Source organism: Protomyctophum bolini (genome assembly GCF_963924005.1).
Source record: "Protomyctophum bolini genome assembly, chromosome: 9".
NCBI lineage: Eukaryota > Metazoa > Chordata > Actinopteri > Myctophiformes > Myctophidae > Protomyctophum > Protomyctophum bolini.
The window spans coordinates 12,084,322-12,156,410 of record NC_137870.1 but is presented as its reverse complement, the minus strand read 5'-3'; the positions used below and the strand labels follow the sequence as shown (position 1 = coordinate 12,156,410).

General features: G+C 39.8%; 2 protein-coding genes across 3 annotated transcripts; both read right to left on the bottom strand.

The window, feature by feature from the left end:
• Positions 1–34,904: 34,904 nt before the first annotated feature.
• Positions 34,905–51,399, bottom strand: ercc2 (excision repair cross-complementation group 2). Its single transcript, XM_080771993.1, has 23 exons — positions 51,295–51,399; positions 50,999–51,098; positions 50,136–50,213; positions 49,858–49,920; positions 48,061–48,174; positions 46,709–46,825; positions 46,289–46,405; positions 45,787–45,910; positions 45,307–45,403; positions 44,758–44,891; positions 44,177–44,345; positions 43,813–43,931; positions 41,819–41,888; positions 40,608–40,677; positions 39,491–39,592; positions 39,267–39,330; positions 38,514–38,635; positions 38,328–38,420; positions 37,856–37,928; positions 37,696–37,766; positions 37,455–37,598; positions 36,498–36,641; positions 34,905–36,203 (listed from the first exon to the last, which is right to left on the bottom strand). Exons 1-23 carry the CDS (start codon positions 51,297–51,299, stop codon positions 36,111–36,113), a joined length of 2,283 nt encoding a protein of 760 aa, XP_080628119.1. The 5' UTR covers positions 51,300–51,399; the 3' UTR covers positions 34,905–36,110.
• An 8,754-nt stretch (positions 51,400–60,153) lies between these two features.
• On the bottom strand, positions 60,154–68,706 carry LOC308321166 (uncharacterized protein). Of its 2 annotated transcripts, none has more exons than XM_080772000.1 (2): positions 68,568–68,706; positions 60,154–63,195 (listed from the first exon to the last, which is right to left on the bottom strand). In XM_080772000.1, the coding sequence occupies exon 2, from the start codon at positions 62,567–62,569 to the stop codon at positions 61,538–61,540; it is 1,032 nt and encodes a 343-aa protein (XP_080628126.1). In that variant the 5' UTR covers positions 62,570–63,195; positions 68,568–68,706; the 3' UTR covers positions 60,154–61,537. The 2 variants fall into 2 exon arrangements, with proteins under 2 accessions (XP_080628126.1, XP_080628127.1); XM_080772001.1 differs by having other exon boundaries at positions 60,154–63,185; positions 68,564–68,694.
• Between the last annotated feature and the right edge of the window lie 3,383 nt (positions 68,707–72,089).

The following is a 72,089-nucleotide window of genomic DNA, read 5'->3' as shown; positions in this document are numbered from 1 at the left end:
GCTATAGCCCATGGTCCAAAATGATGAGAAACGAGGATAACTTTTTTTTTTTAATTTAAAAAAACATGGGCTATAACCCATCGTTTTTGTCATTTCGTCATTTTTTTCAAATCTTCAAAAATGATGAAAAACGGCGCGCTATAGTATGCCGTACGATATGGGCTATAGCCCACGGTCCAAAATGATGAGAAACGAGGCTAACTTTTTTTTTCAAAATTTCAAAAAACATGGGCTATAACCCATCGTTTTTGTCATTTCGTCATTTTTTTCAAATCCTCAAAAATGATGAAAAACTGCGCGCTATAGTATGCCGTACGATATGGGCTATAGCCCACGGTCCAAAATGATGAGAAACGAGGCTAACCTTTTTTTTCAAAATTTCAAAAAACATGGGCTATAACCCATCGTTTTTGTCATTTCGTCATTTTTTTCAAATCCTCAAAAATGATGAAAAACGGCGCGCTATAGTATGCCGTACGATATGGGCTATAGCCCATGGTCCAAAATGATGAGAAACGAGGATAACTTTTTTTTTCAAAATTTCAAAAAACATGGGCTATAACCCATCGTTTTTGTCATTTCGTCATTTTTTTCAAATCCTCAAAAATTATGAAAAACTGCGCGCTATAGTATGCCGTACGATATGGGCTATAGCCCACGGTCCAAAATGATGAGAAACGAGGCTAACTTTTTTTTTCAAAATTTCAAAAAACATGGGCTATAACCCATCGTTTTTGTCATTTCGTCATTTTTTTCAAATCCTCAAAAATGATGAAAAACGGCACGCTATAGTATGCCGTACGATATGGGCTATAGCCCACGGTCCAAAATGATGAGAAACGAGGCTAACTTTTTTTTTCAAAATTTCAAAAAACATGGGCTATAACCCATCGTTTTTGTCATTTCGTCATTTTTTTCAAATCTTCAAAAATGATGAAAAACGGCGCGCTATAGTATGCCGTACGATATGGGCTATAGCCCACGGTCCAAAATGATGAGAAACGAGGCTAACTTTTTGTTTCAAAATTTCTAAAAACATGGGCTATAACCCATCGTTTTTGTCATTTCGTCATTTTTTTCAAATCCTCAAAAATGATGAAAAACTGCGCGCTATAGTATGCCGTACGATATGGGCTATAGCCCACGGTCCAAAATGATGAGAAACGAGGCTAACTTTTTTTTTCAAAATTTCAAAAAACATGGGCTATAACCCATCGTTTTTGTCATTTTGTCATTTTTTCAAATCCTCAAAAATGATGAAAAACGGCACGCTATAGTATGCCGTACGATATGGGCTATAGCCCATGGTCCAAAATGATGAGAAACGAGGATAACTTTTTTTTTCAAAATTTCAAAAAACATGGGCTATAACCCATCGTTTTTGTCATTTCGTCATTTTTTTCAAATCTTCAAAAATGATGAAAAACGGCGCGCTATAGTATGCCGTACGATATGGGCTATAGCCCACGGTCCAAAATGATGAGAAACGAGGCTAACTTTCTTTTTCAAAATTTCTAAAAACATGGGCTATAACCCATCGTTTTTGTCATTTCGTCATTTTTTTCAAATCCTCAAAAATGATGAAAAACTGCGCGCTATAGTATGCCGTACGATATGGGCTATAGCCCACGGTCCAAAATGATGAGAAACGAGGCCAACTTTTTTTTTCAAAATTTCAAAAAACATGGGCTATAACCCATCGTTTTTGTCATTTCGTCATTTTTTTTAAATCCTCAAAAATGATGAAAAACGGTGCGCTATAGTATGCCGTACGATATGGGCTATAGCCCATGGTCCAAAATGATGAGAAACGAGGATAACTTTTTTTTTCAAAATTTCAAAAAACATGGGCTATAACCCATCGTTTTTGTCATTTCGTCATTTTTTTCAAATCCTCAAAAATGATGAAAAACTGCGCGCTATAGTATGCCGTACGATATGGGCTATAGCCCACGGTCCAAAATGATGAGAAAGGAGGCTAACTTTTTTTTTCAAATTTTCAAAAAACATGGGCTATAACCCATTGTTTTTGTCATTTCGTCATTTTTTTCAAATACTCAAAAATGATGAATAACGGCGCGCTATAGTATGCCGTACGATATGGGCTATAGCCCATGGTCCAAAATGATGAGAAACGAGGATAACTTTTTTTTTCAAAATTTCAAAAAACATGGGCTATAACCCATCGTTTTTGTCATTTCGTCATTTTTTTCAAATCCTCAAAAATGATGAAAAACTGCGCGCTATAGTATGCCGTACGATATGGGCTATAGCCCACGGTCCAAAATGATGAGAAACGAGGCTAACTTTTTTTTTCAAAATTTCAAAAAACATGGGCTATAACCCATCGTTTTTGTCATTTCGTCATTTTTTTCAAATCCTCAAAAATGATGAAAAACTGCGCGCTATAGTATGCCGTACGATATGGGCTATAGCCCACGGTCCAAAATGATGAGAAACGAGGCAAACTTTTTTTTTCAAAATTTCAAAAAACATGGGCTATAACCCATCGTTTTTGTCATTTCGTCATTTTTTTCAAATCCTCAAAAATGATGAAAAACGGCGCGCTATAGTATGCCGTACGATATGGGCTATAGCCCATGGTCCAAAATGATGAGAAACGAGGATAACTTTTTTTTTTAATTTAAAAAAACATGGGCTATAACCCATCGTTTTTGTCATTTCGTCATTTTTTTCAAATCTTCAAAAATGATGAAAAACGGCGCGCTATAGTATGCCGTACGATATGGGCTATAGCCCACGGTCCAAAATGATGAGAAACGAGGCTAACTTTTTTTTTCAAAATTTCAAAAAACATGGGCTATAACCCATCGTTTTTGTCATTTCGTCATTTTTTTCAAATCCTCAAAAATGATGAAAAACTGCGCGCTATAGTATGCCGTACGATATGGGCTATAGCCCACGGTCCAAAATGATGAGAAACGAGGCTAACCTTTTTTTTCAAAATTTCAAAAAACATGGGCTATAACCCATCGTTTTTGTCATTTCGTCATTTTTTTCAAATCCTCAAAAATGATGAAAAACGGCGCGCTATAGTATGCCGTACGATATGGGCTATAGCCCATGGTCCAAAATGATGAGAAACGAGGATAACTTTTTTTTTCAAAATTTCAAAAAACATGGGCTATAACCCATCGTTTTTGTCATTTCGTCATTTTTTTCAAATCCTCAAAAATGATGAAAAACTGCGCGCTATAGTATGCCGTACGATATGGGCTATAGCCCACGGTCCAAAATGATGAGAAACGAGGCTAACTTTTTTTTTCAAAATTTCAAAAAACATGGGCTATAACCCATCGTTTTTGTCATTTCGTCATTTTTTTCAAATCCTCAAAAATGATGAAAAACGGCACGCTATAGTATGCCGTACGATATGGGCTATAGCCCACGGTCCAAAATGATGAGAAACGAGGCTAACTTTTTTTTTCAAAATTTCAAAAAACATGGGCTATAACCCATCGTTTTTGTCATTTCGTCATTTTTTTCAAATCCTCAAAAATGATGAAAAACTGCGCGCTATAGTATGCCGTACGATATGGGCTATAGCCCACGGTCCAAAATGATGAGAAACGAGGCTAACTTTTTTTTTCAAAATTTCAAAAAACATGGGCTATAACCCATCGTTTTTGTCATTTTGTCATTTTTTTCAAATCCTCAAAAATGATGAAAAACTGCGCGCTATAGTATGCCGTACGATATGGGCTATAGCCCACGGTCCAAAATGATGAGAAACGAGGCTAACTTTTTTTTTCAAATTTTCAAAAAACATGGGCTATAACCCATCGTTTTTGTCATTTCGTCATTTTTTTCAAATACTCAAAAATGATGAATAACGGCGCGCTATAGTATGCCGTACGATATGGGCTATAGCCCACGGTCCAAAATGATGAGAAACGAGGCTAACTTTTTTTTTCAAAATTTCAAAAAACATGGGCTATAACCCATCGTTTTTGTCATTTCGTCATTTTTTTTAAATCTTCAAAAATTATGAAAAACGGCGCGCTATAGTATGCCGTACGATATGGGCTATAGCCCACGGTCCAAAATGATGAGAAACGAGGCTAACTCTTTTTTTCAAAATTTCAAAAAACATGGGCTATAACCCATCGTTTTTGTCATTTCGTCATTTTTTTCAAATCCTCAAAAATGATGAAAAACGGCGCGCTATAGTATGCCGTACGATATGGGCTATAGCCCATGGTCCAAAATGATGAGAAACGAGGATAACTTTTTTTTTTTAATTTAAAAAAACATGGGCTATAACCCATCGTTTTTGTCATTTCGTCATTTTTTTCAAATCTTCAAAAATGATGAAAAACGGCGCGCTATAGTATGCCGTACGATATGGGCTATAGCCCACGGTCCAAAATGATGAGAAACGAGGCTAACTTTTTTTTTCAAAATTTCAAAAAACATGGGCTATAACCCATCGTTTTTGTCATTTCGTCATTTTTTTCAAATCCTCAAAAATGATGAAAAACTGCGCGCTATAGTATGCCGTACGATATGGGCTATAGCCCACGGTCCAAAATGATGAGAAACGAGGCTAACCTTTTTTTTCAAAATTTCAAAAAACATGGGCTATAACCCATCGTTTTTGTCATTTCGTCATTTTTTTCAAATCCTCAAAAATGATGAAAAACGGCGCGCTATAGTATGCCGTACGATATGGGCTATAGCCCATGGTCCAAAATGATGAGAAACGAGGATAACTTTTTTTTTCAAAATTTCAAAAAACATGGGCTATAACCCATCGTTTTTGTCATTTCGTCATTTTTTTCAAATCCTCAAAAATGATGAAAAACTGCGCGCTATAGTATGCCGTACGATATGGGCTATAGCCCACGGTCCAAAATGATGAGAAACGAGGCTAACTTTTTTTTTCAAAATTTCAAAAAACATGGGCTATAACCCATCGTTTTTGTCATTTCGTCATTTTTTTCAAATCCTCAAAAATGATGAAAAACGGCACGCTATAGTATGCCGTACGATATGGGCTATAGCCCACGGTCCAAAATGATGAGAAACGAGGCTAACTTTTTTTTTCAAAATTTCAAAAAACATGGGCTATAACCCATCGTTTTTGTCATTTCGTCATTTTTTTCAAATCCTAAAAAAGGATGAAAAACTGCGCGCTATAGTATGCCGTACGATATGGGCTATAGCCCACGGTCCAAAATGATGAGAAACGAGGCTAACTTTTTTTTTCAAAATTTCAAAAAACATGGGCTATAACCCATCGTTTTTGTCATTTTGTCATTTTTTTCAAATCCTCAAAAATGATGAAAAACTGCGCGCTATAGTATGCCGTACGATATGGGCTATAGCCCACGGTCCAAAATGATGAGAAACGAGGCTAACTTTTTTTTTCAAATTTTCAAAAAACATGGGCTATAACCCATCGTTTTTGTCATTTCGTCATTTTTTTCAAATACTCAAAAATGATGAATAACGGCGCGCTATAGTATGCCGTACGATATGGGCTATAGCCCACGGTCCAAAATGATGAGAAACGAGGCTAACGTTTTTTTTCAAAATTTCAAAAAACATGGGCTATAACCCATCGTTTTTGTCATTTCGTCATTTTTTTTAAATCTTCAAAAATTATGAAAAACGGCGCGCTATAGTATGCCGTACGATATGGGCTATAGCCCACGGTCCAAAATGATGAGAAACGAGGCTAACTTTTTTTTTCAAAATTTCAAAAAACATGGGCTATAACCCATCGTTTTTGTCATTTCGTCATTTTTTTCAAATCCTCAAAAATGATGAAAAACTGCGCGCTATAGTATGCCGTACGATATGGGCTATAGCCCACGGTCCAAAATGATGAGAAACGAGGATAACTTTTTTTTTCAAAATTTCAAAAAACATGGGCTATAACCCATCGTTTTTGTCATTTCGTCATTTTTTTCAAATCTTCAAAAATGATGAAAAACGGCGCGTTATAGTATGCCGTACGATATGGGCTATAGCCCACGGTCCAAAATGATGAGAAACGAGGCTAACTTTTTTTTTCAAAATTTCAAAAAACATGGACTATAACCCATCGTTTTTGTCATTTCGTCATTTTTTTTAAATCTTCAAAAATGATGAAAAACGGCGCGCTATAGTATGCCGTACGATATGGGCTATAGCCCACGGTCCAAAATGATGAGAAACGAGGCTAACTTTTTTTTTCAAAATTTCAAAAAACATGGGCTATAACCCATCGTTTTTGTCATTTCGTCATTTTTTTCAAATCCTCAAAAATGATGAAAAACTGCGCGCTATAGTATGCCGTACGATATGGGCTATAGCCCACGGTCCAAAATGATGAGAAACGAGGCAAACTTTTTTTTTCAAAATTTCAAAAAACATGGGCTATAACCCATCGTTTTTGTCATTTCGTCATTTTTTTCAAATCCTCAAAAATGATGAAAAACGGCGCGCTATAGTATGCCGTACGATATGGGCTATAGCCCATGGTCCAAAATGATGAGAAACGAGGATAACTTTTTTTTTTTAATTTAAAAAAACATGGGCTATAACCCATCGTTTTTGTCATTTCGTCATTTTTTTCAAATCTTCAAAAATGATGAAAAACGGCGCGCTATAGTATGCCGTACGATATGGGCTATAGCCCACGGTCCAAAATGATGAGAAACGAGGCTAACTTTTTTTTTCAAAATTTCAAAAAACATGGGCTATAACCCATCGTTTTTGTCATTTCGTCATTTTTTTCAAATCCTCAAAAATGATGAAAAACTGCGCGCTATAGTATGCCGTACGATATGGGCTATAGCCCACGGTCCAAAATGATGAGAAACGAGGCTAACCTTTTTTTTCAAAATTTCAAAAAACATGGGCTATAACCCATCGTTTTTGTCATTTCGTCATTTTTTTCAAATCCTCAAAAATGATGAAAAACGGCGCGCTATAGTATGCCGTACGATATGGGCTATAGCCCATGGTCCAAAATGATGAGAAACGAGGATAACTTTTTTTTTCAAAATTTCAAAAAACATGGGCTATAACCCATCGTTTTTGTCATTTCGTCATTTTTTTCAAATCCTCAAAAATGATGAAAAACTGCGCGCTATAGTATGCCGTACGATATGGGCTATAGCCCACGGTCCAAAATGATGAGAAACGAGGCTAACTTTTTTTTTCAAAATTTCAAAAAACATGGGCTATAACCCATCGTTTTTGTCATTTCGTCATTTTTTTCAAATCCTCAAAAATGATGAAAAACGGCACGCTATAGTATGCCGTACGATATGGGCTATAGCCCACGGTCCAAAATGATGAGAAACGAGGCTAACTTTTTTTTTCAAAATTTCAAAAAACATGGGCTATAACCCATCGTTTTTGTCATTTCGTCATTTTTTTCAAATCCTCAAAAATGATGAAAAACTGCGCGCTATAGTATGCCGTACGATATGGGCTATAGCCCACAGGCCAAAATGATGAGAAACGAGGCTAACTTTTTTTTTCAAAATTTCAAAAAACATGGGCTATAACCCATCGTTTTTGTCATTTTGTCATTTTTTTCAAATCCTCAAAAATGATGAAAAACTGCGCGCTATAGCATGCCGTACGATATGGGCTATAGCCCACGGTCCAAAATGATGAGAAACGAGGCTAACTTTTTTTTTCAAATTTTCAAAAAACATGGGCTATAACCCATCGTTTTTGTCATTTCGTCATTTTTTTCAAATACTCAAAAATGATGAATAACGGCGCGCTATAGTATGCCGTACGATATGGGCTATAGCCCATTGTCCAAAATGATGAGAAACGAGGATAACTTTTTTTTTCAAAATTTCAAAAAACATGGGCTATAACCCATCGTTTTTGTCATTTCGTCATTTTTTTTAAATCTTCAAAAATGATGAAAAACGGCGCGCTATAGTATGCCGTACGATATGGGCTATAGCCCACGGTCCAAAATGATGAGAAACGAGGCTAACTTTTTTTTTCAAAATTTCAAAAAACATGGGCTATAACCCATCGTTTTTGTCATTTCGTCATTTTTTTCAAATCCTCAAAAATGATGAAAAACTGCGCGCTATAGTATGCCGTACGATATGGGCTATAGCCCACGGTCCAAAATGATGAGAAACGAGGATAACTTTTTTTTTCAAAATTTCAAAAAACATGGGCTATAACCCATCGTTTTTGTCATTTCGTCATTTTTTTCAAATCTTCAAAAATGATGAAAAACGGCGCGTTATAGTATGCCGTACGATATGGGCTATAGCCCACGGTCCAAAATGATGAGAAACGAGGCTAACTTTTTTTTTCAAAATTTCAAAAAACATGGACTATAACCCATCGTTTTTGTCATTTCGTCATTTTTTTTAAATCTTCAAAAATGATGAAAAACGGCGCGCTATAGTATGCCGTACGATATGGGCTATAGCCCACGGTCCAAAATGATGAGAAACGAGGCTAACTTTTTTTTTCAAAATTTCAAAAAACATGGGCTATAACCCATCGTTTTTGTCATTTTGTCATTTTTTTCAAATCCTCAAAAATGATGAAAAACTGCGCGCTATAGTATGCCGTACGATATGGGCTATAGCCCACGGTCCAAAATGATGAGAAACGAGGCAAACTTTTTTTTTCAAAATTTCAAAAAACATGGGCTATAACCCATCGTTTTTGTCATTTCGTCATTTTTTTCAAATCCTCAAAAATGATGAAAAACGGCGCGCTATAGTATGCCGTACGATATGGGCTATAGCCCATGGTCCAAAATGATGAGAAACAAGGATAACTTTTTTTTTTTAATTTAAAAAAACATGGGCTATAACCCATCGTTTTTGTCATTTCGTCATTTTTTTCAAATCTTCAAAAATGATGAAAAACGGCGCGCTATAGTATGCCGTACGATATGGGCTATAGCCCACGGTCCAAAATGATGAGAAACGAGGCTAACTTTTTTTTTCAAAATTTCAAAAAACATGGGCTATAACCCATCGTTTTTGTCATTTCGTCATTTTTTTCAAATCCTAAAAAATGATGAAAAACTGCGCGCTATAGTATGCCGTACGATATGGGCTATAGCCCACGGTCCAAAATGATGAGAAACGAGGCTAACCTTTTTTTTCAAAATTTCAAAAAACATGGGCTATAACCCATCGTTTTTGTCATTTCGTCATTTTTTTCAAATCCTCAAAAATGATGAAAAACGGCGCGCTATAGTATGCCGTACGATATGGGCTATAGCCCATGGTCCAAAATGATGAGAAACGAGGATAACTTTTTTTTTCAAAATTTCAAAAAACATGGGCTATAACCCATCGTTTTTGTCATTTCGTCATTTTTTTCAAATCCTCAAAAATGATGAAAAACTGCGCGCTATAGTATGCCGTACGATATGGGCTATAGCCCACGGTCCAAAATGATGAGAAACGAGGCTAACTTTTTTTTTCAAAATTTCAAAAAACATGGGCTATAACCCATCGTTTTTGTCATTTCGTCATTTTTTTCAAATCCTCAAAAATGATGAAAAACGGCACGCTATAGTATGCCGTACGATATGGGCTATAGCCCACGGTCCAAAATGATGAGAAACGAGGCTAACTTTTTTTTTCAAAATTTCAAAAAACATGGGCTATAACCCATCGTTTTTGTCATTTCGTCATTTTTTTCAAATCCTCAAAAATGATGAAAAACTGCGCGCTATAGTATGCCGTACGATATGGGCTATAGCCCACGGTCCAAAATGATGAGAAACGAGGCTAACTTTTTTTTTCAAAATTTCAAAAAACATGGGCTATAACCCATCGTTTTTGTCATTTTGTCATTTTTTTCAAATCCTCAAAAATGATGAAAAACTGCGCGCTATAGTATGCCGTACGATATGGGCTATAGCCCACGGTCCAAAATGATGAGAAACGAGGCTAACTTTTTTTTTCAAATTTTCAAAAAACATGGGCTATAACCCATCGTTTTTGTCATTTCGTCATTTTTTTCAAATACTCAAAAATGATGAATAACGGCGCGCTATAGTATGCCGTACGATATGGGCTATAGCCCACGGTCCAAAATGATGAGAAACGAGGCTAACTTTTTTTTTCAAAATTTCAAAAAACATGGGCTATAACCCATCGTTTTTGTCATTTCGTCATTTTTTTTAAATCTTCAAAAATTATGAAAAACGGCGCGCTATAGTATGCCGTACGATATGGGCTATAGCCCACGGTCCAAAATGATGAGAAACGAGGCTAACTTTTTTTTTCAAAATTTCAAAAAACATGGGCTATAACCCATCGTTTTTGTCATTTCGTCATTTTTTTCAAATCCTCAAAAATGATGAAAAACTGCGCGCTATAGTATGCCGTACGATATGGGCTATAGCCCACGGTCCAAAATGATGAGAAACGAGGATAACTTTTTTTTTCAAAATTTCAAAAAACATGGGCTATAACCCATCGTTTTTGTCATTTCGTCATTTTTTTCAAATCTTCAAAAATGATGAAAAACGGCGCGTTATAGTATGCCGTACGATATGGGCTATAGCCCACGGTCCAAAATGATGAGAAACGAGGCTAACTTTTTTTTTCAAAATTTCAAAAAACATGGACTATAACCCATCGTTTTTGTCATTTCGTCATTTTTTTTAAATCTTCAAAAATGATGAAAAACGGCGCGCTATAGTATGCCGTACGATATGGGCTATAGCCCACGGTCCAAAATGATGAGAAACGAGGCTAACTTTTTTTTTCAAAATTTCAAAAAACATGGGCTATAACCCATCGTTTTTGTCATTTCGTCATTTTTTTCAAATCCTCAAAAATGATGAAAAACTGCGCGCTATAGTATGCCGTACGATATGGGCTATAGCCCACGGTCCAAAATGATGAGAAACGAGGCAAACTTTTTTTTTCAAAATTTCAAAAAACATGGGCTATAACCCATCGTTTTTGTCATTTCGTCATTTTTTTCAAATCCTCAAAAATGATGAAAAACGGCGCGCTATAGTATGCCGTACGATATGGGCTATAGCCCATGGTCCAAAATGATGAGAAACGAGGATAACTTTTTTTTTTAATTTAAAAAAACATGGGCTATAACCCATCGTTTTTGTCATTTCGTCATTTTTTTCAAATCTTCAAAAATGATGAAAAACGGCGCGCTATAGTATGCCGTACGATATGGGCTATAGCCCACGGTCCAAAATGATGAGAAACGAGGCTAACTTTTTTTTTCAAAATTTCAAAAAACATGGGCTATAACCCATCGTTTTTGTCATTTCGTCATTTTTTTCAAATCCTCAAAAATGATGAAAAACTGCGCGCTATAGTATGCCGTACGATATGGGCTATAGCCCACGGTCCAAAATGATGAGAAACGAGGCTAACCTTTTTTTTCAAAATTTCAAAAAACATGGGCTATAACCCATCGTTTTTGTCATTTCGTCATTTTTTTCCAATCCTCAAAAATGATGAAAAACGGCGCGCTATAGTATGCCGTACGATATGGGCTATAGCCCATGGTCCAAAATGATGAGAAACGAGGATAACTTTTTTTTTCAAAATTTCAAAAAACATGGGCTATAACCCATCGTTTTTGTCATTTCGTCATTTTTTTCAAATCTTCAAAAATGATGAAAAACGGCGCGCTATAGTATGCCGTACGATATGGGCTATAGCCCACGGTCCAAAATGATGAGAAACGAGGCTAACTTTTTTTTTCAAAATTTCAAAAAACATGGGCTATAACCCATCGTTTTTGTCATTTCGTCATTTTTTTCAAATCCTAAAAAATGATGAAAAACTGCGCGCTATAGTATGCCGTACGATATGGGCTATAGCCCACGGTCCAAAATGATGAGAAACGAGGCTAACCTTTTTTTTCAAAATTTCAAAAAACATGGGCTATAACCCATCGTTTTTGTCATTTCGTCATTTTTTTCAAATCCTCAAAAATGATGAAAAACGGCGCGCTATAGTATGCCGTACGATATGGGCTATAGCCCATGGTCCAAAATGATGAGAAACGAGGATAACTTTTTTTTTCAAAATTTCAAAAAACATGGGCTATAACCCATCGTTTTTGTCATTTCGTCATTTTTTTCAAATCCTCAAAAATGATGAAAAACTGCGCGCTATAGTATGCCGTACGATATGGGCTATAGCCCACGGTCCAAAATGATGAGAAACGAGGCTAACTTTTTTTTTCAAAATTTCAAAAAACATGGGCTATAACCCATCGTTTTTGTCATTTCGTCATTTTTTTCAAATCCTCAAAAATGATGAAAAACGGCACGCTATAGTATGCCGTACGATATGGGCTATAGCCCACGGTCCAAAATGATGAGAAACGAGGCTAACTTTTTTTTTCAAAATTTCAAAAAACATGGGCTATAACCCATCGTTTTTGTCATTTCGTCATTTTTTTCAAATCCTCAAAAATGATGAAAAACTGCGCGCTATAGTATGCCGTACGATATGGGCTATAGCCCACGGTCCAAAATGATGAGAAACGAGGCTAACTTTTTTTTTCAAAATTTCAAAAAACATGGGCTATAACCCATCGTTTTTGTCATTTTGTCATTTTTTTCAAATCCTCAAAAATGATGAAAAACTGCGCGCTATAGTATGCCGTACGATATGGGCTATAGCCCACGGTCCAAAATGATGAGAAACGAGGCTAACTTTTTTTTTCAAATTTTCAAAAAACATGGGCTATAACCCATCGTTTTTGTCATTTCGTCATTTTTTTCAAATACTCAAAAATGATGAATAACGGCGCGCTATAGTATGCCGTACGATATGGGCTATAGCCCACGGTCCAAAATGATGAGAAACGAGGCTAACTTTTTTTTTCAAAATTTCAAAAAACATGGGCTATAACCCATCGTTTTTGTCATTTCGTCATTTTTTTTAAATCTTCAAAAATTATGAAAAACGGCGCGCTATAGTATGCCGTACGATATGGGCTATAGCCCACGGTCCAAAATGATGAGAAACGAGGCTAACTTTTTTTTTCAAAATTTCAAAAAACATGGGCTATAACCCATCGTTTTTGTCATTTCGTCATTTTTTTCAAATCCTCAAAAATGATGAAAAACTGCGCGCTATAGTATGCCGTACGATATGGGCTATAGCCCACGGTCCAAAATGATGAGAAACGAGGATAACTTTTTTTTTCAAAATTTCAAAAAACATGGGCTATAACCCATCGTTTTTGTCATTTCGTCATTTTTTTCAAATCTTCAAAAATGATGAAAAACGGCGCGTTATAGTATGCCGTACGATATGGGCTATAGCCCACGGTCCAAAATGATGAGAAACGAGGCTAACTTTTTTTTTCAAAATTTCAAAAAACATGGACTATAACCCATCGTTTTTGTCATTTCGTCATTTTTTTTAAATCTTCAAAAATGATGAAAAACGGCGCGCTATAGTATGCCGTACGATATGGGCTATAGCCCACGGTCCAAAATGATGAGAAACGAGGCTAACTTTTTTTTTCAAAATTTCAAAAAACATGGGCTATAACCCATCGTTTTTGTCATTTCGTCATTTTTTTCAAATCCTCAAAAATGATGAAAAACTGCGCGCTATAGTATGCCGTACGATATGGGCTATAGCCCACGGTCCAAAATGATGAGAAACGAGGCAAACTTTTTTTTTCAAAATTTCAAAAAACATGGGCTATAACCCATCGTTTTTGTCATTTCGTCATTTTTTTCAAATCCTCAAAAATGATGAAAAACGGCGCGCTATAGTATGCCGTACGATATGGGCTATAGCCCATGGTCCAAAATGATGAGAAACGAGGATAACTTTTTTTTTTTAATTTAAAAAAACATGGGCTATAACCCATCGTTTTTGTCATTTCGTCATTTTTTTCAAATCTTCAAAAATGATGAAAAACGGCGCGCTATAGTATGCCGTACGATATGGGCTATAGCCCACGGTCCAAAATGATGAGAAACGAGGCTAACTTTTTTTTTCAAAATTTCAAAAAACATGGGCTATAACCCATCGTTTTTGTCATTTCGTCATTTTTTTCAAATCCTCAAAAATGATGAAAAACTGCGCGCTATAGTATGCCGTACGATATGGGCTATAGCCCACGGTCCAAAATGATGAGAAACGAGGCTAACCTTTTTTTTCAAAATTTCAAAAAACATGGGCTATAACCCATCGTTTTTGTCATTTCGTCATTTTTTTCAAATCCTCAAAAATGATGAAAAACGGCGCGCTATAGTATGCCGTACGATATGGGCTATAGCCCATGGTCCAAAATGATGAGAAACGAGGATAACTTTTTTTTTCAAAATTTCAAAAAACATGGGCTATAACCCATCGTTTTTGTCATTTCGTCATTTTTTTCAAATCCTCAAAAATGATGAAAAACTGCGCGCTATAGTATGCCGTACGATATGGGCTATAGCCCACGGTCCAAAATGATGAGAAACGAGGCTAACTTTTTTTTTCAAAATTTCAAAAAACATGGGCTATAACCCATCGTTTTTGTCATTTCGTCATTTTTTTCAAATCCTCAAAAATGATGAAAAACGGCACGCTATAGTATGCCGTACGATATGGGCTATAGCCCACGGTCCAAAATGATGAGAAACGAGGCTAACTTTTTTTTTCAAAATTTCAAAAAACATGGGCTATAACCCATCGTTTTTGTCATTTCGTCATTTTTTTCAAATCCTCAAAAATGATGAAAAACTGCGCGCTATAGTATGCCGTACGATATGGGCTATAGCCCACAGGCCAAAATGATGAGAAACGAGGCTAACTTTTTTTTTCAAAATTTCAAAAAACATGGGCTATAACCCATCGTTTTTGTCATTTTGTCATTTTTTTCAAATCCTCAAAAATGATGAAAAACTGCGCGCTATAGTATGCCGTACGATATGGGCTATAGCCCACGGTCCAAAATGATGAGAAACGAGGCTAACTTTTTTTTTCAAATTTTCAAAAAACATGGGCTATAACCCATCGTTTTTGTCATTTCGTCATTTTTTTCAAATACTCAAAAATGATGAATAACGGCGCGCTATAGTATGCCGTACGATATGGGCTATAGCCCATTGTCCAAAATGATGAGAAACGAGGATAACTTTTTTTTTCAAAATTTCAAAAAACATGGGCTATAACCCATCGTTTTTGTCATTTCGTCATTTTTTTTAAATCTTCAAAAATGATGAAAAACGGCGCGCTATAGTATGCCGTACGATATGGGCTATAGCCCACGGTCCAAAATGATGAGAAACGAGGCTAACTTTTTTTTTCAAAATTTCAAAAAACATGGGCTATAACCCATCGTTTTTGTCATTTCGTCATTTTTTTCAAATCCTCAAAAATGATGAAAAACTGCGCGCTATAGTATGCCGTACGATATGGGCTATAGCCCACGGTCCAAAATGATGAGAAACGAGGATAACTTTTTTTTTCAAAATTTCAAAAAACATGGGCTATAACCCATCGTTTTTGTCATTTCGTCATTTTTTTCAAATCTTCAAAAATGATGAAAAACGGCGCGTTATAGTATGCCGTACGATATGGGCTATAGCCCACGGTCCAAAATGATGAGAAACGAGGCTAACTTTTTTTTTCAAAATTTCAAAAAACATGGACTATAACCCATCGTTTTTGTCATTTCGTCATTTTTTTTAAATCTTCAAAAATGATGAAAAACGGCGCGCTATAGTATGCCGTACGATATGGGCTATAGCCCACGGTCCAAAATGATGAGAAACGAGGCTAACTTTTTTTTTCAAAATTTCAAAAAACATGGGCTATAACCCATCGTTTTTGTCATTTCGTCATTTTTTTCAAATCCTCAAAAATGATGAAAAACTGCGCGCTATAGTATGCCGTACGATATGGGCTATAGCCCACGGTCCAAAATGATGAGAAACGAGGCAAACTTTTTTTTTCAAAATTTCAAAAAACATGGGCTATAACCCATCGTTTTTGTCATTTCGTCATTTTTTTCAAATCCTCAAAAATGATGAAAAACGGCGCGCTATAGTATGCCGTACGATATGGGCTATAGCCCATGGTCCAAAATGATGAGAAACAAGGATAACTTTTTTTTTTTAATTTAAAAAAACATGGGCTATAACCCATCGTTTTTGTCATTTCGTCATTTTTTTCAAATCTTCAAAAATGATGAAAAACGGCGCGCTATAGTATGCCGTACGATATGGGCTATAGCCCACGGTCCAAAATGATGAGAAACGAGGCTAACTTTTTTTTTCAAAATTTCAAAAAACATGGGCTATAACCCATCGTTTTTGTCATTTCGTCATTTTTTTCAAATCCTCAAAAATGATGAAAAACTGCACGCTATAGTATGCCGTACGATATGGGCTATAGCCCACGGTCCAAAATGATGAGAAACGAGGCTAACCTTTTTTTTCAAAATTTCAAAAAACATGGGCTATAACCCATCGTTTTTGTCATTTCGTCATTTTTTTCAAATCCTCAAAAATGATGAAAAACGGCGCGCTATAGTATGCCGTACGATATGGGCTATAGCCCATGGTCCAAAATGATGAGAAACGAGGATAACTTTTTTTTTCAAAATTTCAAAAAACATGGGCTATAACCCATCGTTTTTGTCATTTCGTCATTTTTTTCAAATCCTCAAAAATGATGAAAAACTGCGCGCTATAGTATGCCGTACGATATGGGCTATAGCCCACGGTCCAAAATGATGAGAAACGAGGCTAACTTTTTTTTTCAAAATTTCAAAAAACATGGGCTATAACCCATCGTTTTTGTCATTTCGTCATTTTTTTCAAATCCTCAAAAATGATGAAAAACGGCACGCTATAGTATGCCGTACGATATGGGCTATAGCCCACGGTCCAAAATGATGAGAAACGAGGCTAACTTTTTTTTTCAAAATTTCAAAAAACATGGGCTATAACCCATCGTTTTTGTCATTTCGTCATTTTTTTCAAATCTTCAAAAATGATGAAAAACGGCGCGCTATAGTATGCCGTACGATATGGGCTATAGCCCACGGTCCAAAATGATGAGAAACGAGGCTAACTTTTTGTTTCAAAATTTCTAAAAACATGGGCTATAACCCATCGTTTTTGTCATTTCGTCATTTTTTTCAAATCCTCAAAAATGATGAAAAACTGCGCGCTATAGTATGCCGTACGATATGGGCTATAGCCCACGGTCCAAAATGATGAGAAACGAGGCTAACTTTTTTTTTCAAAATTTCAAAAAACATGGGCTATAACCCATCGTTTTTGTCATTTTGTCATTTTTTCAAATCCTCAAAAATGATGAAAAACGGCACGCTATAGTATGCCGTACGATATGGGCTATAGCCCATGGTCCAAAATGATGAGAAACGAGGATAACTTTTTTTTTCAAAATTTCAAAAAACATGGGCTATAACCCATCGTTTTTGTCATTTCGTCATTTTTTTCAAATCTTCAAAAATGATGAAAAACGGCGCGCTATAGTATGCCGTACGATATGGGCTATAGCCCACGGTCCAAAATGATGAGAAACGAGGCTAACTTTCTTTTTCAAAATTTCTAAAAACATGGGCTATAACCCATCGTTTTTGTCATTTCGTCATTTTTTTCAAATCCTCAAAAATGATGAAAAACTGCGCGCTATAGTATGCCGTACGATATGGGCTATAGCCCACGGTCCAAAATGATGAGAAACGAGGCCAACTTTTTTTTTCAAAATTTCAAAAAACATGGGCTATAACCCATCGTTTTTGTCATTTCGTCATTTTTTTTAAATCCTCAAAAATGATGAAAAACGGTGCGCTATAGTATGCCGTACGATATGGGCTATAGCCCATGGTCCAAAATGATGAGAAACGAGGATAACTTTTTTTTTCAAAATTTCAAAAAACATGGGCTATAACCCATCGTTTTTGTCATTTCGTCATTTTTTTCAAGTCCTCAAAAATGATGAAAAACTGCGCGCTATAGTATGCCGTACGATATGGGCTATAGCCCACGGTCCAAAATGATGAGAAACGAGGCTAACTTTTTTTTTCAAATTTTCAAAAAACATGGGCTATAACCCATTGTTTTTGTCATTTCGTCATTTTTTTCAAATACTCAAAAATGATGAATAACGGCGCGCTATAGTATGCCGTACGATATGGGCTATAGCCCATGGTCCAAAATGATGAGAAACGAGGATAACTTTTTTTTTCAAAATTTCAAAAAACATGGGCTATAACCCATCGTTTTTGTCATTTCGTCATTTTTTTCAAATCCTCAAAAATGATGAAAAACTGCGCGCTATAGTATGCCGTACGATATGGGCTATAGCCCACGGTCCAAAATGATGAGAAACGAGGCCAACCTTTTTTTTCAAAATTTCAAAAAACATGGGCTATAACCCATCGTTTTTGTCATTTCGTCATTTTTTTTGAATCCTCAAAAATGATGAAAAACGGCGCGCTACAGTATGCCGTACGATATGGGCTATAGCCCATGGTCCAAAATGATGAGAAACGAGGATAACTTTTTTTTTCAAAATTTCAAAAAACATGGGCTATAACCCATCGTTTTTGTCATTTCGTCATTTTTTTCAAATCCTCAAAAATGATGAAAAACTGCGCGCTATAGTATGCCGTACGATATGGGCTATAGCCCACGGTCCAAAATGATGAGAAACGAGGCTAACTTTTTTTTTCAAATTTTCAAAAAACATGGGCTATAACCCATTGTTTTTGTCATTTCGTCATTTTTTTCAAATACTCAAAAATGATGAATAACGGCGCGCTATAGTATGCCGTACGATATGGGCTATAGCCCATGGTCCAAAATGATGAGAAACGAGGATAACTTTTTTTTTCAAAATTTCAAAAAACATGGGCTATAACCCATCGTTTTTGTCATTTCGTCATTTTTTTCAAATCTTCAAAAATGATGAAAAACGGCGCGCTATAGTATGCCGTACGATATGGGCTATAGCCCACGGTCCAAAATGATGAGAAACGAGGCTAACTTTTTTTTTCAAAATTTCAAAAAACATGGGCTATAACCCATCGTTTTTGTCATTTCGTCATTTTTTTCAAATCCTCAAAAATGATGAAAAACTGCGCGCTATAGTATGCCGTACGATATGGGCTATAGCCCACGGTCCAAAATGATGAGAAACGAGGCTAACTTTTTTTTTCAAAATTTCAAAAAACATGGGCTATAACCCATCGTTTTTGTCATTTCGTCATTTTTTTCAAATCCTCAAAAATTATGAAAAACGGCGCGCTATAGTATGCCGTACGATATGGGCTATAGCCCATGGTCCAAAATGATGAGAAACGAGGATAACTTTTTTTTTTCAAAATTTCAAAAAACATGGGCTATAACCCATCGTTTTTGTCATTTCGTCATTTTTTTCAAATCCTCAAAAATGATGAAAAACGGCACGCTATAGTATGCCGTACGATATGGGCTATAGCCCATGGTCCAAAATGATGAGAAACGAGGATAACTTTTTTTTTCAAAATTTCAAAAAACATGGGCTATAACCCATCGTTTTTGTCATTTCGTCATTTTTTTCAAATCTTCAAAAATGATGAAAAACGGCGCACTATAGTATGCCGTACGATATGGGCTATAGCCCACGGTCCAAAATGATGAGAAACGAGGCTAACTTTTTTTTTCAAAATTTCAAAAAACATGGGCTATAACCCATCGTTTTTGTCATTTCGTCATTTTTTTCAAATCCTCAAAAATGATGAAAAACTGCGCGCTATGGTATGCCGTACGATATGGGCTATAGCCCACGGTCCAAAATGATGAGAAACGCGGCTAACTTTTTTTTTCAAAATTTCAAAAAACATGGGCTATAACCCATCGTTTTTGTCATTTTGTCATTTTTTCAAATCCTCAAAAATGATGAAAAACGGCACGCTATAGTATGCCGTACGATATGGGCTATAGCCCATGGTCCAAAATGATGAGAAACGAGGATAACTTTTTTTTTCAAAATTTCAAAAAACATGGGCTATAACCCATCGTTTTTGTCATTTCGTCATTTTTTTCAAATCTTCAAAAATGATGAAAAACGGCGCGCTATAGTATGCCGTACGATATGGGCTATAGCCCACGGTCCAAAATGATGAGAAACGAGGCTAACTTTTTTTTTCAAAATTTCTAAAAACATGGGCTATAACCCATCGTTTTTGTCATTTCGTCATTTTTTTCAAATCCTCAAAAATGATGAAAAACTGCGCGCTATAGTATGCCGTACGATATGGGCTATAGCCCACGGTCCAAAATGATGAGAAACGAGGCCAACTTTTTTTTTCAAAATTTCAAAAAACATGGGCTATAACCCATCGTTTTTGTCATTTCGTCATTTTTTTCAAATCCTCAAAAATGATGAAAAACTGCGCACTATGGTATGCCGTACGATATGGGCTATAGCCCACGGTCCAAAATGATGAGAAACGCGGCTAACTTTTTTTTTCAAAATTTCAAAAAACATGGGCTATAACCCATCGTTTTTGTCATTTTGTCATTTTTTCAAATCCTCAAAAATGATGAAAAACGGCACGCTATAGTATGCCGTACGATATGGGCTATAGCCCATGGTCCAAAATGATGAGAAACGAGGATAACTTTTTTTTTCAAAATTTCAAAAAACATGGGCTATAACCCATCGTTTTTGTCATTTCGTCATTTTTTTCAAATCTTCAAAAATGATGAAAAACGGCGCGCTATAGTATGCCGTACGATATGGGCTATAGCCCACGGTCCAAAATGATGAGAAACGAGGCTAACTTTTTTTTTCAAAATTTCTAAAAACATGGGCTATAACCCATCGTTTTTGTCATTTCGTCATTTTTTTCAAATCCTCAAAAATGATGAAAAACTGCGCGCTATAGTATGCCGTACGATATGGGCTATAGCCCACGGTCCAAAATGATGAGAAACGAGGCCAACTTTTTTTTTCAAAATTTCAAAAAACATGGGCTATAACCCATCGTTTTTGTCATTTCGTCATTTTTTTTAAATCCTCAAAAATGATGAAAAACGGCGCGCTATAGTATGCCGTACGATATGGGCTATAGCCCATGGTCCAAAATGATGAGAAACGAGGATAACTTTTTTTTTCAAAATTTCAAAAAACATGGGCTATAACCCATCGTTTTTGTCATTTTGTCATTTTTTTCAAATCCTCAAAAATGATGAAAAACTGCGCGCTATAGTATGCCGTACGATATGGGCTATAGCCCACGGTCCAAAATGATGAGAAACGAGGCTAACTTTTTTTTTCAAATTTTCAAAAAACATGGGCTATAACCCATCGTTTTTGTCATTTCGTCATTTTTTTCAAATACTCAAAAATGATGAATAACGGCGCGCTATAGTATGCCGTACGATATGGGCTATAGCCCATGGTCCAAAATGATGAGAAACGAGGATAACTTTTTTTTTCAAAATTTCAAAAAACATGGGCTATAACCCATCGTTTTTGTCATTTCGTCATTTTTTTTAAATCTTCAAAAATGATGAAAAACGGCGCGCTATAGTATGCCGTACGATATGGGCTATAGCCCACGGTCCAAAATGATGAGAAACGAGGCTAACTTTTTTTTTCAAAATTTCAAAAAACATGGGCTATAACCCATCGTTTTTGTCATTTCGTCATTTTTTTCAAATCCTCAAAAATGATGAAAAACTGCGCGCTATAGTATGCCGTACGATATGGGCTATAGCCCACGGTCCAAAATGATGAGAAACGAGGATAACTTTTTTTTTCAAAATTTCAAAAAACATGGGCTATAACCCATCGTTTTTGTCATTTCGTCATTTTTTTCAAATCTTCAAAAATGATGAAAAACGGCGCGTTATAGTATGCCGTACGATATGGGCTATAGCCCACGGTCCAAAATGATGAGAAACGAGGCTAACTTTTTTTTTCAAAATTTCAAAAAACATGGACTATAACCCATCGTTTTTGTCATTTCGTCATTTTTTTTAAATCTTCAAAAATGATGAAAAACGGCGCGCTATAGTATGCCGTACGATATGGGCTATAGCCCACGGTCCAAAATGATGAGAAACGAGGCTAACTTTTTTTTTCAAAATTTCAAAAAACATGGGCTATAACCCATCTTTTTTGTCATTTCGTCATTTTTTTCAAATCCTCAAAAATGATGAAAAACTGCGCGCTATAGTATGCCGTACGATATGGGCTATAGCCCACGGTCCAAAATGATGAGAAACGAGGCAAACTTTTTTTTTCAAAATTTCAAAAAACATGGGCTATAACCCATCGTTTTTGTCATTTCGTCATTTTTTTCAAATCCTCAAAAATGATGAAAAACGGCGCGCTATAGTATGCCGTACGATATGGGCTATAGCCCATGGTCCAAAATGATGAGAAACGAGGATAACTTTTTTTTTTTAATTTAAAAAAACATGGGCTATAACCCATCGTTTTTGTCATTTCGTCATTTTTTTCAAATCTTCAAAAATGATGAAAAACGGCGCGCTATAGTATGCCGTACGATATGGGCTATAGCCCACGGTCCAAAATGATGAGAAACGAGGCTAACTTTTTTTTTCAAAATTTCAAAAAACATGGGCTATAACCCATCGTTTTTGTCATTTCGTCATTTTTTTCAAATCCTCAAAAATGATGAAAAACTGCGCGCTATAGTATGCCGTACGATATGGGCTATAGCCCACGGTCCAAAATGATGAGAAACGAGGCTAACTTTTTTTTTCAAAATTTCAAAAAACATGGGCTATAACCCATCGTTTTTGTCATTTCGTCATTTTTTTCAAATCCTCAAAAATGATGAAAAACGGCGCGCTATAGTATGCCGTACGATATGGGCTATAGCCCATGGTCCAAAATGATGAGAAACGAGGATAACTTTTTTTTTCAAAATTTCAAAAAACATGGGCTATAACCCATCGTTTTTGTCATTTCGTCATTTTTTTTAAATCTTCAAAAATGATGAAAAACGGCGCGCTATAGTATGCCGTACGATATGGGCTATAGCCCACGGTCCAAAATGATGAGAAACGAGGCTAACTTTTTTTTTTTAAATTTCAAAAAACATGGGCTATAACCCATCGTTTGTCATTTCGTCATTTTTTTCAAATCCTCAAAAATGATGAAAAACTGCGCGCTATAGTATGCCGTACGATATGGGCTATAGCCCACGGTCCAAAATGATGAGAAACGAGGATAACTTTTTTTTTCAAAATTTCAAAAAACATGGGCTATAACCCATCGTTTTTGTCATTTCGTCATTTTTTTCAAATCTTCAAAAATGATGAAAAACGGCGCGTTATAGTATGCCGTACGATATGGGCTATAGCCCACGGTCCAAAATGATGAGAAACGAGGCTAACTTTTTTTTTCAAAATTTCAAAAAACATGGACTATAACCCATCGTTTTTGTCATTTCGTCATGTTTTTTAAATCTTCAAAAATGATGAAAAACGGCGCGCTATAGTATGCCGTACGATATGGGCTATAGCCCACGGTCCAAAATGATGAGAAACGAGGCTAACTTTTTTTTTCAAAATTTCAAAAAACATGGGCTATAACCCATCGTTTTTGTCATTTCGTCATTTTTTTCAAATCCTCAAAAATGATGAAAAACTGCGCGCTATAGTATGCCGTACGATATGGGCTATAGCCCACGGTCCAAAATGATGAGAAACGAGGCTAACTTTTTTTTTCAAAATTTCAAAAAACATGGGCTATAACCCATCGTTTTTGTCATTTCGTCATTTTTTTCAAATCCTCAAAAATGATGAAAAACGGCGCGCTATAGTATGCCGTACGATATGGGCTATAGCCCATGGTCCAAAATGATGAGAAACGAGGATAACTTTTTTTTTTTTAATTTAAAAAAACATGGGCTATAACCCATCGTTTTTGTCATTTCGTCATTTTTTTCAAATCTTCAAAAATGATGAAAAACGGCGCGCTATAGTATGCCGTACGATATGGGCTATAGCCCACGGTCCAAAATGATGAGAAACGAGGCTAACTTTTTTTTTCAAAATTTCAAAAAACATGGGCTATAACCCATCGTTTTTGTCATTTCGTCATTTTTTTCAAATCCTCAAAAATGATGAAAAACGGCGCGCTATAGTATGCCGTACGATATGGGCTATAGCCCATGGTCCAAAATGATGAGAAACGAGGATAACTTTTTTTTTTTTAATTTAAAAAAACATGGGCTATAACCCATCGTTTTTGTCATTTCGTCATTTTTTTCAAATCTTCAAAAATGATGAAAAACGGCGCGCTATAGTATGCCGTACGATATGGGCTATAGCCCACGGTCCAAAATGATGAGAAACGAGGCTAACTTTTTTTTCCAAAATTTCAAAAAACATGGGCTATAACCCATCGTTTTTGTCATTTCGTCATTTTTTTCAAATCCTCAAAAATGATGAAAAACTGCGCGCTATAGTATGCCGTACGATATGGGCTATAGCCCACGGTCCAAAATGATGAGAAACGAGGCTAACTTTTTTTTTTTAAATTTCAAAAAACATGGGCTATAACCCATCGTTTTTGTCATTTCGTCATTTTTTTCAAATCCTCAAAAATTATGAAAAACGGCGCGCTATAGTATGCCGTACGATATGGGCTATAGCCCATGGTCCAAAATTATGAGAAACGAGGATAACTTTTTTTTTTCAAAATTTCAAAAAACATGGGCTATAACCCATCGTTTTTGTCATTTTGTCATTTTTTTCAAATCCTCAAAAATGATGAAAAACGGCACGCTATAGTATGCCGTACGATATGGGCTATAGCCCATGGTCCAAAATGATGAGAAACGAGGATAACTTTTTTTTTCAAAATTTCAAAAAACATGGGCTATAACCCATCGTTTTTGTCATTTCGTCATTTTTTTCAAATCTTCAAAAATGATGAAAAACGGCGCGCTATAGTATGCCGTACGATATGGGCTATAGCCCACGGTCCAAAATGATGAGAAACGAGGCTAACTTTTTTTTTCAAAATTTAAAAAAACATGGGCTATAACCCATCGTTTTTGTCATTTCGTCATTTTTTTCAAATCTTCAAAAATGATGAAAAACGGCGCGCTATAGTATGCCGTACGATATGGGCTATAGCCCACGGTCCAAAATGATGAGAAACGAGGCTAACTTTTTTTTCCAAAATTTCAAAAAACATGGGCTATAACCCATCGTTTTTGTCATTTCGTCATTTTTTTCAAATCCTCAAAAATGATGAAAAACGGCGCGCTATAGTATGCCGTACGATATGGGCTATAGCCCACGGTCCAAAATGATGAGAAACGAGGCTAACTTTTTTTTTCAAAATTTCAAAAAACATGGGCTATAACCCATCGTTTTTGTCATTTCGTCATTTTTTTCAAATCCTCAAAAATGATGAAAAACGGCGCGCTATAGTATGCCGTACGATATGGGCTATAGCCCATGGTCCAAAATGATGAGAAACGAGGATAACTTTTTTTTTTTTAATTTAAAAAAACATGGGCTATAACCCATCGTTTTTGTCATTTCGTCATTTTTTTCAAATCTTCAAAAATGATGAAAAACGGCGCGCTATAGTATGCCGTACGATATGGGCTATAGCCCACGGTCCAAAATGATGAGAAACGAGGCTAACTTTTTTTTCCAAAATTTCAAAAAACATGGGCTATAACCCATCGTTTTTGTCATTTCGTCATTTTTTTCAAATCCTCAAAAATGATGAAAAACTGCGCGCTATAGTATGCCGTACGATATGGGCTATAGCCCACGGTCCAAAATGATGAGAAACGAGGCTAACTTTTTTTTTTTAAATTTCAAAAAACATGGGCTATAACCCATCGTTTTTGTCATTTCGTCATTTTTTTCAAATCCTCAAAAATTATGAAAAACGGCGCGCTATAGTATGCCGTACGATATGGGCTATAGCCCATGGTCCAAAATGATGAGAAACGAGGATAACTTTTTTTTTTCAAAATTTCAAAAAACATGGGCTATAACCCATCGTTTTTGTCATTTTGTCATTTTTTTCAAATCCTCAAAAATGATGAAAAACGGCACGCTATAGTATGCCGTACGATATGGGCTATAGCCCATGGTCCAAAATGATGAGAAACGAGGATAACTTTTTTTTTCAAAATTTCAAAAAACATGGGCTATAACCCATCGTTTTTGTCATTTCGTCATTTTTTTCAAATCTTCAAAAATGATGAAAAACGGCGCGCTATAGTATGCCGTACGATATGGGCTATAGCCCACGGTCCAAAATGATGAGAAACGAGGCTAACTTTTTTTTTCAAAATTTAAAAAAACATGGGCTATAACCCATCGTTTTTGTCATTTCGTCATTTTTTTCAAATCTTCAAAAATGATGAAAAACGGCGCGCTATAGTATGCCGTACGATATGGGCTATAGCCCACGGTCCAAAATGATGAGAAACGAGGCTAACTTTTTTTTCCAAAATTTCAAAAAACATGGGCTATAACCCATCGTTTTTGTCATTTCGTCATTTTTTTCAAATCCTCAAAAATGATGAAAAACTGCGCGCTATAGTATGCCGTACGATATGGGCTATAGCCAACGGTCCAAAATGATGAGAAACGAGGCTAACTTTTTTTTTCAAAATTTCAAAAAACATGGGCTATAACCCATCGTTTTTGTCATTTTGTCATTTTTTTCAAATCCTCAAAAATGATGAAAAACTGCGCGCTATAGTATGCCGTACGATATGGGTTATAGCCCATGTTTTTTGAAATTTTGAAAAAAAAAGTTAGCCTCGTTTCTCATCATTTTGGACCGATCGTTTTTGTCATTTTGTCATTTTTTTTCAAATCCTCAAAAATGATGAAAAACGGCACGCTATAGTATGCCGTACGATATGGGCTATAGCCCATGGTCCAAAATGATGAGAAACGAGGATAACTTTTTTTTTCAAAATTTCAAAAAACATGGGCTATAACCCATCGTTTTTGTCATTTCGTCATTTTTTTTAAATCTTCAAAAATGATGAAAAACGGCGCGCTATAGTATGCCGTACGATATGGGCTATAGCCCACGGTCCAAAATGATGAGAAACGAGGCTAACTTATTTTTTCAAAATTTCAAAAAACATGGGCTATAACCCATCGTTTTTGTCATTTCGTCATTTTTTTCAAATCCTCAAAAATGATGAAAAACTGCGCGCTATAGTATGCCGTACGATATGGGCTATAGCCCACGGTCCAAAATGATGAGAAACGAGGCTAACTTTTTTTTTCAAAATTTCAAAAAACATGGGCTATAACCCATCGTTTTTGTCATTTCGTCATTTTTTTCAAATCCTCAAAAATGATGAAAAACGGCGCGCTATAGTATGCCGTACGATATGGGCTATAGCCCATGGTCCAAAATTATGAGAAACGAGGATAACTTTTTTTTTCAAAATTTCAAAAAACATGGGCTATAACCCATCGTTTTTGTCATTTCGTCATTTTTTTCAAATCCTCAAAAATGATGAAAAACGGCACGCTATAGTATGCCGTACGATATGGGCTATAGCCCACGGTCCAAAATGATGAGAAACGAGGCTAACTTTTTTTTTCAAAATTTCAAAAAACATGGGCTATAACCCATCGTTTTTGTCATTTCGTCATTTTTTTCAAATCTTCAAAAATGATGAAAAACGGCGCGCTCTAGTATGCCGTACGATATGGGCTATAGCCCACGGTCCAAAATGATGAGAAACGAGGCTAACTTTTAGTTTCAAAATTTCTAAAAACATGGTCTATAACCCATCGTTTTTGTCATTTCGTCATTTTTTTCAAATCCTCAAAAATGATGAAAAACTGCGCGCTATAGTATGCCGTACGATATGGGCTATAGCCCACGGTCCAAAATGATGAGAAACGAGGCTAACTTTTTTTTTCAAAATTTCAAAAAACATGGGCTATAACCCATCGTTTTTGTCATTTTGTCATTTTTTCAAATCCTCAAAAATGATGAAAAACTGCACGCTATAGTATGCCGTACGATATGGGCTATAGCCCATGGTCCAAAATGATGAGAAACGAGGATAACTTTTTTTTTCAAAATTTCAAAAAACATGGGCTATAACCCATCGTTTTTGTCATTTCGTCATTTTTTTCAAATCTTCAAAAATGATGAAAAACGGCGCGCTATAGTATGCCGTACGATATGGGCTATAGCCCACGGTCCAAAATGATGAGAAACGAGGCTAACTTTTTTTTTCAAAATTTCTAAAAACATGGGATATAACCCATCGTTTTTGTCATTTCGTCATTTTTTTCAAATCCTCAAAAATGATGAAAAACTGCGCGCTATAGTATGCCGTACGATATGGGCTATAGCCCACGGTCCAAAATGATGAGAAACGAGGCCAACTTTTTTTTTCAAAATTTCAAAAAACATGGGCTATAACCCATCGTTTTTGTCATTTCGTCATTTTTTTTAAATCCTCAAAAATGATGAAAAACGGCGCGCTATAGTATGCCGTACGATATGGGCTATAGCCCATGGTCCAAAATGATGAGAAACGAGGCTAACTTTTTTTTTCAAAATTTCAAAAAACATGGGCTATAACCCATCGTTTTTGTCATTTTGTCATTTTTTCAAATCCTCAAAAATGATGAAAAACGGCACGCTATAGTATGCCGTACGATATGGGCTATAGCCCATGGTCCAAAATGATGAGAAACGAGGATAACTTTTTTTTTCAAAATTTCAAAAAACATGGGCTATAACCCATCGTTTTTGTCATTTCGTCATTTTTTTCAAATCTTCAAAAATGATGAAAAACGGCGCGCTATAGTATGCCGTACGATATGGGCTATAGCCCACGGTCCAAAATGATGAGAAACGAGGCTAACTTTTTTTTTCAAAATTTCTAAAAACATGGGCTATAACCCATCGTTTTTGTCATTTCGTCATTTTTTTCAAATCCTCAAAAATGATGAAAAACTGCGCGCTATAGTATGCCGTACGATATGGGCTATAGCCCACGGTCCAAAATGATGAGAAACGAGGCCAACTTTTTTTTTCAAAATTTCAAAAAACATGGGCTATAACCCATCGTTTTTGTCATTTCGTCATTTTTTTTAAATCCTCAAAAATGATGAAAAACGGCGCGCTATAGTATGCCGTACGATATGGGCTATAGCCCATGGTCCAAAATGATGAGAAACGAGGATAACTTTTTTTTTCAAAATTTCAAAAAACATGGGCTATAACCCATCGTTTTTGTCATTTCGTCATTTTTTTCAAATCCTCAAAAATGATGAAAAACTGCGCGCTATAGTATGCCGTACGATATGGGCTATAGCCCACGGTCCAAAATGATGAGAAACGAGGCTAACTTTTTTTTTCAAAATTTCAAAAAACATGGGCTATAACCCATCGTTTTTGTCATTTCGTCATTTTTTTCAAATACTCAAAAATGATGAATAACGGCGCGCTATAGTATGCCGTACGATATGGGCTATAGCCCACGGTCCAAAATGATGAGAAACGAGGCTAACTTTTTGTTTCAAAATTTCTAAAAACATGGGCTATAACCCATCGTTTTTGTCATTTCGTCATTTTTTTCAAATCCTCAAAAATGATGAAAAACTGCGCGCTATAGTATGCCGTACGATATGGGCTATAGCCCACGGTCCAAAATGATGAGAAACGAGGCTAACTTTTTTTTTCAAAATTTCAAAAAACATGGGCTATAACCCATCGTTTTTGTCATTTTGTCATTTTTTCAAATCCTCAAAAATGATGAAAAACGGCACGCTATAGTATGCCGTACGATATGGGCTATAACCCATGGTCCAAAATGATGAGAAACGAGGATAACTTTTTTTTTCAAAATTTCAAAAAACATGGGCTATAACCCATCGTTTTTGTCATTTCGTCATTTTTTTCAAATCTTCAAAAATGATGAAAAACGGCGCGCTATAGTATGCCGTACGATATGGGCTATAGCCCACGGTCCAAAATGATGAGAAACGAGGCTAACTTTTTTTTTCAAAATTTCTAAAAACATGGGATATAACCCATCGTTTTTGTCATTTCGTCATTTTTTTCAAATCCTCAAAAATGATGAAAAACTGCGCGCTATAGTATGCCGTACGATATGGGCTATAGCCCACGGTCCAAAATGATGAGAAACGAGGCCAACTTTTTTTTTCAAAATTTCAAAAAACATGGGCTATAACCCATCGTTTTTGTCATTTCGTCATTTTTTTTAAATCCTCAAAAATGATGAAAAACGGCGCGCTATAGTATGCCGTACGATATGGGCTATAGCCCATGGTCCAAAATGATGAGAAACGAGGATAACTTTTTTTTTCAAAATTTCAAAAAACATGGGCTATAACCCATCGTTTTTGTCATTTCGTCATTTTTTTCAAATCCTCAAAAATGATGAAAAACTGCGCGCTATAGTATGCCGTACGATATGGGCTATAGCCCACGGTCCAAAATGATGAGAAACGAGGCTAACTTTTTTTTTCAAAATTTCAAAAAACATGGGCTATAACCCATCGTTTTTGTCATTTCGTCATTTTTTTCAAATACTCAAAAATGATGAATAACGGCGCGCTATAGTATGCCGTACGATATGGGCTATAGCCCATGGTCCAAAATGATGAGAAACGAGGATAACTTTTTTTTTCAAAATTAAAAAAAACATGGGCTATAACCCATCGTTTTTGTCATTTCGTCATTTTTTTCAAATCCTCAAAAATGATGAAAAACTGCGCGCTATAGTATGCCGTACGATATGGGCTATAGCCCACGGTCCAAAATGATGAGAAACGAGGATAACTTTTTTTTTCAAAATTTCAAAAAACATGGGCTATAACCCATCGTTTTTGTCATTTCGTCATTTTTTTCAAATCCTCAAAAATGATGAAAAACTGTGCGCTATAGTATGCCGTACGATATGGGCTATAGCCCACGGTCCAAAATGATGAGAAACGAGGCTAACTTTTTTTTTCAAAATTTCAAAAAACATGGGCTATAACCCATCGTTTTTGTCATTTCGTCATTTTTTTCAAATCCTCAAAAATGATGAAAAACGGCGCGCTATAGTATGCCGTACGATATGGGCTATAGCCCATGGTCCAAAATGATGAGAAACGAGGATAACTTTTTTTTTTTTAATTTAAAAAAACATGGGCTATAACCCATCGTTTTTGTCATTTCGTCATTTTTTTCAAATCTTCAAAAATGATGAAAAACGGCGCGCTATAGTATGCCGTACGATATGGGCTATAGCCCACGGTCCAAAATGATGAGAAACGAGGCTAACTTTTTTTTTCAAAATTTCAAAAAACATGGGCTATAACCCATCGTTTTTGTCATTTCGTCATTTTTTTCAAATCCTCAAAAATGATGAAAAACTGCGCGCTATAGTATGCCGTACGATATGGGCTATAGCCCACGGTCCAAAATGATGAGAAACGAGGCTAACTTTTTTTTTCAAAATTTCAAAAAACATGGGCTATAACCCATCGTTTTTGTCATTTCGTCATTTTTTTCAAATCCTCAAAAATTATGAAAAACGGCGCGCTATAGTATGCCGTACGATATGGGCTATAGCCCACGGTCCAAAATGATGAGAAACGAGGCTAACTTTTTTTTTCAAATTTTCAAAAAACATGGGCTATAACCCATCGTTTTTGTCATTTCGTCATTTTTTTCAAATACTCAAAAATGATGATTAACGGCGCGCTATAGTATGCCGTACGATATGGGCTATAGCCCATGGTCCAAAATGATGAGAAACGAGGATAACTTTTTTTTTCAAAATTTCAAAAAACATGGGCTATAACCCATCGTTTTTGTCATTTCGTCATTTTTTTTAAATCTTCAAAAATGATGAAAAACGGCGCGCTATAGTATGCCGTACGATATGGGCTATAGCCCACGGTCCAAAATGATGAGAAACGAGGCTAACTTTTTTTTTCAAAATTTCAAAAAACATGGGCTATAACCCATCGTTTTTGTCATTTCGTCATTTTTTTAAAATCCTCAAAAATGATGAAAAACTGCGCGCTATAGTATGCCGTACGATATGGGCTATAGCCCACGGTCCAAAATGATGAGAAACGAGGCTAACTTTTTTTTTCAAAATTTCAAAAAACATGGGCTATAACCCATAGTTTTTGTCATTTCGTAATTTTTTTCAAATCCTCAAAAATGATGAAAAACGGCGCGCTATAGTATGCCGTACGATATGGGCTATAGCCCATGGTCCAAAATGATGAGAAACGAGGATAACTTTTTTTTTCAAAATTTAAAAAAACATGGGCTATAACCCATCGTTTTTGTCATTTCGTCATTTTTTTCAAATCTTCAAAAATGATTAAAAACGGCGCGCTATAGTATGCCGTACGATATGGGCTATAGCCCACGGTCCAAAATGATGAGAAACGAGGCTAACTTTTTTTTTCAAAATTTCAAAAAACATGGGCTATAACCCATCGTTTTTGTCATTTCGTCATTTTTTTCAAATCCTCAAAAATGATGAAAAACTGCGCGCTATAGTATGCCGTACGATATGGGCTATAGCCCACGGTCCAAAATGATGAGAAACGAGGATAACTTTTTTTTTTTTAATTTAAAAAAACATGGGCTATAACCCATCGTTTTTGTCATTTCGTCATTTTTTTCAAATCTTCAAAAATGATGAAAAACGGCGCGCTATAGTATGCCGTACGATATGGGCTATAGCCCACGGTCCAAAATGATGAGAAACGAGGCTAACTTTTTTTTTCAAAATTTCAAAAAACATGGGCTATAACCCATCGTTTTTGTCATTTCGTCATTTTTTTCAAATCCTCAAAAATGATGAAAAACTGCGCGCTATAGTATGCCGTACGATATGGGCTATAGCCCACGGTCCAAAATGATGAGAAACGAGGCTAACTTTTTTTTTCAAAATTTCAAAAAACATGGGCTATAACCCATCGTTTTTGTCATTTCGTCATTTTTTTCAAATCCTCAAAAATTATGAAAAACGGCGCGCTATAGTATGCCGTACGATATGGGCTATAGCCCATGGTCCAAAATGATGAGAAACGAGGATAACTTTTTTTTTCAAAATTTCAAAAAACATGGGCTATAACCCATCGTTTTTGTCATTTCGTCATTTTTTTCAAATCTTCAAAAATGATGAAAAACGGCGCGCTATAGTATGCCGTACGATATGGGCTATAGCCCACGGTCCAAAATGATGAGAAACGAGGCTAACTTTTTTTTTCAAAATTTCAAAAAACATGGGCTATAACCCATCGTTTTTGTCATTTCGTCATTTTTTTAAAATCCTCGAAAATGATGAAAAACTGCGCGCTATAGTATGCCGTACGATATGGGCTATAGCCCACGGTCCAAAATGATGAGAAACGAGGCTAACTTTTTTTTTCAAAATTTCAAAAAACATGGGCTATAACCCATAGTTTTTGTCATTTCGTAATTTTTTTCAAATCCTCAAAAATGATGAAAAACGGCGCGCTATAGTATGCCGTACGATATGGGCTATAGCCCATGGTCCAAAATGATGAGAAACGAGGATAACTTTTTTTTTCAAAATTTAAAAAAACATGGGCTATAACCCATCGTTTTTGTCATTTCGTCATTTTTTTCAAATCTTCAAAAATGATTAAAAACGGCGCGCTATAGTATGCCGTACGATATGGGCTATAGCCCACGGTCCAAAATGATGAGAAACGAGGCTAACTTTTTTTTTCAAAATTTCAAAAAACATGGGCTATAACCCATCGTTTTTGTCATTTCGTCATTTTTTTCAAATCCTCAAAAATGATGAAAAACTGCGCGCTATAGTATGCCGTACGATATGGGCTATAGCCCACGGTCCAAAATGATGAGAAACGAGGCTAACTTTTTTTTTCAAAATTTCAAAAAACATGGGCTATAACCCATCGTTTTTGTCATTTCGTCATTTTTTTCAAATCCTCAAAAATGATGAAAAACGGCGCGCTATAGTATGCCGTACGATATGGGCTATAGCCCATGGTCCAAAATGATGAGAAACGAGGATAACTTTTTTTTTCAAAATTTCAAAAAACATGGGCTATAACCCATCGTTTTTGTCAAATTGCGGAATTGCGGAAATTGCGGAAATCACTGTAAAAGCAACCACGAAGAACATGCCTGAATTAATTTCAGCCCAGGCCTCCCTAATGTCTCTAATTCCTTGCTCCGACAGAAACCTCGATTACCCCAGATAACACTGCTACCCTCTCTGCTTCACATTAATTCACTCCCCTATTCTGCAGGTCGTGGGGGTGGAACATGTCTACTCATGTCCCCCAGCTGTCATCACAGCCAATAATAAACTTATCTGAAGGCAACCCCAACTGATTTGGAGCCCCTCGACAGTTCTCCCAAAGTAACCCTGCTAGCTGATCAATTATGTCTGTTATTAATAACTACTGAATCTGATTGTACATTTACTTTGTTAGAATGTTTGATGGTTGCACTAGCACAACCACACTACTCAATGTAAAAATGAGTGTTAACAGCCTAGCTGAACCTGCTAGCTGAAATGTTACAAACTGAGAAAAGAGCTCATGCTGTACACTTTATACCTGATTTATGTACTGTTGACAGTGCATGAACTCAACTCAATGACATTTTATGGGGTATTTTTGTATTTTGTATCTCGAAACCTGGAAGCTTGATGTATGTTACTTTGAGTCTCGACGCCTTTGTCAGCTGTTTTACAGTTCACAATGGCATTCAATCTTCAGCTTCAATCTTTAAACTCAATTATAACACTATCTGAATGATAGTAAATTGTGAATGTTAACATAGTTGTATAGTGTAATGTACTGCAGTGCATAGCATGTTTTCTGCGCTGGCCTTTTAAAACTTTATCCCTTCAATTAAATAACATTTGATCAAAGCCACAAGTCAAAGTTACGAAATATAAAATTTATATTCCCGTTTGCATTTAGAAAAGAGATACAAGCAAAAACAAATCAATCAGTACATTGTACAGATACATCAGTAGGATCAGAAACAAAGTAACTGTAGTCTTGTCTGTATGACAGACACTTCATTCGACCAATGACTGGTTTGGATCATGGCTGCCCACACCCACAGATGACTGATACACTCTTTAAACGGAACAGATTAATATTGTCAAGCGAACAGCAACAAAACAACCGCACTGTGTTGAACTGAATTGAGTATCGGCTGTGTTTTAGGCAACAGACACTATTCTGTTAATATTTTCTATATCTCAACAGACAAAGTTGTAATGTCTATATAGTTTTTAGAACAGTGCAAACACAAAAAACAATTACACTGAGATCAACTTTTGCACATCCCAGTTGTGTAATGGCTTAAAAACCTTTCATGACTAGTTTCATGACAGAACGGATCCACTTTTCACGTTTAGGTTTGTTCTACTGTATATTAATCTGGTTGCTCTAATGTGTTTTAATACTCTTTGGAGAGATCTGAAATACTGATTCCTATGGATCTATGCTAGTGTTAATGAAGTTTGGCTCAACTGTGGTAGGCCACGATGATGTAATCATGTCAAGGCCTTCAAATGTACAAGGAATGCTCTGTGCTCGATGATGCAGGTGACTGCAGGATATAGCTTTTGTACAAGAGAAGAAAACGGCACACGGTGAAGCAGGAGTGCTGATCTCATTAGAATTTAGTTTATTCTATTGTACAAAATTATTTAAGTACTATTTTATTCTACTTGGAAGTCAGAGTCTATAGAGTGCCTATAACGTCTTTTAAAGTCAATTTAGCATACCTACCAAGTCAGTGGTGCTCTACTGGTCGGTCCCAAAAGTGACTTGAAAGATGTTTGGGAGGGTCTCTAAGAAAGACCTCTAATCTGGAATACTGTATTATTTAACATATTGGGTACATTTGGTACTAAACACAAAATGTGTTTTTCCTTTCAGTAATAAGAACCAGTTAAGACCATTGCTCTAGTCTGAACGTCACCGATTCGCTACTAACCCTGAGTGAGACATAAGAGGAAAATGGCCACTGTGGTAAATTGGTCCCCAGTCTGGGAACCGCAACAGTCTGTGCATCAATAATACTGAATATCACCATCATCAGGCCTGGCGTTATGGTGATTCTAGATCCTCAGGACTGGTGAGCCATCAGAGCGATCTTTTTCAGCATCTCCTCTGACTGGAGCTGCTCTAGAGTCAGCAGAGACAGACCCAGCTGGTCCTCCTGGTCAGGGGAAAGGAGCATATTATGCACAATAAAGAGAAAGACAGATATTTGAGTGTGGGGGTAATAAATATTATCTGTACATGATGCGTCTGTCATTTTGTTCTGCTGTGGGCCTCTTCAGAAGGAAAATGTCAGCTTTCACAGAATGGATGGGGCAATTCTTTAGTTGACAATGACAATGTTAGAGATATCCCAACTGCAACTATTTTTTGAATAAAATGCAAATAAGATGTAACAAGTGTACGACATGTGTGTGTTACATGCATGTTCACGTGTAATGCTGTACGGCACCTGTCTGAAAGGCTGAGCCATCTCTCGTAGGAAGTGTTTGGAGAGCTGGACGGTCTCGTCCACGGTGAGGTTCAGACTGCCATCACTGATGTGCTCCTGGATCCACCTGGGAAGCTTCCCGCGCTTGTCGGCCCTGGCATAGCGCTATACGTCGGAGAAGAGAGAGGGATTTAAGAATCACTGAGCTGGGAAACAGCCCCTTCACAGCTACTTATTAAAACCAAAACCAAGAAGGAATGTGTTATATTGACTGCCAAGCACGTCGTCCCATCAAATCCAACTCTTGACTGACAAGCACAATATTGCATCATATGGTCTTTTTAGTGGTTTACGCTAGAGCAGGGGTTCTCAACGTTTTTGGCTGGGGCCCCCGGGAATGCTTTGGCCATGTCTCGTGCCCCCCTGCCCCGCCCTGCCCCCCTACCCACCCCCAATATAAATTGACCGCTACAATAACCTTATTAACCCATTCTGGGCGGGAACCCCTTTTGGTGTTTTAACTAAGCATTATGTAATACTTTAGCTATTGAAAAATAGCAGATCTACGAGCTTGTAGGTCTATTTTTGAAAAATCGTGAAAAGGCGGTACAAATCTTTGAATATATATTCTTTCAGAAGACTTTTATTTTATTTATTCCGACGTCAGGTCTAAATGGGTTAATAGAGAAAATACAGCACAGCATAAATAACTACTGAAACCAGATATGATCATTAAGGAAAGCATTTATGCATGTACTATGTGTATTGTGTATGTATGAAAACTCTTAATTTCCTTTTTCCAGCCATTCAGTTGCAAAAAAAGAAAAGGAAAAAATAATGAAGTGAACAGAGATGTTGTAACTCTCCTTCAATGGCTCTGGCTAGAGGGCGCTCTTCACCAACGTATGAATGATACTAGCTTGCTACAACCGAAAATGAATCAGAAGTGAAAACTCTTTTCCCAGATTGATCACACACCTTGTCAGCGAAGATCATGAGTCCGTAATCAGTCTTTCCCCGGATAGCTCTGCCCACACACTGAGCGGCGTGGCGCATGGCATCAAAGGTCAGGAAGTCATTCTCTCTGATCTGGAACTGGTCCCTGAGGTACTCCAGACGAGCCTGAGGGAAACACAAGGTTCAAACACCGATACCCAGATCTCAGTGATGGATAAGAATGAGGGGAATGAACACAGGACGGCGGGAACGGAGTCTCTACCTTGAGAATACGGCTCTGTGTGTAAACGTACGGCACTCCAAACATGATCACAGCTCGGCCAAAGTGATGCACTGTGGGGAACAAAAATCACATTTTCACGTCATCTTTGATAAAAAAGTATGAATACTGACCAAGGTCTAAGGACATAAATATTATTTACCAAAGTCTATTCCTTCAGACACTTTTCCTCGGGCCACAGACAAAAGGATGGCTCCTCTGCCATTCTCACATGCCTAGAGGAGATAAAGAGACATGGCAAGCGAGAGAGACGGTGAGATTAAAAAAAACTACATTTTTAGTTGCAGTTTCTTTCCCCCCAGTTTAGTCAACATGCCAATTCTAAGTTTGTATGTTCCCTATCACTGCTGCTAACCCCTACTGTATGTCCTGGGGAAGGTGAAGACATGCTTCTGACACACATAGTAGTAGGTCATCACTTTTTTTCCACATGACAGTGAGGAGTTTGGGGACAGCATAGCACATGTGGACGGCACAGTGCATGTGGAGGGAACCAGCTATGCTTCCCAGTTCCTCTCCTTACTGAACAGGTGCCCTAAGTAGCTGCAGTGACGGCGAACTAGTAACGAAGCCAAAGGCGTGTCATGTAGTGGTTCTGAGAATCTGAGTCTGACCTCATTGTATAACTCCAGGGCCATGCTGGTCTCTGCAGCATCTGGAGTCTCAATGAAGATCAGCTTGTTCCTCTGGACATTCTCCAGGATACCCTACAAAACATGCATATAAGGACATCAAAATAAAACACACACAAAAAAGAGATACATGCACGATGCGTTTCAAAAGTGTTCTCCCACACACACCTGTTCATACCAGGATGCCACAATATTCTCCATGTAAATGTAGCTAGTGAAGAACGCCACAATGCCATCCGGAACGATGGCCGACATCTCCAGGAGCAGGTTACCGTAGTTGCGGATCACCGCTAGGAAAAAAGAAAAAAAGGCTAAGTGAAAATCTATTAAAGAGCAGAAGAAAGAACGTTTCATATGATCTCAGGGTCAGTTGATCCATCTAAACATACGGTGTAACATAAGAAAGTACCACTCACAAAGGGTCTAAGGCAGCACGATGATATTTTTGATTGCAACAACACGTCATGTTTATTTATTAATGTCAAATACAGTACATATGTCAATTTCATTGTTTCACATACTAGTGAAACAAATTATTTTGAATTTTGTTTAATTAAACATGATTATGAAGTAAGACTTTTAAATTGATTGATGATTTCTTGCTCAGGGGATAAATTGACCATCAGGTCAAAATTCGTGTCAGATCATATGTCTATGTGAGACATTGGATCTGACACAATCTAAATGTCTCAATAGAAGGGCAGGGAGACAAATTACAACGACCCCAATTGTAGAAGTTATACTGTATGAACATACTCTACCATACAGATTGGACAAAATTACATTTCATTCATTAAAAAAAGGTTACATATTAGTGCCACTTTAAACTCGAGTTGGGAATCATTTCATGTGAATCGACATTATTTGTTCCAGATGGAGGATGCCTCGGTTTTGAATTAAATATCTTTCAGCTGTACTAACCAAAGTCTTCTCTGGTCTCAAACTTAGAGCTCAAGGCCACCTGGTCATTTCCCCTGCCCACGATCTACAGAGGATGAGGAAAAGAGCAAGACAGAAATAGAGAAAGTATGATAAAGAATGAGTTACCATTTGAGTAACCTGGAAATGTTTAGTTTTTTTCACAATCTTCTTGGCTGTGCACCATAAACTGCTGTGTGTACGTGTGTTAGTTTATGATTACCCACCAGAGGACAGAGACACACCCGTGCTAGGGTCATGGTGAAAGACATGATGGTGACAGGTCGGAAGTCAAGTATTTTGGGATAAATGTCCAGAGGAGAGAGAGTCTGAGGAGAGGTTACATGAATAAAATGGTATTAGAACAGTGCAGACATTCCCTTTCATACAAGATCATAGTCATTTAGCTTAGCAGGCGCACATTGTATGGGGTCATGTGTGGCAACATTTTAAAATACGTATTGATAAACCAATGAAATTCCAACATGCAAGTGTGCAATATCAACTAACAGGCTAGCTGCAAATATACAGTTGTGAAAATAACAGTTTTATGATCAAAAAGGAATAGCAAGAGAATACGTAATAGTTAGCTTTGCGATAATTATTATTATTCAATATTGACCTAATGTCTCAAGAACAGATTCCGAGCTGCACCACTGAATCTGTAGGCAGGGGCATTCAGAAGGTATCCGGAGAACTCTCCAGTTTGCCGACTTAGTGCATTTTTGTTTTACTTCACCTTCATTTAAATTGCATTGAATTGAGAGAGAGAGAGAGAGAGAGAGAGAGAGAGAGAGAGGATAGTTGTTTAGAGTTTAAACTTTAGCATTCCTACTTCATCTAGTGTAAACACCAAAGTACCGAAACAATGTAATTAATTAGTAAACGATATCCTGAATTGGTAGGCCTACTATCATTGGTATTAACATACTCAACTTTTTATCATCATACAGCTGACCATTTAATTGCACAAAATAATTGTATCACTTTGGAAATGAACTATAACAGCTGTGGGTTTGACATACTACACTGATGAAGACGGCATGTTAGCATAACAATGAAGACATTGATGAAGAATTTTCGCTGCGGCGAGTTGGTAAACTGGCGAGTTCTCCGGTATCCATTCAGAAAGTGTGGGGAATGAAAACGTAGGCGCCCCACCGCTACCGGAAGAGGAGAGCCAACATCCGGTTATCCACATTCTATTGGGTTGCGCCCCAGAGGCAAAATCAAAGGAAAACAAACAGCAGAGGGTGCTGTTCTTTCCCTTTTTTAAGCAGGTGAGTTCCCAGATTGTTACTGACCAAATATAATTTGACCAAAGAAGAGGAGAGGGTTTCTTACTCCAGAAGTGATGATAACAGACTGGAATCGTTCAAAGACGGGCTTGATGGCGATAGAGGGGTCCATACAGCTGAGATGTACAAGAGAAAACACACTCACGTTCATTGTGAAGAAAAGACAAAAACACAGAAAGGCCACACAAAGGTGGCACAACACATGACCCGATTATATAGTACAATTCTAAGATCTATGGTTTGTTTGCAAGAGTTCAAAGATAGTCAAACCAGTAAGACACCCTGAGGGTGAGGTCGTGCTAAAACAGGTCTCGCAATGCCCATACAGTCGAGTATATGGACCTTTTTAGTTTGTTTGTTTTTAATTTACGTTTTCAGGCCAGGTAGGGAGTAAAATGTGTGCTAATTAGTAAGAGACTTATATATTCTTGATTCATTGCGCATAAAGTGAAATGTTTAAAACGTGTTTGTTTTCATCTTGATGATTATACATAATATAGCTAATATATGAAAATCTGAGACCACAAAAAAATATATTTATAATACAGAATTGTCGAATATCTGAAATGTATGTCAATTTAAGCACTCAATACTTGGTCTGAGCTACTTTTGAACAAATTATTTCATCAATGGGGGGCGTGGCATGGAGGTGATCAACCTGTGGCAATGTTGAGATGTTATGGAAGCCCAGGTTTGCTTTTACGTATATCATTATTACGGAAGAAAATGAACTTTTCCACGATTATTTTAGAAGGATCTGTATGTTATTAGGCCTTATTCTTTTTACTAAATCAATTACAATAGTAACAAACCTCAAATATTGTATTAATGTGCCCAACATTTGTAGAGAAAACATGTCAAACGATCTTTATGCATATTATAGACAAATTTAAAATTAAATGTGATTTTGATTTATTTTCAGTTGACGCATTTAGAGCTGAATTATTAGAACTTTTTTCAAGTGTGTTTGTCCATTTTGAGGAGTGGTGACGTTGTCAGCTTTACTTCTGACATAAGACGTTCCCGGTTGCCTTGTATTGTCTTAAATAAGGAATGGAACAAAGCAAATGATTCTCCATGTAAAGTGTCCGTGACTGTCATGAGGAACACATGTGATCCACACATTTCAGGGATTTACACGTTGGTGAATCACACAGCAGTTTTTGCTTAGAGAAAATACACCCTCCTTTAGTCACTCTATTTACTGGTTATTTACGGCCAGCTTGGTGAATCAGGCCCATTGTGTTTGAGACTCACCTGAAGTGCAGTACAGGGTTAGCAATGGTAGGAGTTCTGTCCTCAAATGGCTCAATGATAATGGTGAAACCTTGAAGTGGGAAGGATAGAGTAGTCACATAAATAGCTTATTTAGCCATGTTTTGCAAGGACGTTGCAGCCGGAGAGGCAGCATTAGCGCCTCTCCTGGTCAAATGTCACAATTAGATTTTCCAACTGACTTTAGTTCACTCGACATTCGACCAGGGGAAACGCTAATTCCGGGAATAAAGTTAAATTAGTTTAGCTCATTATCGGACCTTTACTTTTTGGATATGATATGCAGAAAAGGGTAAGAATGTTCCTAGTTAACTTGAAACCATGCGCCGCTTCTGAAACGTGGTGGAAGGCTAAGACGGTGGGACCTCATCTCGGAGCTACAGAATTGAGCGTAGGGACTGAGCGACCATATGGGGCTATCAATAAAATAAAACATCAGGGTTCAATGTATGAACGGAAATGTAAGGAGCACCAAATATGTAAGCGATGTTTTGCATTCATAAAAACTTAATAAAATTTCATAAAATGATGAAAGTAGTTAAAAATGCATGGTAGGTCTGCCAACACCATGCAGTATGCTGGAACCAGAATTTAAAATATAGTGTCCAGACTCTCTGTCACTCATCCATCCATCTCTTCAAAGAGACTGAGGCATCAAAATTTTCAGTAGCACCGAAGAGACGACTTTAGGACGGTACCCGCCCCCCCCGAACCTCAAATGACGACACATTGTAGGCTCTACAGCGCCAAACCGACTTTTATTCGGCTCTAAAATAGGAGTATGAATCGGCCCTTACAGTCTACAGTACACTGATTCGGGCCAATTGCATATTATTTATTTATTCATTTTTTTTATTTAATTTTGGTTCACCTTCATAGCCTATTTGGATAACACACGGATCAGCCTCCTTCTCACAACAGAGCGAGACTTTTTCCTTCCTCTCCGTAGCTGGCTAGAGGCTCGGATCGTTTCTGAAGGCTTGAAATAATGTAGTTTCTTACACAGTGAAATCAGCAGGCGCTCTGGAATGTCAGCGAGTATCGTCGCAGCGCTCAGCTACATGCTATTAGATTATCATCAAGAGATAATAAACTAGCAGAGATAGGGAGTGCAGTTGGATGACAGCGAGCGCCCGTTTTACTACAATCGACCGGCTTTTTTGGTCGCATCACAGCAATTACTTGCAGTGGCACTGACGCTCCCAATTATATTTTAGGCGCATTTGCGACCAACATTGGAGCAATTTGGGGCCCGGAAACATACATACTTTTTGAGGTTATGAGATTATCTATTCTGTAAGTATGGTGGATTCATAGTGCTATTACAATATGAAAGAATGTAATCAAAATCAGTGTGAAACCCAATGAATGAGTATTGTGACCAGTACTGTGATCGACATTGTATGGCTACTTGACAAGGTAGACATTTTACCTGACCAGGTAGGACATTGGGTAGTATAGCTACCTGGCCTGGCAAAAGTTATTTTTAGAACTGTTCAGTGACTACTTCCGTTTCCTTAACCCATTCTGACCTGAGATCAGATTCATACGAGGTTTCCACTGGACAGACACACACTGGTCTGATTAACCCATTCTGACCTGAGATCAGATTCTAAAAATGTCAGTCGCTCTTCGATTTTTCAAAAATAGCAGACCTACAAGCTCGTAGCGCGCCACTCGGTGGCGCGCTATGAGCTTGTAGATCTGCTATTTTTCAATAGCTAAAGCATAACGTGATGCTAACACCAAAATGGGTTCCCGTTCAGAATGTGTTAATCATGGAGCACAGAAACGACAGATAAAGATGGTCGACAATATCTGAACTTATATATCATGACCAGGTAGCTAGCTATAGAACCCAAAGTTCTTACAAAGTTCAACATCACTTTAATACCATACTTGCAATGTACTACATGCAGTCCTTACACATACATGTAGGTAAAAAAGCGCTTGTGTCTACTGTCTACCGCGTCTACCTTGGCTGTAGGTGCTAACCAGGGTAGCAAAGTTGGAAATGAGTGTGATAGGAGAAAAATCCGCAATATCAGCAATCTCCAGGGTCCGCAGTAAAGATCGTAACCTCTCTGCACAGAACCTGAAGACATACAGAGGGGACAAATACAAAAATGTAGTGTGCCAGAATGTAAAAGGCCTGACATAATATAGTATGTGACTATGTAAGTTGTGTTTCTTATTTTACAGATGAGGCATCGATTTCACTGTTTAACTTTATCTTTTAAGTATCATAAAGAATTGGTAAGCACCTGTGGACTGATATAGCAGTACAACATGAAACATATTTTATCCCCTGCCACGACATGGTAAAACGCCCATACTGACCTGAGAGGTTTGCGGTCGATGCAGACCTTTTCAAAGATGTCTTTGAGGAACTGCGGGGTGCTCTCTTGGACCACATGGTGGACCCTCAGACGGGATTTCAGGTACTCCAGAAACCGTTTAAGGAAACCTACAAAGTGCTCCGCTGTACGTATACTGCCAGGGATCGCCTCTGGTCAAGGAGAGAACAGAGAATGAAGAGATTGGAATGACAGATGGTTATGGAGAGACAACTAGAATGCTGTATTGTCAAGTCTATTAGAAAGCCCAGCAAACGTGCCATCATCATATACAGCACAACTCCAATCGCTAAACTTTCTCAGTGTTCATCAACGTTTGAGCACTTTTATGAATAAGAATGCGTTATAACTCGATCATCAGGCAACAAAACTTGGGGCTGATGAGTGAGATCGAATAGTCGAAATAACCTTCAGAGTAGTAGAATATTCAATTTATTTTGATCAGTTTGGCATCCTTAGTGGTAAGACCAAACCACACCACACCAGACGATATTATACTGAAAATGTCTCAAGAATTAAATAGATAACGAAACGCAATGAAACAGATAATCAGCTCCTTGGTACCTTTGAGGACTTCGTCTGGCAGCACTGGGTTTGACATATAGACGTCCGTTTCTCTGGCAACGTTGGCTTCCTTCAGGCCCTCCACCATTCGCCTATACTCCTCCTTCAGTTTGGCTGCATCCGTCTCTTTTATCCTATCAGCAAGCAGAGGAGGCTGTTTACAACAGGGACATGAGGGACACCATGGTCCCCTCCATGCTAAAGCATGGAGCGGACCATGGTGTTGCTGGATTTATTCTATTTAAAGGCAACAACAGTTGATTCCCCAAATTCTCCTATTATGTACGCCTTTAATATAACAATATATTTAGAAAATAAGACAGTGTTGTTTCCAATGGTCTAGGTGACTGGACGAAGAGCTCCACACTGATTTCGTTTTAATCACCAACTATGGAAATTTTAAATATCTTTCTTTACAGCTCAATTACATGAGATTTACATAACGAAGCATAAACATTAGAGTTAATCTTCAATTCACAGATCACCATTCCAACCCACCGAAATTCAAGGTTGAATCCTTGCTATATCTGACCAGACCTGCCCTCTTACTTGCTTATGGTAGTCTGGAGTGTCTCCACATTGGTCTGACACTTGTCTAGTGTTCGCCTTGTGATGTTCACACTCATGGAGTCAATACACACATTGTCTGGAGAAGAGGAGAAAGAATGGAAAGGTGAGGGAATAGACCCAGTTAATGGTGGGAGTTGAAGAGAAGAAAAGAGCTCCTTAGAACAGAGCTCTTTTCTTATCTCAAAATCAACCGCTGACAATAACACATTTGATGGGGGCTGGATAGTAACGTGAGACCAACACATTGTTTTGTATTCAAACGACTACTGGTAGTTAAAATGTATAAATGAAAGTAAACCACAGTGAAGACATCTATACTGGTATTATACCATTGGATACTAATAATTACTAATACTTGCATTGCCGTGTGTCCATCCTGAGACAATTCCTGGCAAGTGGCAACCTTGGTTGATGTTGCAATTAACGATCATTAAACTGAATAAAAGTATCTTCCCTCACCTATGTTGTGAGCCTCATCAAACACCACTACCGATTTCTTGGTCAGTTCCTTGGACACCAGGTCTGCGATTTTTGGGTCCAGGAGGTAGTGGTAGCTGTAAACCACAATGTTGGAATGCAGAAGCTGCCACGAAACACACATACACAAACAAATAAATATATGGTACATTACATATTCTATATAAACGCCATGTGTCAGTGGTGTCTGTGGCGGGCGGGACGGCCAGATTATGAACAAATATGCCCAACAACCACCGAAATCAGCACGTCACATGCCCACAGTCACATAATGGAGATACCCGTGGGTGCGTTCCCAGGAGAAGGGGGACGACGACGACATAGAGCCTATTTTCAACCATGCAATAACCTGGGTACTGAAACCTGAACCCTGATTGTTATTTGCACTGACAATACATGTCGCTTCGCAATGCGTCAATTGCTAAATGTTAAGCAATGCTTTGTCACTTCACAAATCACATCCTAGGTTATTTTTTTTACTCACCGCATGGCGTGCTATGAAATAAGGACACCAGCCTTTCTTCCTGCCATAGTCCTTCAGATCATCAAGGTTATAGATTCCAGGAGGGAGGGGTACCTGACGTCCGACTGCTTCAAAAGCCTAGAACATACAAAGCACTCAATAAACGATCTACCGGTAGATGATTCTCAAGTAAAGATAATATTCTCAGTTAAAAATTATCCTAACTGCATGAGCTGTCCACATTGCTTCGGGGCTTCCATTAATATAACATTCATGGCATTAATTATACAACAGCACACACACACAAGGCACACCTGTATAATTGCTTACACTATAAGAATAGGTAAGATGTGGAATACGCTTCAGTCACTAACATCCCTGATGCAGTCAAAAACTAAACAAACACTATTTGAAGGACAAACACAGGTGTCTCCTTCTTACCTCATAGAACTGGCATACAGGCTTGCTGGGGTCGCTGTGGTTTTGTGCACGAATGTACGAGGCCGTCAAACTGTGGCACTTCCCATCTACCTCCTTCCCATAGCGCAGAGCACACACCTGGATACATGCAAAGTAGGGTTGTCTACCGATAGCCGTTAGCCGTTAGCCGTTTATTAATTTGTTTACCGACAACACTAACGGCTAATGGTTCACCGATAAAAAAATATATTTTTTATTTTGAAGCGCCGAGAGCGGGCACCGCGGCCAAAGAACCAAACCCCTCTTTCCACCTTTACTGTCAGTGCAACCACGCATGTGCCGTGACTTACTTCCCCCAAAACAAAAACACCAAAACAACTGCATGTAGTGGACTGCATGGAAGCAGGAGGGAAAAAGAAAAAAAGACGAACACACACACACACACACACACACACACACACAGCATTGCGCGCCCGCAGATCTGCCCTTCGTGCAACGAACGTTAACTTGGTTCCTTAAACGGCAGATCATATGGATCATAGAACGAACGTACCGGGTCCGGTATGCTGTTAGCTTGTTGCTAACGGGACCCCCCCCCCTCTCTCTCTCTCTCTCTCTCTCAGACGTTCTCTCTCTCTCGCGCGTTAGAGAGACGCTCTCTCAACACGTCTTTCTTTCTCTCTCTCTCTCTCTCTCCCTAATCCTTCCTGATCGGTCCGCGATACATGTGTGATGTGTCCGTATAGAAGACTGTAGCCAACGCACTAGTGCACTGATTGACAGCAGGCCGCGTGTAAACGGTGTATTTGTCTATTTTTAATGCGCAAAACAGCGCTTTTCTTTTCTTAACGGCTAACGGTTAATTAGCCGGCAAGTCCTGGCGGTAACCGGTTAATACAATCTTTCCATTTGGCCATCCCTAATGCAAAGGGGGTTCCAGGTGGTCCCCAGCAAAATGATGGAGAGTTTGTAACCAAATGGTCCCTTATTAGTTCTTTAACTTTTGAGAGTGTAAAATGTTACGCTCTAAAGAGTTAAATAAATCATTGTTAAACATCTGCATTACTTAATTTACAAGAAGTCTACCCAATTACAGAATGTAGAATAATTGTTAATTTGATCAAGGTTTGCCTGTTATCTCTCCTATATGAAACATCAATACAGCATGGAATTGTGGACAAAATATTTTTGGGTCGGAGTGGCTAAATGTCATGGTGGTAAATAATGGGCCTTGATACAAAAATGGTTGAAAACCACTGCACTAGATCCATAAGAAGCCACAACTTTCACACACACATTTCCCAGGCCAAGATGTTGTCGTGACTACAGACACGCATACAATAGACACACCACACACTGCTTTCTGGTCCTACCTCAGGGTTAATACAGAGGTTCTTCCTAGATGAGAGGGCCAGTGCCAGAAAGTTGTTGGCCTGTCCAGTCTCTTTAACATAATATTCCATCAGCTTCTTCAGCTCCTCCACCACCTCATCACACACAGGAGAAATGGAACAATAATTTATTTTACATTCTCAACATTTGCAATGAATTGTTATTCACCATTCATTATCACAGAACCTCTGTAACGTTGCATTAACTACACACAGTGCTCAATTCTGTATAAGTGACATAATCATATATTTTTTCAAACTGAGCTCAAATTCTCATTTACATTTGAAGGACACTTGACACTTGCTCCAATGCAGCCTGACAATACGTCACAGGTTCGAATCCCGATGATCTCTGCTGCGTATCACTCCTCGTCTCTCTCTCCCTGTTTCTCTACACTATACAGTATGTACGGTACTATGAATAAAGGCAGAAAAGCCAGTATATTCTGTGGGGACTGAACCTGCGGTCCTGATAATTTCATTAAATGAGTCACATGTCTATAACTCTTCTCTTGCCAATGTTCTCTGCCTCACTCTAGCAGGATACAGTTGTACACTAGCACCACCCAGTGACATGTTCTGAATGGCACAAGAACTGTGGACCATGTAGAAGTGAACGTGAATAAAGTAACAACTCACAAAGCAATTGCGCATGTACAAATTCCTTGCAGTTCCTTCTATACAGAGTAGACTGTAAATAAATACACATCAGAACCATATGCACAATGCATACTTGTACTGTCGATAATGAATAATAATGGATTGCATTTTTATAGCACTTTTCTAAGCACAGTTCTTATTCAAAAAGCTTCACAATGGTCCATTCACTCCATTGATTAATTCATGGGAGGTGAAACCACCACTGGGAGCAATTAGGGGTTCAACTTCAGATTCTTGGACACTTCGACATCAACTGTCTCTGGGGGAGCCCAGGATCGAACTGGGAACCTTGCGGTTACCATCCGGCTTCTCTGCCGGCCACTCTACCCCTGAGCCACTGCCGCCCAATAAGGCCCTGTTAGCAAGATAACTTGATTGCTGATGATTTTATTTCTTCAATTGCAGGGGTTGACAATATAACTGGCAAGGTGGCCCGGGTGTAGTCCGGGCCAGTAGATGTAGTCATACACTGGCCTTTTTGAGCCAGTGAAAAAAATGCCTTGAAAATTAAATAAAGAATAAAGTCTAATTTCACATGTACCCCCTGTGGTACTGTTTTGTAATGATTTCTGTGAAATCGTCTCGGTAATTACCGCTAAAGAAAAAGTGTAGGCTGGTCTCCAAGCAGTTCACAGCTCGCTCGCTCCCATGGAACGTGCTTGCTCAATGCTCACGGCTTCTGCTTCGCAGAAGACATGTTCCTCACTGTTCCTGTCATCCTCGATCATGGGTTTGTTTAATTAACATGTTCCTAAAACCCCCAGTACCTCCTAGCTCAAAGCTGGGCAAAAAACAGACAGCAGCAAAGAAAAGAAAGTGACACCGGTGGAGTTGAGTGAGTTATTTTTTTTTTTAGACCTATTGTCTTTTATTGCTATAAAATTGATGCTAAAAACAAATTCTGCATTAAAAAAAGAGCTTCTGACGAATGTCCCGGGCCCAGAGGCAAATTTCCCTTATTGAATGTCTACCCCTGAATTGACTACATGGCCATCAGTAATGATTGTACACCCATAAAAAAGTGGTGAAGTTCTATATTCATCATGACGTGCGTCACCTACACCAACTATGAATTATGTACCATGTGGATTCTCACGATTTTATTTGTCAGCAACTCACTTTCTCAATCTCAGGAACAGTTCTTGAGCAGTAGATGAGTTTTGTCACTTCCAGGGGATAGGTCTGTCGAGAGAAAGATGACAGTAATTTAATTTAACACAAGTTGAACACTACACAGCATTAAACAAAACAGAGGCACAAGACAGAAAATACAGTAAATTGCCTTGTTTTTATTTAACAATAATACAGGACAGAGAGATTATCCAACCCATTGAATGCTGCACAGAGACAGAATGGACAGAGCACTATCAGTCCTGGTAAACTTATATAGGACTCACCTTCTGGTAAGCAACGATCAGTGACAACAGCGATATTGTCTTTCCTGTGCCTGAAGGCATCTCCAGAACCCCATGTCCCTAAACATGCACATAATGAGAACTGAGACAGCAAGCAATAACACACACTCTCACTCTGTTGTGAATTCGGTTGACCAATCATGTGGTCCCTTAACCCAGCGGTTCTCACCTAGTGGTCCGGGGACCACCAGTGGTTCTTGAGGGGGTTCCAGGTGGTCCCCAGCTAAATGATGGAGAGTTGGGAACCAAATGCACCCTTATAGATCTTTAACTCTAGTGTAAATGAACCCACAGTAAATTATTGTTAAACATCTGCATTACTTAAGTTAATTTACAAGACTTCTACACGAGAAAGTAGAAGCAATTTTTATTTTGATCAACTTTGGCTGTTATCTCTCCTATGGTACCAACATCAATACAGCATGGAAATGAACATATTCTTTAGTTTTGGGTTTTAAAGGCTAAATGTCATCAAATGGAGGTCTGGTCCGTGGCTCAAATTCAGAATAAATAATAGGCCTTGATATGAAAAGGGTTGAAAACCACTGCCTTAAGAGTCTCCCTCTAAGGGTGGTGAGTGATGTAATGTTTCAGTTGAGTCGCACACATAATCATAAATAATAATAATAACTAGGTAGGTATTCTAAACCTATATAATTATGTACAACATAAAACAGTTCTCTGGACCAGTGGTTGTCAAAGTGGGGTCCAGTCGTACAGGGACTCTCAGTCTGTAACTCTGACAGTATCCAAAATATTGTTTCCATGTGGAAACTGTCAGAGTTAAGAGGAGTCCCTGAAATATAAAGCTTTGGGAACTACTGCTATGTCTGGACAACTACTACCTTGGCATCCAGGGTCCTTTTGAGCTCCAGCATGTATGAATACTGCTCTGGATAGATGTAGTTGTACGGGAAATATACCAGGAGACCGTCGATGTTTATCCTACAATCGAACAGAACGTTAGAATTACATTTTATTTTAGAATTGTAATATATAAAAATAATATGATCATTTTTAATAAAATGCGTTGCAGCTTGGAAGCTTCCAAGCTGGATGGTCCAGGATGGATGTGTCAAGGCTAACAGACTTTAGCTATGGCTACCATTCAAATCAGGAGTGACTAAGCAGGGTCTCTTACTTCATCTTGAATCTTACAGACGAGTATCTTCTAGTCCGTCAAGCTTAAATAAGTTGTTGGAATATTCACTGAAGAATAACTTCACTACAGCTCCAGCCTTCTGTGGCACTGTCTAGTGAGCTAATCTAGTGAGCTAATTTAAGGCTTCCGGTGGACGATCTCTTCAAAATAAGAGTACCTCTAGAGTATTGAAAATAATAATAATTTGCACATTAAAACTACAAATTAAGCATTTAAATGATGCTATAAGACACACATTATGTTTCTGTGTAAAAACAAGTAATTAAATAATAATAATAATAATAATAAAGTTATCTAAATGGATAAATGCTATTCACTGGAGTGCATGGACTTCATAAAGTGGACACTGGACAAAAGACGGCTCCGCGAGGCAACTATCTGGACATACCCACGCGTCCGGGGAGATGTCCTCTACCACACCCCACTCTCCGCTAAGCGGGAGAGGTGTCAAATTCACAGCAGCAGAGCTTCTACTGTGGTCAATGCAAAAAAATGTACCGTTTCCGGACCCAGAATGGACACTGGACAAAAGACGGCTCCGCGAGGCAACTATCTGGACATACCCACGTGTTCAGGGAGATGTCCTGTACCACACCCCAGTCTCCGCTAAGCGGGAGAGGTGTAAAATTCACAGCAGCAGAGCTTCTACTGTGGTCAATGCAAAGAAATGTACCGTTTCCGGACCCAGAATGGACACTGGACAAAAGACGGCTCCGCGAGGCAACTATCTGGACATACCCACGTGTTCAGGGAGATGTCCTGTACCACACCCCAGTCTCCGCTAAGCGGGAGAGGTGTAAAATTCACAGCTGGAGCCCTTCTACTGGGGTCAATGCAAAAAAAATACCGTTTCCGGACCCAGAATGGACACTGGACAAAAGACGGCTCCGCGAGGCAACTATCTGGACATACCCACGTGTTCAGGGAGATGTCCTGTACCACACCCCAGTCTCCGCTAAGCGGGAGAGGTGTAAAATTCACAGCAGCAGAGCTTCTACTGTGGTCAATGCAAAAAAAAATACCGTTTCCGGACCCAGAATGGACACTGGACAAAAGACGGCTCCGCGAGGCAACTATCTGGACATACCCACGTGTTCAGGGAGATGTCCTGTACCACACCCCAGTCTCCGCTAAGCGGGAGAGGTGTAAAATTCACAGCAGCAGAGCTTCTACTGTGGTCAATGCAAAAAAATGTACCGTTTCCGGACCCAGAATGGACACTGGACAAAAGACGGCTCCGCGAGGCAACTATCTGGACATACCCACGTGTTCAGGGAGATGTCCTGTACCACACCCCAGTCTCCGTTAAGCGGGAGAGGTGTAAAATTCACAGCAGCAGAGCTTCTACTGGGGTCAATGCAAAAAAATTACCGTTTCCGGTCAATGCAAAAAAAATACCGTTTCCTGGCAGCGGTAATGCAAAAATATTAGTAATAGAAGAATTGCTTTCAACTGTCCAGGCACAGAATGTACAGATGTCTGTATGTTTTGCTTGAACAACTGTGTGGACACCACACATACTCAACCAATCTACTAGTTTGTGTATAAAATCTAATGGGTCATTGTGCATTCCTAAGGCCAAGTCTGGGATGCTATTCACTAGTTGTTGAGTGACACCACAGATTGTTTTGCAATCAAATGTGTGACCTGGATTTTGAAAAAACGCTTGAATGAGAGCTGCTAAATTCCCCGGCATAGATGACAACTGAACCATCGAAGTAGGTGTCAATGGTTTCAATTTATCTTGTCTTGTCGATCATGCTTTGTATCAACATTTTCTTTCTGTGGCGCTAGTTTCTGTGTCTCAGACATGATGGTGTCAATACTGGCTTGCACCACGCTAGAGTTCCTTTTACTACCAAGTACAATACAAGCAGCTTGTACTATTGTACTTGTTTGTTGTAGTGTTTTGGCATTAACTAAAGTGCTGAAGATGTACATAGCCAAATTATACCTCTTATCTCTGTGTATGTATTGTTGTTTGCAAATGTGACTTGCCTGTTTCATCAAATGACTTTTACATGCCCTTATGGTACAGAAATCTAAATATTTGTTATCTGCCTTTCCTACCACTATTCTCCAGCAGCGTAACAAGTACATACTCATGCTATCTTGATTGAAGATACGCATACTGGCTTTTAAAAGCACTATGGACCTGTCACTATTAATCTGAATCGGTGTTGTGTTTGTACCAAATATCTCCTTCTCTTTGCATCTCAATTGTGTGAGTAGTTCCTCTATAGCCGATTGAGTATGTTCTTCAGAGATCATGAATGCAACAGGAGTTGATGAATTAAATGAACTTACTATAATTTCATAATACAAAATCCTTTTCTCTGTTAGTTTAGTCTTAATGATCCCCCCTGTGGCATCCCATGATGCGGCACATTGTGCGGTCGCATTGTGCCACAGTTTCACTCCTGCTTTACTAAAACATATAACCTTAAGGGGAATAACTTGAATGAATCCTTTTACAACAACACTGTCTGTGTCTTTATCCTCCCATTCTTTTTTAAGGTCCATCAAAGCTTTGATCTCACTGTTATCCTTCCATCCTAGTTTCCGCTGTTCATATTTGACCTGCCTGTACAAAGAAGTGTCTTTGCCAACTCCACTACGATTTCCAGCTATTAAAGACCTTGGGTCTGCATTGTTCACTGCCTCAATGTAAGCATTATGTGCAAATCGGTTCTTCATTTTTCTACCCAAGTTTGCACGCTCTGTGCTTCTAATATATCTACCTCTCAATTTGTCCTTTGTGTGATGCATGTTGCCAGTGTAAGCTATATGAAATATGCCGTCTTCGAATGAATAGAGATGTATTTTAAAGGTCATCTCACATGAAGTATGCCGACAGGTGCCAATGATTGTCAGACATGGCTTGCTTGATTTTCTAACGACAGCGGTAGAAAAGTAGTGATTAACAAAACGGATTATACAGTATGGATTCGATTCCTTGACTTTGCTGGCAAACAGCTCTTGCCATTCATACTTCTTAAAATATTTATTTCCTTTGACTCTTAAGGAGTTTACAGTGTCCCATTCTGAAGACTTCAAAGTAAAGGTAGTAGGTTCAATGGCACTGTGTTTGAAGGGTCCTAATGTAGCACTAGATAGTCCCATGACACTCTGAACAGTACCATCATCTAGACTCAGAGTCTGTACAGACTGATGTACAGTGCTATACGAGTGATCTATTTCTACAGCATCTAGACTCAGAGTCTGTACAGACTGATTCTGTACAGTGCTATAAGAGTGATCTATTTCTACAGCATCTAGACTCAGAGTCTGTACAGAATGATTATGTACAGTGCTCTCATGAAATGCGTGGTGCACAACAACTGGCTTTATAGGCACATGAACACTGCTGGTTTGATTTAAATGTGATTCATCTACACTAGTGCTGTCTTCCTGCACATGAACACTGCTATTCTTTTCAGGCTTTATAGGCTGCACATGAACACTGTTGGTTTGATTTAAATGTGATTCATCTACACTAGTGCTGTCTTCCTGCACATGAACACTGCTATTCTTTTCAGGCTTTATAGGCTGCACATGAACACTGCTATTCTTTTCAGTATATAAAATCCCCTGTGTCAATGGCTCATGATTGCGTAGTAGTGGATAAACACGCATAATTGAGTTTGTCAAAGTCTCGACTAGGTGAAACTCCCAGACAGTCCATATGAAACCAGGCTCCACAGAGGTCACATGCAATCATAGCTTTATTTCGGTCATTTGGCGCTTGGCAAATGCAATAGACAGCCCTTTTACTTGGCATGACCCATTCATTAGCATCTAGTGGATGTTTGGCAGACCTTCTGTTCACACGCATTTTCATGGGTGTAGCAGATGTGTTAATTTGTAGAATCTCTAAAGCAATCTTGTCAGCTTCATCATTACTCTGTTTCGTATCTGTGGTCAAGGCATCGCCAATAACTGGACATTCACTAATTCCATCCACATCCTCTATGTGTAGGCTGTTACCAATATAAGAAGGGCTCCAGCTGTGAATTTTACACCTCTCCCGCTTAGCGGAGACTGTGGGGTGGTAGAGGACATCTCCCCGGACGCGTGGGTATGTCCAGATAGTTGCCTCGCGGAGCCGTCTTTTGTCCAGTGTCCATTCTGGGTCCGGAAACGGTATTTTTTTTGCATTGACCCCAGTAGAAGCTCTGCTGCTGTGAATTTTACACCTCTCCCGCTTAGCGGAGACTGTGGGGTGGTAGAGGACATCTCCCCGGACGCGTGGGTATGTCCAGATAGTTGCCTCGCGGAGCCGTCTTTTGTCCAGTGTCCATTCTGGGTCCGGAAACGGTATTTTTTTTGCATTGACCCCAGTAGAAGGGCTCCAGCTGTGAATTTTACACCTCTCCCGCTTAGCGGAGACTGTGGGGTGGTAGAGGACATCTCCCCGGACGCGTGGGTATGTCCAGATAGTTGCCTCGCGGAGCCGTCTTTTGTCCAGTGTCCATTCTGGGTCCGGAAACGGTATTTTTTTTGCATTGACCCCAGTAGAAGGGCTCCAGCTGTGAATTTTACACCTCTCCCGCTTAGCGGAGACTGTGGGGTGGTAGAGGACATCTCCCCGGACGCGTGGGTATGTCCAGATAGTTGCCTCGCGGAGCCGTCTTTTGTCCAGTGTCCATTCTGGGTCCGGAAACGGTATTTTTTTTGCATTGACCCCAGTAGAAGGGCTCCAGCTGTGAATTTTACACCTCTCCCGCTTAGCGGAGACTGTGGGGTGGTAGAGGACATCTCCCCGGACGCGTGGGTATGTCCAGATAGTTGCCTCGCGGAGCCGTCTTTTGTCCAGTGTCCATTCTGGGTCCGGAAACGGTATTTTTTTTGCATTGACCCCAGTAGAAGGGCTCCAGCTGTGAATTTTACACCTCTCCCGCTTAGCGGAGACTGTGGGGTGGTAGAGGACATCTCCCCGGACGCGTGGGTATGTCCAGATAGTTGCCTCGCGGAGCCGTCTTTTGTCCAGTGTCCATTCTGGGTCCGGAAACGGTATTTTTTTTGCATTGACCCCAGTAGAAGCTCTGCTGCTGTGAATTTTACACCTCTCCCGCTTAGCGGAGACTGTGGGGTGGTAGAGGACATCTCCCCGGACGCGTGGGTATGTCCAGATAGTTGCCTCGCGGAGCCGTCTTTTGTCCAGTGTCCATTCTGGGTCCGGAAACGGTATTTTTTTTGCATTGACCCCAGTAGAAGGGCTCCAGCTGTGAATTTTACACCTCTCCCGCTTAGCGGAGACTGTGGGGTGGTAGAGGACATCTCCCCGGACGCGTGGGTATGTCCAGATAGTTGCCTCGCGGAGCCGTCTTTTGTCCAGTGTCCATTCTGGGTCCGGAAACGGTATTTTTTTTGCATTGACCCCAGTAGAAGGGCTCCAGCTGTGAATTTTACACCTCTCCCGCTTAGCGGAGACTGTGGGGTGGTAGAGGACATCTCCCCGGACGCGTGGGTATGTCCAGATAGTTGCCTCGCGGAGCCGTCTTTTGTCCAGTGTCCATTCTGGGTCCGGAAACGGTATTTTTTTTGCATTGACCCCAGTAGAAGGGCTCCAGCTGTGAATTTTACACCTCTCCCGCTTAGCGGAGACTGTGGGGTGGTAGAGGACATCTCCCCGGACGCGTGGGTATGTCCAGATAGTTGCCTCGCGGAGCCGTCTTTTGTCCAGTGTCCATTCTGGGTCCGGAAACGGTATTTTTTTTGCATTGACCCCAGTAGAAGGGCTCCAGCTGTGAATTTTACACCTCTCCCGCTTAGCGGAGACTGTGGGGTGGTAGAGGACATCTCCCCGGACGCGTGGGTATGTCCAGATAGTTGCCTCGCGGAGCCGTCTTTTGTCCAGTGTCCATTCTGGGTCCGGAAACGGTATTTTTTTTGCATTGACCCCAGTAGAAGGGCTCCAGCTGTGAATTTTACACCTCTCCCGCTTAGCGGAGACTGTGGGGTGGTAGAGGACATCTCCCCGGATGCGTGGGTATGTCCAGATAGTTGCCTCGCGGAGCCGTCTTTTGTCCAGTGTCCATTCTGGGTCCGGAAACGGTATTTTTTTTGCATTGACCCCAGTAGAAGGGCTCCAGCTGTGAATTTTACACCTCTCCCGCTTAGCGGAGACTGTGGGGTGGTAGAGGACATCTCCCCGGACGCGTGGGTATGTCCAGATAGTTGCCTCGCGGAGCCGTCTTTTGTCCAGTGTCCATTCTGGGTCCGGAAACGGTATTTTTTTTGCATTGACTCCAGTAGAAGCTCTGCTGCTGTGAATTTTACACCTCTCCCGCTTAGCGGAGACTGTGGGGTGGTAGAGGACATCTCCCCGGACGCGTGGGTATGTCCAGATAGTTGCCTCGCGGAGCCGTCTTTTGTCCAGTGTCCATTCTGGGTCCGGAAACGGTATTTTTTTTGCATTGACCCCAGTAGAAGGGCTCCAGCTGTGAATTTTACACCTCTCCCGCTTAGCGGAGACTGTGGGGTGGTAGAGGACATCTCCCCGGACGCGTGGGTATGTCCAGATAGTTGCCTCGCGGAGCCGTCTTTTGTCCAGTGTCCATTCTGGGTCCGGAAACGGTATTTTTTTTGCATTGACTCCAGTAGAAGCTCTGCTGCTGTGAATTTTACACCTCTCCCGCTTAGCGGAGACTGTGGGGTGGTAGAGGACATCTCCCCGGACGCGTGGGTATGTCCAGATAGTTGCCTCGCGGAGCCGTCTTTTGTCCAGTGTCCATTCTGGGTCCGGAAACGGTATTTTTTTTGCATTGACCCCAGTAGAAGGGCTCCAGCTGTGAATTTTACACCTCTCCCGCTTAGCGGAGACTGTGGGGTGGTAGAGGACATCTCCCCGGACGCGTGGGTATGTCCAGATAGTTGCCTCGCGGAGCCGTCTTTTGTCCAGTGTCCATTCTGGGTCCGGAAACGGTATTTTTTTTGCATTGACTCCAGTAGAAGCTCTGCTGCTGTGAATTTTACACCTCTCCCGCTTAGCGGAGACTGTGGGGTGGTAGAGGACATCTCCCCGGACGCGTGGGTATGTCCAGATAGTTGCCTCGCGGAGCCGTCTTTTGTCCAGTGTCCATTCTGGGTCCGGAAACGTTTTTTTTTTTGCATTGACTCCAGTAGAAGCTCTGCTGCTGTGAATTTTACACCTCTCCCGCTTAGCGGAGACTGTGGGGTGGTAGAGGACATCTTCCCGAACGCGTGGGTGTGTCCAGATAGTTGCCTCGCGGAGCCGTCTTTTGTCCAGTGTCCACTTTATAAAGTCCATGCACTCCAGTGAATAGCATTTATCCATTTAGATAACTTTTTTATGTTATTTAATTACTTATTTTTACACAGAAACATAATGTGTGTCTTTACAATAACTTTAATGTAATAATAATACTAATAATGTAATGTAATAATTATTTAATTAACGAATTAAATAACCTTATCTTATTCTGAAGGCAACCGGATGTCTTAAATTAGCTAGCTCTCAGACAGGAAGTTCTAAATTAGCTCTTAAGATGGAGCCCACTTCTGTTCCCTTGAAGATCTGCGTCTGCGTCAACTGCCTTTTGCCAGAATTACTTCCGGGTTGCTCTTTCTGGCACCACGAGGTACAATATCGCCCCCTAGAGGTAGATAGCCATAGGGCAGAACACTGGTTGCATTCTATTATGGCAGTAGTTTTTTTTTTTTCAACCCTTTTCATATCCAGGGCCATTATATATTCAGCATTTGAGCCACATACCACCATTTCATTGATGCCTCTCAAAACTAATGAATATGTCCACATTTCCATGCTATATTGATGTTGGTACCATAGGAGAGATAACAGGCAAACGTTGATCAAAATAACAATTCTTCTACATTCTCTAATTGTGTAGACTTCTTGTAGGCTAAATTATATAACAAGGTTGGATGGTCCTGCATTGGCACCTGTTCTTGTATAAAGCCATGCTTGGAGATTCTCCTAAATACATCTCATCTTTTCTGAAATGGGACTCTGTCTGAACCCTACCACACCCGGTCAAGTAATTTCCCCAAATTCAAGGTACCAAAAGTTAACTCTGAACTTGGTAGATTTTAGCTTTTAGCTTCTGTGGCCCTAATACATGGAATGACCTGCAAACGACATTAAAATGTATCACATTGGTACCCTTGAGTCGTTTTAAAACCTTGGTGAGCATACAGACCCCCACAATATGTAGCCTAACTGTTTTTTAGATCGTTTTGAAATTTATCTTAGCTTTTTATTTATAAACCTATGTAATTCACATGTATACCTTTTTTCCCCCCCTGATCTTCTGTATGATGTTTTTCTATATGATTACTCGACGACACTGAAAATAAGTTTAATTTCGAGAATAAACAAAACTTGAATGAAAAAAGTACCGGCAAGGCTGATGTTTAACAATAAGGCCAAATGGACCCTTTCATTTTACGCTCTCACGATAAGGGTCAATTTGGTTATCAACTCTCCATCATTTAACTGGGGACCATCTCTAACCAGTCCCCGGACCACTGGTTGATAACCACTGTTCTATGGTAATTTCTGTTTTAAATGCGTTGCGAACATAGAGGTTGCGAAAGCTGGATGGAAGTGTCACTGTGTCAGAAGGCTAACAGACAGCTCCACCATTCAAATCATACACACCACACCACACCACACACACACACACACACACACACACACACACACACACACACATACATACATACGTGCATACAAAATATTACATTACATTCATAAAAATTGTTAACTCACTCCATAAATCTTTTACAGAGTCAGGGAGCAAGAGTGATACTGTTCAAAATTCACACACAAAGAAAAATCACAATGTGTTTTATAGGACCATATTTATTTATAGATTCACAGTGATATATACAGCATATATGACAATTGATTTATAGGCTAATGTGCAGAAAGTGAGGATTAGAGAGTCCAATGATGTTCTGCTGTAAAAAAAAGGGGGGGGGAAATGAAAGAAAGGACAAAATGAAAAGAAAATAAATAAATAAAATACGATCTATGAAACAGCACCTTTTCTGGTATTATAAAGCATTTAAAATAGAAAACAATGAAAGCATATTTCTCTCTAAATCATAGGAAATGTGCAGATGAAATCTTGATGAAACAGTTCTCAAAAACAAGACTAGATGGCAGTCAAGTCATTAAACGTACATCTTCATTCTTCACCCTATACAGGAGGACAGTTAAATTCAATGTAATCATGTACAGTATATTTTAAAAAAATACCCTGGCTTTGCAATATTAATATCAAAAGGCTAAAGAAAATAATGTTAATTTTAAGCTTGTAGGTGTTGAAATAGCTTTTTTGGTTTTTTTAGGCAACAAAAAATAAATTAGTGTACACTACAATAGCTGTAGTTGCTTTGTAGGAGGAGTGAGCATTAATGTAGTGGAAATACTGAAATCACACCTGTGTGAAGCTCTCATCATACGTCATCATCATACATCATGTCATTCTCAACCAATGGCACATCTCCCACCCAAACACAATTTGCGTCCTCACTTTTGTCTTCAATGTTTGTGTTTACACAATGTTTGTGTTTACACAAACACTCAAAGCTGGGCATAGGAGGGGCTAGCGCTCCTCAAAAATAAAGCCATTAATCTCAACAGCCTGCCATTGTGAATTGATAGAAAACTTGAATAAGTAATTTTCGACTGAAACTAAAGCATATTACATTTGACACCATGGTGATTCCAGACAGGACAGACAGTAGTCCTGTATATTTCATTGTGGGTTACACCCCAGCTGTACCCAGTTCAGTATAATGATATCTAGATCCAATGCATGAGGCCTGAGAACAAGTCAGTTTCAAATAATAAGCATAGTGGTTATAATGGCAATCATCTCTCCGAGCCAAGCATTTTCATGATTCCATGAAGCAGATGGATGATATTTCCACTACAGGTTATCCACTGTTTTGTCTTTTGTCTCTTTCAGTCCTGGCAAAGGCTTATATGGAACAGCCTATTGTCTCAGGTATAGTTTTGTATTTGTATAGGACAGCACTTACATACAGCACATCCTTGATGCCTCTTCAGGCACCTATTATCACCAATGTGCATGCACCTCACACACTCCAAGTCTCTGCTGATCTGTTTCCCCCGTCACCCATCCCTTCACTTGTGTCCTTCACCAGCCTCTGTTGAGAGTTTCAAAGTATAATAATAAACCCTATAGTATACACGTCTCTCCATCCTTCAGAGCTCACAGCGGTGATCCACTGCCTTGTAGCGGTCCATGATGCCTAGAACATCCTCCAGGATGGAGGGCCCAAGATCCAGGTTCAAACCGGCCATCGAGTCCGACCGGGTCACCCCCGATGTGGAGGAGGAAGGGGACAAGGAGGAGCCTGAGAAACAGTGGAGGGGAGTGGCGCCAGGACTGCAGGGTGAGTCGCTCCGTTCACTCCTCAGGTCCTCGTCATTGCTCAGGCCAGCGTCCGAGTCCAGGCTAATGCCCCGGCGAGGGTCCACGGGTCCGCAGGTCTCCGACATAGAGTCCTCAGATGAGACCTCGGAGAAAGAGCCGGAGGTGGGGACGAGGTGGTGGATGGTTGGGGAAAAGGAGATGTCACGGCAGGGGTCTGAGGCAAATCGCCCCACCATGCCGTTCTCAAAGAGCGGGTGATGCTGCTGTTGGCTGTGGTTGTAACCATTGCTCTGACTTTGTTTGTGAGCATTACTGTGGTTGTAGCTGTGAGCGTTTACAGTGTCATTTTGTATGTGGTCATTTGGCTGCATCAGCTGCTGCTGCTGGTGGTGGGGATGTGCGTGGTTAAAGTGGGACTGGGAAGGCAGCGAAGGAGGAGTGGGGTCATCCTGAAGGTGGAGGCGAGGCGGTTTGGGGGGAGCCTGTTCATGAGTGACGAACACGGGCATGGAGATGGTGGTCTTCAGCATGCCAGTGGAAGATTTGTGGTAGTGATGGCCGTTGTAGGAGTAGTCATGTACACTCGGGTTGAAACTGTCATCCATACACCTCTCCATGCTGTTAGAGCGTCCTGGTCCGTTCTGCGGGCGATTCAGGGAGGCCAGCATGTCCATCTTACCATGGAGGAAACCCACGTCCCCAAACATGTCCCCCTCTCCCTCAGGCCCCACGTGGGCGCTGTGGCGTACGTCACCAAGCGGAGGGCTAATCATGTCTCCAGACAAAATGTCCCGTAGTTTCAGTTTCTTCCCCCTCTTGGGAGTAGTATTTTTTAGATACATGGGTGTCTTGGCTGGCATTGTCTTTCCTAATGTATGTGGCAATTTTGTGTAAAGTAATTCACACTCTTGTGACAAGTGAGTGTAGTCTTTGTTAGTTAAGAGGTGAGGAAAGGCTCCCCAGGTCCACTCAGCAAGTTGAGTCAGTTCTTCTACAGTTTTCGAGTTAGAATATCCAGAGAACAAGAATATAGATGTTAGTTTAAGCAGAAGTATCCAAATGCTACAAAAAGAAATTCTCGTTGCTTTCTCGCTCTGGTGTATATACCAGTTCTTGGCTATAAGCTTCTCCAAGTGAACGCCCAAGTATTTAGGTTGTACAGAGTAGCGATAGCAACCCTCGGGGGGCTGTGCCTCACGCTAACATGTGACTATGGGGGAGAGGAGAAAGGCCTTGACCTCAAAACTGGTCTCTCTCTCTGTCTATCTCTCACAAAGACGCCATGTCCAAAGTCCAAACACTGGTTCCTCTCTCCTTCGAAACACAGCCACACTCCAGAGTCCCAGTCTCCTTCTGCTCTCGTCCTCTGCTGATGACAATGAAGATGGGGAGTACAGTACGCTTTGGCTGCCTCACTGTCGTTTTCGGAGGTCTTCGACCATAGCTCAGAAGCTTCGGGAATGTGACATCGAAGCGCTATAGCGATCTGTGAAGAAAACGGAGAGAGAAAATAATCAAAGAGGGCAAAAGTCAAAAGTGAGTGTTTGTGTGTGTGTGTGTGTGTGTGTGTGTGTGTGTGTGTGTGTGTGTGTGTGTGTGTGTGTGTGTGTGTGTGTGTGTGTGTGTGTGTGTGTGTGTGTGTGTGTGTGTGTGTGCGTGTGCGTGCATGGGAAAATAGACTAAATGAGGCTTGAGGGAGAAAATGGGGGAGGAGAGAAAAAGGCTGGGACGGGGGAAGGGATTGATTGAGGAAGGGGAGAGAGAAAGATTTACAACCTCTAGTAAATTCAGTGACCCGGAGGACAGTAATATGAAGGAAAACACTCCAAGAATCCCAACGCTGTTTGCTATAGGCAGGGTCTGCCTGCCCCAAATTGCCCAAAAATGTGTGCATGGGTGCGTGCGTGTGAGTGAGTAAGTGAGTGAGTTAGTGACTTCAGGTCTCTGATTTGAGGGTGAGTGGAGGGTTGAGTCACTTAATGAATCAGCCTGGAAAATGGGTCACACCTTTCTGAGACTGCTCAGCTTTGTGGAAATACAAATCACAGCTTGGAAGTCTGCCATATAAAAAGCTTTAGTGCACCTCTATCCTCTGCGACGTGTGTAGCCTGTTATCAGGCACAATATTCTAAGATGTTTTGGGGGGAGTAACAACAGAGTGGATTGTAGGGAAAAAAGTAAGGCCTGCATAGGCTTTGTCTTTTTGTGACCCCCTTAATCATCTGAATTGAAGTATTTTTTCTCTTTACATCATTGTCATCATTTAACCATTATAAAGCAAATACAGTCACAGATTATAGAAATGAATGTTGAAATGCTCCCTCTGTTATAAGCATTCAAATTGTGAAAATTACAACAAGTAATGGTCACTGGCATTATTAGCATAAGCTATATGCTTCATGAGTCTTCAACAAATCAAGAGCTAACAACTAAAAACATAAAAGGTCATGAAGATTAAAGTTACAAAGTTTCCGTTGCAGTTTGCAGAGTTGAATTCTAAAAACATGCTGGTCACACTTGCCGTTTCAGTAGGTGAGATTTAGAAGGCTCAAGGTATTTGAGTTTTGAGCCAAGGGCACCTGGCTGGCCCTAAGGTTAAGTACAATATAGGTAATAATTACAGGTTGGTGGAACAGAAGGAGAACAAATGGGACATGGGTCAATAGGCTATCTGGAGTGTGACCTAAAGTAGGTCAGTCAATGGTATGGACTCTGGAGGCCTAGGGGTTCTTCAGACAAATATTTCTCAGTCACTATGACACGTTGCAGGTGTGTGTGTGTGTGTGTGTGTGTGTGTGTGTGTGTGTGTGTGTGTGTGTGTGTGTGTGTGTGTGTGTGTGTGTGTGTGCGTCCTTCTGGTGTGTGTGTGTGTGTGTGTGTGTGTGTGTGTGTGTGTGTGTGTGTGTGTGTGTGTGTGTGTGTGTGTGTGTGTGTGTGGACTGGAGCACTAAAGTGCCTTGCTCAGGGAAACTTAACACATAGACTGGGGCCGGGAGGCTAACTTCTGCTTACCAGAAGTTCGCCTTACTAGAAGTTACTACGCTAGACCGCCTTGAAAAAGATGACTAGGAACCCCCAGAAGAGAAGATTGTACTGTGAGCTTTTATATCTGCTATTTTTGAATAGCCAACATACAGTATGTATCAAATATGGATAAAGGGGTGTGTGTGTGTGTGTGTGTGTGTGTGTGTGTGTGTGTGTGTGTGTGTGTGTGTGTGTGTGTGTGTGTGTGTGTGTGTGTGTGTGTGTGTGTGTGTGTGTGTGTGTGTGTGTGTGTGTCCGGAACCCCCATAAGCAGTGACAGCTCATCCATTATGTGCGATCGGGTGAGAAAGGAAGAAAATATTTATTCTACCCTGTAACTCTGAAAGCTGTGATTGGCCATTGTGTTGCACCAAAAGCTTGATAAACCTGTTTTATGACCCCCACCCTGGAACTCTATAATAATTGCTATAGAGTGTTTGTTCAGTAACAGGGGTCTTTCCAGCTCTCTATTAAATAGAAAATAGCTACATTTTCAGGTTGGGATACCAATTTGATCCATTCAGAGACTATTTGTAGTCTGCACATAGAATTATTAGAAAATGCCATATGACAATGTCAAGTTAACATGTCAAGTTATAATCTGATTATATGCCCGAAAGATTTTCCAGGAGCCACCCTGGAGGTCGCCACCGGACTGCTGGAAAAAATATTGTGATATTATATTTTTCTATATCGTCCACCCCTAACAGGCCATGGACCAGTTGGTCTAATATGAATACACACAGCTACCTGCTTCATTCATGAGCTCATAGGAGACACACCTCTGTGATTATATAATGCTAATGAGTCAATAGCCTTGGCTGCCATGCACTGATAGAGAGATGGTCCTGATGGTCCCATTGTTTATAGAAGATAACATCTGACAGACAGGGTGTGATTTGCAGTTCCTGTGCGTGTTTTCCTGCCCTGTGGGCAATAGGTGTGTGTGTGTGTGTGTGTGTGTGTGTGTGTGTGTGTGTGTGTGTGTGTGTGTGTGTGTGTGTGTGTGTGTGTGTGTGTGTGTGTGTGTGTGTGTGTGTGTGCGTGCGTGCGTGCGTGTGTGAGTGTGTGTCCTTTTCTTCACTACAGACTGAGAAATCAAACATTTTAATGTAATCATTAAATCAACTTGAATATTTTCTCTGACTCCAACAACTACCATAGCCTACTTCAGTCTGTCTTCCTAGCTGTCTCTGCGCCCCCCCCCCCCCCCCCCCCTCTCTCTCTCTTGTGGAAAACAAAAGTCAACATCTTATGTTGCAAATGACTAGGCCTCAGGAGGAATTTACATCCAAGCTACATTGCAAAGCAATAATGAAGCGTCTATATCACTTTCTTGTCTTGTTATAATTAAAATAGGCCTATATATTTACAATTTACAGAATTAAATAAATTCTAATTAAATCATCGTATTCTTTCTAAGACACTGCAAAGTGCAAACACACCAATGTTGTTGTTTCACAAGGAGGATCTAAATGGTCCCCATTTGCCGCTTGTTGTATAGGCTAAGGTGACAGCCATGCAGGTGAGAGACAGGATGACTAAGGCAGTGGTTCCCAAAGTGGGGTCCAGGGACCCCCAGGGGGGCAGGGGTACTTGAGGGAGTTCCAGGGGGGATCTAGCTAAATGATAATTTGTAACCAAATGGACCCTTATGGGTCTGTAACTCAGAGTGTACAAATTACGCTCTCAGAGTGAAATTATCATTGATTTTACAATATAAATTGGGGGTCCCAGAGATAGAAATGCTATTAAATGGGGTTCCAAAGACTCAAACTGGGAGTCCTTGAAATTAAACGGGTTGAAAATCACTGCTAGACATACAAATCTTCTTTTATTGGGGTCCCTGGCATATCTTTTCAAATGGGTGTCCACGGGCTAATTAGTGTCAATTTGGGGGTCCTTGACATGCATGAAAAGGTTTGGGAACCACTGGACTATAAGGAGCGACCCTCTGTCTGACCTGTGGCGATGGCAAACCAGTGTTGCCAGATTGTGTGATAAATAATCAACCAGGTCCATGAAAACAAGCCCAAAAGAAGCCTGACTACCGTCCTATATACATGTGGAATGTGGAATATTCTTTGAAACACAAATCTTATGGCGGTTCCTGGCAGGCTCTGAGGCTGGCAGTTAGATGTATGGTCCTTAGTTGGACAAATACATTCATTTGGAGGTCCTTGACATGAAAATGTGTGAGAATCAGTAACAACATTATGAAACAAGCCCAAAATAAGCAACTACACTATAGAAACAAGCCCCCAAAAACGCCACAACCAGCAACTACCAATATTACAAGCACAGAGTCGCAATAATAAGCGGACATGGCAACACTGTGGCAAAAGCACAAATGTGCGTGTAGCCTTCTGCAATACAGTAGGTTATACACGAGTGAACGGCTGATTCGGTCTGGCTTATTTACTAATAAGTTATTAGTCAGGCTAATACACGTAGACGCACGCTCAAGAATCAAACGCCCGCGCGCACACACGGGTGCCTTCCCTTTTATTATCCAGCTCGTCACGCGTATTTACGCACAGCAGGCGGTTGTAATGTTGACAAAACTATTTAGGCTTGTCTGTCTGATCTGTTTTTTTTTTTAAATATACCAGTAAAATAGTTTAATAAGTCACCGGCGCCCCGTTGGCCGTTATGACTTATGACGTGTTTTATATGCTACTATACTCAATACTGCCTCGACCTCGGGTAGCCTACTCTACTACATCTATGAGACAACAACTCTGAAGCAACATTGCAACAATAGTAGGCTACCTATCTGTCAATGCTGTCATCCAACATGACGTGGAAAATAATGACATTTCTGAATTTAAAATGTTGTATTCTGCCTATCTGCCCAGTGCCCCCCCCCCCCCCACACTCTCACACACACACACACACACTCACTCACTCACTCACTCACACACACACACACACACACACAGTAATTATGTAATAGCTGGTCGCCTGGTCTGTGAGATCATACTTACTGGCACCGTTCGTTTTCTGATCGGTGCCAGTATAGGTAAGGGTAAGGTAATTAGGCTACAGTGGAACATGTGCCTAATCCAGTCGAACACAACACACAGCGTGGCTATTTTAGAGGAGCTTAATAGGCCTACCTGTTAGTTTGCCACAGTGACAACAGTGGTGACAGTGTGGGCGAATCAATGACTCCCCCCGAGTTTCAGACTCGGTCGTCTTTCTTGTACAGCTATCTCCGAACCAGCTTGGGCCAATAATAAATAACTACACTTTATGTTGGTCAACCATGTGGTTGAGCACCGATAACGCCCATAAAATGATGCGATAACAACATTCCAGTCGGGTGAAACGAGTCCCTGTGGTGATTTTCTTCAAATTGGTTGATGATTGCATTATGGATGGATGGACACTTTGTTTGAATGCAGGTCTCACATGTGTGTTTATAGGCTAGCCTATATACTACCACAATGACTCACTTGTAGGCTAATTAATCGTCTTACAAATTACAAGACCCAATCAACATCATAACCTAGATGTGGAGAATTGAGTGTGTCATCATCCCCGAGCACGCAGGGCCATGGGTTGCGCGCGCTGCGCACTTAAAATCACGGCGAGTGTCAAAAACGCTCTGCATTGTGCTGGAAAACAAAATGTTACAAAGGGCATTTCACCTCTTTTGATTGTAATATAAAGGAAAACAAAGGTCTTTTTAAACTGGCGGACCGGCGACCGCAGTCACCGCACATCGGTCACTGACCAGTGACCACTGACTGGATCGAAGCTCACTGAAAAAAGGCTCACGAAAAAATGGGCAAATAACTTAGCTGTATCACAAATCGCTGGTATACTTGCCTAATTTGGCGTCGATTGTCGCGTGGAAAGAATCGCTGTAGTAAGTATAGGCTGCAATCCAGCAGCTTGTCCGTTGTCTTCAGAGCAGGTAAACCTCTTAACTACTGAGAGTGAGTGTGTCTGCATGTGTGTGGACACTGGATTCAGTGGATTGGAACTCTGACGACAAGCAGAGCGCTGGAGGCACGGAGAAGGGAGGGGCTCTTCAACTGTGAATGAAGAAAGTGAAAGGAGGAGGAATGACTTCACTGCCACCCATGGTGATGCGCTGTTTGAAGTTGAACGACATGGCTGATGTGATCACTTTTTAAGAACTTTAAACTTTAAAAACTTTGACAATCAGACTATAGCCCACTAGGGCTATCTGATAGATAGATAGATAGATAGATAGATAGATAGATAGATAGTTATAATAAAGTGTACATATACACGGATTGTCGGGGAATCTAGTGTCATATGTTGCACGCATTTGCAATCCGTGGTATTTCGCCGTCTTTGGGTGAGACCGGGTTGTAGATAGATATATAGGCTACATTTTCAGGTATAGCCAATTTCATCCAATCAGGAGCCTACTTATCAGCTTCAATTTAATAATTTTCATAGAGATCCAGTTCCAACTTTGTCTGATTGTGATTTGACTGAAAATGTAGCATATTTTCTGTTAAGGGATGGAGAGGAGACACATCTCTCTCACATGGCCTATTAAGGAATAATGAGACATTTATTGGGCCTTACATATAATTTGTTGACTCAGGGCCTGCTGGTTTTGGAAACGCGATCCGCACATGGATGCACAGATTGCGCACTGTGCATCATTAGGGCTTGGCTAATAAGCAATTAACAAATGGTGGAGAATGCAAACGTTTGCTCTTCGTGAGTGAAGCAGACTGCAGACACGTCTCGTTTACAGTACGCGCGGGACGCTTTTGCGAGGCCAAATTAAAACTTGTTATTTACGCATCCATCCAGCGCCGTGCCCTAATCTGCGTCTGCTAGACAGGCGTCTTTTTCGCTGAATTGGCATGGTGTAAATGCATGCGGAGAGCAGAGCAGACTCCAAACTTATTTTACTTTTATGGTCGTGCGTGGTTTAACTGCGCATACAAGTTGAACTTGAGCAGTTGCCAATGACGTTCGGAAACCCAAATGAAATCCATGCCCCCCCCCTTGTGCCTCTCTTTGTATCTCCACTCTCACACACATACATACTCTCACTCTTTCAAAGTGTTAGGCCTATACTTTGAAGTGGTGATGGTATGCGCAAACAGTTGGACGACATGCAGACAACTAGGCCAAAGACGTTCGTGGCATCATATCCTGCACACACACACACACACACACACACACACACAGACACAGACACAGACACAGACACAGACACAGACACAGACACAGACACACACACACACACACACACACACACACACACACACACACACACACGCGCGCGCGCACACACGCACACACACACACACACACACACACACACACAGTCACACACACACACACACACACACACACACACACACACACACACACACACACACACACCAGTAGTCAGAGATGTAATGAGTATAGCCTGCAGTCAGTATGAGGTATATCCATTGGGACCTGTATTATATTACACATGCATCGTTCTCCATCTCTGGCTCTTTTCCTCTCTCTACATGTGTCTCCCTGTCTGTCTTCCTCTCTGTGTCTCTACGTTCACCCCTTCTCTCCCTGTCTGTCTTCCTCTCGTAACTTCTAATCAAGTAAAAAGTCAATTATCCTTCTCTACCTCCCTCTATCTCTCTATCACTGTCATTATTTGCCCTCCTCCCCTCAACAGCCTCTCGCCCTGCCTGCCTGCCTGCCTGCCTGTCTGTCTGTGACGCACCCCCCTCCACCCCCTGCTGTGTGTCTCTGTCAGGACCATGGAGGGGACCAGTAGTCTCCGGGGAGCTTAGCATGGGGCCATGCTGGGGGGGCCTGATGGAAACTGCCTGGTGGAGGTCTTTGTGTGCGTGTGTGTGTGTGTGTGTGTGTGTGTGTGTGTGTGTGTGTTTGCTCGCGTGCTTGCGTGCGTGTGTGTGTGTGTGTGTGTGTGTGTGTGTGTGTGTGTGTGTGTGTGTGCGTGCGTACGTCCCTGTGCGACTTGTGTGAGAGAGAGTCAGTCAGCAGTGTGTATGAGTGATCTCTCTGACATAACCACATTAAGGTTTATGCCATGGATTGAGCACTGGAGTGGGGTTTGTCTGAGCAACCGAAAGATTGTATGTAATGGGAAGAAGAAGAAGATTGCATGCAGCATGTGGCATAACATAATTGCAATAGAAGCGGTCTATCTGTCTGTGTTCCTCCCTTCATACATAGTTTTTAAGTGTTTTTATTTTGACACTTGCTTTGGCAATGTAAACATAATGTTTCCCATAAAGCTAATTTAAATTTAATTTGATAGTTAACTGTCCTGCCCAACCCAAAGAACTACACAGTTCATTGTGACCCTCAGCGTTGGTGCTGCTAGTCCTACAACCCATTTACCACATTCACATGGTGGTCATTTTGCCCATGCCATACGTCAAGAAAGTATGATCTTATGACCACACAACCACAGGAAGTAGATGAAAACATGCTGGGAGGGAAAGGAACATGCAGCCGCAGAGTGTAAAGGGGACAGGCGGACAGGGAGTGCATCCAGATCTGACCTTTCCCTTCTTTGTTTGGAGGTTATGTAACACCACTCTCAACAAGGTGTCATTAATCTGTCCCCATGCAGAACAGAGAGAGAGAGAGAGAGAGAGAGAGAGAGAGAGAGAAGACACACGATTCAACAAGGACTTCATTGTTGGAAGAATTATTTTTGCCTTGTGTTCCCTTATCTCTTTTCCCACTAAATGTGATCAAAATGTCCCATGATTGTTTCAAAGTGTTACTGAGTGTTAATGTTTCTGACACTTTGCTGATGCTATATCCATGTATAGTGAATCATAGTGAATTACAATGAGCATCAAAAGTCACATGCTTGGTTGGAGAATATCATTTCGGCATCTAAAAGTGATAAGAAGCGTTTTACAAGGTTCGGGAACTGTTTGTATTATTCAAAGTGTTATCTCATCAACAAAAGTTATCATTATCTCTAAAAACTATTAACTTGTTTAGGTATTTCGCTAATCACATTTTTAACCCATTAAAACTGGGAAAGCATCCGTGTCATTTTAGATTTTTGCAAGTAAAAGCTCCCAGCATGTCACTTTGTGCCGTGCTGCAAGCTTGTATATCTGCTAATGTATAACTTTGGAAGACGTGAGAACTACTGACTTATAGAAGACATTATATATCAGCATTAGGTCTTAATAAATCATTGAATCATTTCAATCAGCACCTTAGCCATGATTTGACCCCTTGCTACAGAACTCTTGGCCTACACTACACTACAGTGCTTCTAGCAGCAAGCAGTGGTTGGTGTATGTACTGTGTGTGTGTGTGTGTGTGTATCTATATGTAATGGGGCACATTAACCGGCAGTGAAAGTCATGGCCG

Excerpts from the sequence above, each read along its gene's own strand:
- ercc2 (XM_080771993.1), bottom strand. Across the intron at positions 45,404-45,786 it reads TGATGAGGCTCACAACATAG|ACAATGTGTGTATTGACTCC; the intron begins GTGAGGGAAGAT and ends CCTCTTCTCCAG. Across the intron at positions 44,892-45,306 it reads CTCCAGACTACCATAAGCAA|GATAAAAGAGACGGATGCAG; the intron begins GTAAGAGGGCAG and ends GCTTGCTGATAG.
- LOC308321166 (XM_080772000.1), bottom strand. The coding sequence starts at position 62,569 with ATGCCAGCCAAGACACCCATGTATCTAAAAAATACTACTCCCAAGAGG.